The sequence below is a fragment of the Schistocerca cancellata genome, chromosome 6, assembly GCF_023864275.1.
Source record: "Schistocerca cancellata isolate TAMUIC-IGC-003103 chromosome 6, iqSchCanc2.1, whole genome shotgun sequence".
NCBI classification, from domain to species: Eukaryota; Metazoa; Arthropoda; class Insecta; order Orthoptera; family Acrididae; genus Schistocerca; species Schistocerca cancellata.
Window position 1 is genome coordinate 219,274,883 of NC_064631.1, and position 72,089 is coordinate 219,346,971.

Genomic DNA, 72,089 nt, shown 5'->3' on the forward strand with positions numbered 1-72,089 from the left:
AACATCTGTGTTCATCAGCCCCTAGAACTTAGAACTACTTAAACCTAACTAACCTAAGGACGACACACTCACATCCATGCCCGAGGGAGGATTCGAACCTGCGACCGTAGCGGTCACGCGGTTCCAGACTGAAGCGCCTAGAACCGCACGTCCACATCAGCCGGCTACATTTTGTAGGTGATGCAGCCATAGAATTTCGAATTCCCACGTGATAATCACATGTTTTGTTTACCATTGGATACGAACGCAAATTGTCCTTTCACCCGCGAGTCCTGCTATGCGGTGCTCGTAGCAAGGTTCAAACTGGTGTGGAACACCTTCACAAACAGTACAGACGGCGATTTTTCGGTCGCTTATCGTTCGAAGTAACTGATTTGTTATTTCCGTTCTCACCACAGTCACCAATTACAGTACAGCCTCAAATGGTTCAAATGGCTCTGAGCACTATGGGACTTAACATCTGAGGTTATCAGTCCTCTAGACTTAGAACTACTTAAACCTAACTAACCTAAGGACATCACACACGTCCATGCCCGAGGCAGGATTCGAACCTGCGACCGCAGCGGTCGCGCTGTTCCAGACTGAAGCGCTTAGAACCGCTCGGCCACACCGGCCGGCAGTACAGCCTGAAATAGTGCTTCTTGATTCTCTTGTTTTGTTACTGGTACAGTGTTCAAGCGTTCCTGATACATTTTGTAGTATTTGTAATTTCTGATTTCCAAAATTGTTTGCCGTGGTTTGCTAAATGACATTTGCAATTCTATTACAGTACTAGTTTCAAAACGCTGTATAGAACCACTGTTCAGAAAATAATGTCAAATTTGAAATTTTGAACAGCTCATTATTGACACCGGAAGGAACGTCATGATTAAAAAAAACGCTAATTTGGCCAATATATGACGCTTTAAGAGTCACAATATGCACCCCAACACGACTGTTCTGCCTCTCAGTTTGCGTCCGAGACGTCCAACATGACTGTCTTTTACAGAAATTGTCTCTCTGCGCCAGTTGCCGAGCAGAAATTCCGACGCCTGCTAAGGCCCTGGAGAAAATGGTTACAAAATTCCAAGAAACAGTTTCTTCGAAGTGCGAGTCGGCAGACTAAGGAAAGCAGTTGATCCGACATCTGTAGAAGATGTGGCCACAGCGCTGCAAGGGGGGTCGAGCTGTGGTGTGCAAACGTCCAGTGCACGGGGAATTGCCCGAATGTTGGACATACCTTCGAGGACGGTCACAAAATCTTACGAAACGTTCAGCATTGCTATCTATACAAAATCACCCACGTTAAGGCTTTGCTTCCTGTAGACCTGCCAGCAAGACGAACGTTCGCTCTGGAGTTACTTGCTCGTATGTAAGTGGACAATGAATGATCATGTATGCAGAGGAAGACCATTTCCATCTCCAACGACATGTCAATACGTAGAATTGCAGAATATGGGCAACAGAAAATCGACGAGCACAGCAACCGGTACCACTGCATTCTGCAAAGGTGAGTATGTTGTGCGGGTTGACCGCATCTTTTATCGCAAAGGCGTATTTTTTCGAGCAGGTGAGTCCAGCTGGTCCTGTTACCTATACCGCCACTGGTAACGGTGCTGCGCACCAACCTCAGTCCAACCCTTCAACAGCGTGGATATATGGGTACCATCATTTTTATGCAAGATGGAGCCTTTCCGCACATTGTGCAGCCAGTGAAGCAGCTGCTACACAGGAATTTCGGAAATGCTAGAATTATTAGACTTCATTTTCCTAGAGACAGGTCGTCCAGGTCATCTGATCTGCGTGACTTCTGGTTGTGGTGTTATCTGAAAGACGTGTTCAGTGCTGCAATTACGACCGTAACTTCACAACGTATTCTGATCGTGACCCCTTAGAGACTCCAATCTTTTGTGAAACATGCTGTTTCTCGACTTCAACTTCTAGCAGAGAGCAGTGGACAGCATATTGTACGCGTCTTCCACCAATACCACGACTGTTAGAAACCAAGGTCCTTTTGCTTTTATGAGGTTCTTGACCCACAACAGTTAAAAAAACGATGTAATTTTGCTTCTTATGTGGTTTTTGGCCCCAGACCAATTAAAAATTGGATGTCATTTTGCTTTTTATGGGGTTCCTATCTGATGCGGTGTGACCTTGTTGCGGTGGATGGTATTACCTAACTAACTTTTGGCTACCAAGCTTGTGCAGTCATGCACTTTGAACAGTACAGGTGTTGTAATGTGCAACACAAACCATAGTCATACTATTGCGATTCGTCTGCCATTTGTATCCGACACCAGCAGGGTAACAACTTGCGTTCTGGTGCACACTGCATTATTGACAAATATATCCAAGATGGCGGCCACCCCCACCCTATTGGATGGTAGATGTGGCAACGTCACAGTCAAATTTATATGTAAGTTAATGAAATTGATATGGAAATCAATTAAATTAATATGAGCTTAATTAAATTCAAAACTGGTGAGATATTCAAAACGTGGTAGGAATTTGAAAGAAAATGGTAGGAAATTAAAAAAAAATTGGTGGGAATTTCAGATTAGAGTCGTAGTTCAGAATATCATCTACTAGAGGTTACTGTTGGACTCCACCCCGTCTCCAACCCCCTCTCCCACGTATCCTGCCTCGTCCCCCAATTGGGTACTGTGAGGAAAAAGTTGCTGGAGCGGAAGGTACCGTCTTTATTTATTTTGAGGATAATGTTCAGCTGTTGGTGTGGGAGGTACATGTACTGGCAACTAAATATCCTAATTACATGTCATTATATGATTTAAAACGATCAGTGATTGATATTTATAAGAAACAGCAAAGATCACCTAACATGCTAGCTGTATTGAATTGGCTGAGAGGCCCTACTGTTACACCAACAGGGGGTGCTTTGTAGGCTAACGAAACACCTTGCTTTTTTTCTTCTTTCTTTCTTTCCTGGGGCATTTTACCGGCTCCAATGGCCGTGTTACTATTGATTTGGCAGTGTTAGCTGCAGAGGGTGGCTGGATGCCCTTCCTGCCACCACCCCAAACCCCCCAGGACGGATTTAGTGTACCCCCACTGCCTGCATCAAGTGTAAGCCATGGAAGAGTGCGAATGTTTTCAAATGTCTGTGAGTCGTGTAACTGAGGCGGAATGTGGGCACCAGCCCAGGATTCACCTAGTGGGATGTGGAAAACCACGTAAAAACCACATCCTGGCTGGCCAGCATACTGGCCCATGTCATTAATCTGCCAGGTGGATTCGATCTGGGGCCAGCGTGCATACCCAAGTCCAGGAAGCAGCGCATTAGCACTACCCTGTCAGGTAATGAGGCAGTTTGCTTTGATGGATCTACAATACCGAAAAGTTAAATGTTCTAAGCAAATAACGGAACCACTCCTCTCTCAAAGGAAGCTGGCTTCAAAGCGCCCCCTAGAAAGACTGGCAAACACAGACAAAGAATGCTAACCACCGGAACTGTCTCATCATTCAGCGGCTGATCATAGCCATCCTTGCAGCTGGATTGAATTGTAGGAGGATGTAAGTAGGAATCACCTCACCCTACAGTGGCGGTCTCAAAGGTCTTCCCAGAAAAACAATAGTGAACGTCTGATCTCACTGACAAAGAACAGTGCTTCCACAAACAAATTGTTCCGTTCTTCAAAGATGCCCATGGATCTGAGGAAACATTCATCACTTGGAATTGTACCTCCTGGTGTTTACCGTATTTGCAGTTAAAATTGAAGGATGCTTAATTCGTGAGATATTTGGCCCAGTCACTATCAATAGATCACCCTGAATAGTTTGAAAATAAGATAATCATCTGTTCAATCTTTGCAGCACAATGGATAGCACCATCTGTAGACTGAACTAGTTTGTAACAGGGCAGTGCATTTATTACATGGACTGACCACCTGATATTACCATGAGTGCAGTGCTATCATATAGTGGTATTATAGGTAACATGAGGCCTGCAAAGGAAATGTCTGGGGAGAATGGAATGGATTGTACTCTGTGGTCAATGTTATTTGCTATAGAGTTCTGCATAACACATTTCACTCCTTTCAACTCCATAACTCGCACTTTAACACTTCTCAGTGCATGCATATTCGATCTCATGACATGCCACTCACTGTCCACTGATGCTTCTATACTGATAATTAAACATTTTACCACTAGCTGTTAAATTATATCTAGAATTGAATACTGTTATAACGTTGGTAAGACTCAGCCATCTTCTTGTCCACCACATGCACGCCCTCTCCTTGCAGTAAGATGGTGCGTATGTCAGATACCAGAACTGACTTGTTCCATCTGGTGTTTGATCGCCAAAGGACTTCTTTAGAGATTCTGGGACAGGGTGGGTGTCTAAATTGGTGAGTGGAATGGATAACAGCAACTCATTAACTCTGCTCTGACATGCTGGCCAAGTGCACTACCGAATCTCACGTAGCTGCTGATACTGACAGCTTCGAGGTCGCTGCTGGGCTGGCAGTGCAGGAGCCCACTGAACAAAAAATAAGAAGAAACAACATGCACAGACAAAAACGTCGAGTTGAACAAAGAAATGGAACTTGACAAAGAATCGCTACATGTACTAATAGTAGTAAACCACTTCTACCTATTCGTCTGCTGGGAGGCGCTGGACGATCTCATCTGCTTCTGCTGCTGCTGCTGCTTCTGCTGCTGGCACTTCATGACTAGTACTTAACTAAATGAGACAGTTGGATTACTATGTTCGTCTTATGTCGCCCATGCCATCATGATCACATGACCGATTATAGCGTTGCTGCATCTCTATTGGTCCCAGCCAATTTTCAGGTGGGACAGGGGGAAAGGCTACGTCCCCATTGCTTCCTCTGTTGCAGTTTTGTGAACTTACTCAGTCTCTCGAGAATCGTTGGTGTAGAACACACATTCATCTCTTAAACCTATTAACAAGGCATTTTAAAAAAGGTACACTGTTCCAGCACAGGCAGCCATCTACATGAATTGTGAAATGCATCTTCAACCCATCACAATGCATTGCCACTATTTGCAGAAAAGTATTCGTCTTACCCTCGTCGATTAAATTAGCTTTACAATCCGCATGTATCGAGCTGTGGATGCAGTCATCAGCTGCAAGCTTACATGCAGCACACTTATTAAAATATTTCCTGTTTAGCACCAGTATCTCTTCAATTGAACACATTCTGAACAAGATGTCTACACCGGAGGAGTTGAGCGTCTTTGGAAGACTGGACTTTTCATGAGAGATCTTTGGTTCCAGTATAAGCAGCTATTAGCATGAGTTGCGAAGTGTAATTTCAATCTATCCCGCTGCATCATCATTATTTGATGAAACGTATTCTTCTTCTTACACTTATCCAGTATCTGCTGTTTCGAGTCATTATGCTTGCAGCTGTGGACGCAGTCCTCAGCCGCATGATTAGCGCTAATATAGCTGCTAAACTCGTCTTTCTCTGGCACAACTTCTCGTCCATCCAACACATTGCACATACAGTAATGTAAAGACTTACATCTGTCCTCTCTGGCAACTCAGCACAGACTGAGTCTTTTTTTCCTGTCAGTTCAAAGCTGGGGAGGGGGAGTGGGGGAGAGGAAGTGGAGGGGCGAGAGGGAAAGTGAGAGCGAAGTGAGTCTGACAGTGCCCTCTGGTATTGTGAATTAGGGGTACAAAATTTTAAATTCCTACAATTTTGGAATCTCCCACCATTTACTGAAATTCCCACCAGTTTATGAATTTCTATCAATTTTTATTTTAATTAAGTTGTATAATTAATTTAATTAATTTGCATACCAATTTAATTAATCTGTTTATAAATTTAATTATCACATTGCCTCATCTACTCATCACTGGGAGGGTTTAGCCTCCAACCTGGATAAATTTGGCAACTATTCAGAGAGCATCAGGATGCGTAAGAGAGTGTATTAAAGGCAAACTTTTTTTGCATCCTTATGGTGGCGGTACTAGCGCCATTCTTATGCGACGGACGTGAAATTTGAATAGATATCATCTTTAGATGCTGAAACTCGCCTACTAACTTTCGCTTATGTCGCACAAATCCTTCTTGATGTTTCGACTTCTTTCCCGTCTGTGTATCTAATAGAATAATAAATGAATTCGGACAGAGGTCTCACATATAATACACCCATCTCATTTCAACGTTCTATCAAGAAAGAGTTAAATGAAAGCGCTGTACCCTCTTCTGAAAGAGAAGCAGTAGATTTTGGTGACAAATATAACAGAAATATCACTACAGTACAACTAGTTAACGAAATAGCTACTTCCAAATCCCAGTAGAAAGAGCTGATGAAGGACAATGACACACACTCATTTCGTGATTTTGAATTTGTTTCCCTAGAAATGTGGTTTACGAGACACTTATCCAAACATCGAAATAGCTGTGAGGATATTTATGATAATTTCAACACAATTTCAGCAAATTACAGATGATAAGAAAATAATTAAATCTGAGTACAGATGAGGTAAACCGTCAGATTCAAGTTATCTTGTCGATATAATATCACAAAGATGTTAAACTTGGCTTCAGTGATACTATCAATGAGTTTGCTGCACATAATGCAAGGAAAAGGAAAGTAAAATTATAATATGAACACACTTCTTGGAAACGAAAGTGTTCTCAACACTTATAGTCCTTTTTCTTTTATTTCCTACGAATGATAGTGTGCGTTCACAACTAGTAATTTAATAGGAGGAAATACAACCTGTTCTTTATTACATACCTCATGAAAAAATCAATGTACACTATCTGCTACAAACAATAAGACAAAGATTTAGTTTTGATTTCAGTTATTTTAGAAAGTTTTTTTGGATGGTAATTCACTTTGTACAATGATAGATTTAATTTGTTATGTGCAATATTTTTCGTGAATACAATTCATTTAAGTAATGTCTTTTAATAACACCTAATTGTTATTAAACCTACCTGACAAATTAAAAAAATGCCTATATTTGTGCAGAAAAAACTGCAGGAAGTTTTCTGGGAGGGGCAGGAGCAGAACGGCGCTTTGGCAGATCTGCCAGGGGTGCAGCATCACCATGGTACTGTTCTGGCCGCCAGTAACATGAGCCCTAATCCACATGTAGAACTGACAAACCATGACAAGTTGAGTAATAGAAAACAGAATAGGAAAAGTTCTCCAGTAAATGAGTAGTTGCCACATGTTGTTGACATGCGTTTTCCGTAGTAGTGCTTAGGGAAATACTGATAATGATGAGTGAACACTTCGACTTTGCATAGTGTAAATTGTGGCGTTGTCTATGTTAGGAGAGTTTATTGCTATAATAGGCCTTAAATTAACTATACAGTGCATTATATCCATTATATACTGCAGACTGTACAGTCATAAGATATTTAGCATTGTAACTCACCTTTAGCACTCCTGCTACCAAACATATGCATGTATTATTGGGGATCATAAGACACACAGCACTAAATAAAAAAAGAAAGAGCATTGCAACTCACTTTTAGTACTTCTACTACCAAAGAAATGCGTGGATTATTGAGCATCATGAGATACACAGAACTAAATAAAAAAGAAAGAAAGAAGAAGAAAAGATACACTTTCACTTATATGTCGTACCACAAATTTGCAAAGACAAATTCAGAAGCTTCCTGCTGACAATATTTGAAACTATGAGTACTACTTACGTATACATACGTTTGTGGATGGCGTCCACCTTTAGCAAAACACAATTTTGTTTTTTATCCCATACATGTTTCGCTGCAGTTTCAGCATCCTCAGTGGGCTTTTATTTTATGGCTGTTAAACATAAATAATGTTCGTCAATGTTTGTATACATGTAAATATTAGTTTTTAAATCGTAATTACAGATTTTCAAATAAACACACAAAATTATGAATTCATACCTTTTTACCATATGGTGTGGTTATCCTGATGTGTTATGTTTCTACAGTGACTGATTTCTTTTCCAGTTTGTCATCTGCAACCATATACAACTTAATGTAAACAAAATCATTTAAGCAAAAATTGCGATTTGGAAATGTAGAAGGTAGTGTGTGTGTGTGTGTGTGTGTGTGTGTGTGTGTGTGTGTGTTTATGAAATTTCTTTCAACTTAACAGACCAATTACACGGCCGGATACGGTCTCTCGCATTCAAATTGATGTCTGTACTTTAACTGTCATGCACACGTGTATTGCCATCATTTCACATACATGAAACAAAATTATAGAATACAGTCTTTCACACCATTTGCTCACATTTCGAAAAAAAACACTATCATTTTATGTTCAGCAGCAACAAGCTGTAGTTCAAGAAAACATCACTGTTTTGTACACAACGGCAAGTATCGTTTTACCAATGCGTTACTATATCATACTGGCGTTTACAAAATAAATCATGAGAGCCTGTCTTGTAACAGATCCTTCTATAACATTTTACCTCATCGCTCTCTTTCGATTTATCGGAAAACTAGTAATGTGGACAGTGGTTGAAGTCGCTTGCACAGACCTGCATTAAGTTTTGTCAACCGTACTGGAGGAACACCACACCCAACAGACTATCAGACGCAAGGGGGTTCCTGTAGTGTACCTTCAAAACCGGTTTAATACATTGTTTTTCTGGCTGTATCACATCTAAGCATGTATGACCACACATTTGTACACCGCCATATACTTTGTTTTTCTACCATCATTTTGAGGTCTGTGTCTGGTGCTAAACTGACATTAACACTTTTTCATCCATTGGCTCTCACAGAAAGCTGACCATCGTATGGTATCAACCATGCAGCTCCCACAACACACAAGCTGGTAGAAGTAATAGAGGCGATGTTTCCCATTGACAAATATGTGGAAGACATCACAACATATGAAAACTGGAAGAGTTTGCGGCATTTTAGAGCGTTTCCAACAGCTATCTGGAGGTGATGATCTCTACATTTAATTCTATGGTCTACGCTGACAAATAGTAGATATCCAGTCTTCCACCAATTCTCTTCAACTCAGCCAACTGCCCTCAGTCAGTCATTATGTGCTAATCAACTGCATACCAATGGATTGATGGGAAAGGAAAGACACCGTTGATATTGGATGATGTACTGTAATACGCAATATGGTTGATATCACGATCAATTTCAGCGATATTACCAGTTATTCCGTAATTTCAACGCCAGCCAATGACACATTGCTAAATCACTCCTTCACTACTTTGCAAGAAACATAGACTAGATTCCGAATGCAGCTAGATGGCTATGCAGCACGTCCATTCAGGCGTGTACACCAAAGTATACCAGGTGTTATGTAATTTCAATGCCAGCCAATGACTCAGCAGAACGCTTTCCAGTTTCTTTATCGTCACTAAATCATGCCTTCGTTATGCAAGTAGCAAGTACGAGATTTTGAATGCATATAGATGACTGTACATTATGTCCATTTGGTCATAAATTATATAACTATAAATTTAATAAGTCACGATTGCAGCAGTCAGGGCGAACAGGCTTAGATGGTGGGGTCATGTTACACGCATAGGAGAAGCAAGGTTACCCAAGAGACTCATGGATTCAGCAGTAGAGGGTAGGAGTAGTCGGGGCAGACCGAGGAGAAGGTACCTGGATTCGGTTAAGAATGATTTTGAAGTAATAGGTTTAAATCAGAAGAGGCACTAATGTTAGCACTGAATAGGGGATCATGGAGGAACTGTATAAGGGGGGCTATGCTCCAGACTGAACGCTGAAAGGCATAATCAGTCTTAAATGATGATGATGATGATGATGATGACGATTGCAAATTACTAACACAAATCCTTTACAGAAGAATGGAAACCAGGCAGCGTCCCATACCGATATAAACAGGTTTCCAGCATATCTATCATAGTGCAGAATTTACAGTTACGACTGGCAATCTTTCCCTGTGTGGATGGGGGCCACAGAATTTTCTCATATTCGTAGGATAAAATCGCATGATACATCTCTCCAACAACGTCTTTGACCAATCCTCCCTGCTACACGGTAGCAAATTTAATCTTCACCTGACCAGGAGTATGAAGGTCCTACACCCACTACATTCCACATCTCATGAAGGAACAGGGCGAGCTGTGTCCATTATAGCTGTGTAGCGAAGACTGTTCCACACTAACCTTACCCATAGCATCCATCCAAATGCATTAAATATCTCCAGCTTCTCGCATGTCGAGAAGGGTAGCAGTGTATAGTAGACAGAGTGTTGCAGTGATCGAACAGTTAAGCAGGAATGGCTAGAGAAGAAATTTCGGGTAGTAGATGCATATATCACACCAGGTGGGATAGATGGAGTGCACTGGAACATTAAAGAGATCTTTGGAGTAAAGAGAAGCAGCTGCATGAATATCAAGAGCTCTGATGGAAAATCAGTTCTAAGCAAAGAAGGTAAAGCAGAAAGGTAGAAGAAGCATGTATAGGGTACATACAAGGGAGATATAACTGAGGGAAATATTATGGAAATGGTAGAAGAGATACATAAAGAGGAAATTGGAGATATGATACTGCAAGAAGAATCTGACAGAGTACTGAAACAAGGCCTCTGGGTAGACGACATTCCGTCAGAACTGCTGACAGCCTTGGGAGAGCCAGCTATGACAAGACTGCTCCATCTGGTTCACAATATGTAGGTCTGTGAGACAGGCAAAACACCCTCAAACTTCGAGAAGAATATAATTGCAACGGCGACCGGAACGGTCGCGGGGTAGTAGTGACGGAACCGCGGCGGGACCCGCGGAGCGGCCCGCGAACAACACAACAGGAGAGGACGGACACGACCAACGGAAGATGTTATGGCACAACAAGAACAGACAGCAGAGTAACGAACCAAACAAAACAACCATGTCCACTGGAATAGAAACACGAAAGTCAATACGCAGTCTGAGGTGATATATCCTGAGACGCACGCGATGTTAGACTGCTGGCTGAGCTTTTTTTTCCCCCTTTTATTGAATTTCAATTCCCCCCGAAGGGGGCGGGCTGGCAGCAGCTTAGTATGCCGCTCTTCAGCCTACAGATTTTGCGAGAAAGTTCAAGAGAATAAATAATGAAAAACAGGCGATAAAATCGGTGACTTAAGGAGTAACATGGCGAAAAGAAATCGTGGAATTAAAAACAAACAACAGAGGGATGATGATGCTAATAAAATACATATGAATCAGACAGGGAAAACAATAGACAGACAATTAAAAAACACGGCGACAGTCTGGATTCTGTTCGCAAAAGACATAAAATTCACACCTAGCGACAGCATGGTTTCTGTTCACAACACGAGAAAGACAAACAACACTGAATAGTCACTGGAACACTGCACTAAAAATCTGGCAAATGTAACATACCACAGTCGAGAGCAGGTGGGGGGAAACTGGACAGAAGATGGGAAAACAAAAAAGGGGGGCAAAGGAGAGTAAAAGCGAAGGGGGAAACCGGGAAAGGAGCTAATGGAGGATGAGGACCCATAAGAGGGGTGGGGGGCAGACACGACAGGGAGTGGGGAGTGGGGTAGGCAGAGGAGGGGAATACAAAAGGACTCGGGGGGGGGGGAGAAGGGAGGTAGGGAGAGGTTTAGTGGGGAGAAAACAGGACGGAATGGGGGGAAGAGGGAGCCCAGGGAAAGGACAGAGGAAAGGAGGGGGAGTGAGGATCAGAGTTGATAGGAAAGATAAATGGAGGGAGAGAGGGCATCGGCCGGGAGGGGGAGTTGACGGAAGCCACCTTGGGAAAGGAGATGGAGGGTGTAGAGATGGAGGGTAGGGGGGACACAACGGTGAAGACGTGGTAGGGGGCGGGGATGGGAGAGGAGAGGAGCAACCAGGGGGTGAGGCGGTTCAAGACGGCGGGAGGTGTAGAGGATGCGGATATGTTCGAGGAATAGGAGCAGATGGGGGAAAGGAATGAGATCATAGAGGATCCGCGTGGGGGACGGGAGGCGGATACGGAAGGTGAGGCAGAGTGCATGACGCTCAAGGATCTGGAGGGACTTATAGAATTTGGGGGGGGGGGCAGATATCCAGGCAGGACTGGCATAACAGAGGATGGGACGGATTAAGGATTTGTAGGTGTGGAGGATGGTAGAGGGGTGCAACCCCCACGTCCAGCTAGAGAGGAGTTTGAGGAGTCGGAGGTGGTTGTGGGCTTTGGATTGGATGGAGTGGAGATGAGGGATCCAGGTGAGGTGACGGTCAATGGTGAGGCCAAGGTAGGTGAGGGTGGGGGTGAGGCGGACAGGACGTGCGCAGACAGTAAGGGACAAATCCAGGAGCCGGAAGGAGCGAGTGGTATGACCTACGATGATTGCCTGGGTCTTGGAAGGATTGAGTTTCAGGAGCCACTGGTTACACCATGCAGCAAAAAGGTCAAGGTGATTCTGGAGAAGGCGTTGGGACCGTTGGAGAGTAGGAGCGAGGGCGAGGAATGCGGTGTCATCATCATATTGCAAGAGGTGTACTGGAGGGGGGGGGGGGGTTGGGGCATATCCGCCGTGTACAGGAGGTAGAGGAGAGGGGAGAGGACAGAGCCCTGGGGCACACCGGCAGAGGGGTACTGGCTGAGCGCGAGGCAGACGCTTAAGTATGCTATCGGGGGCGCCGCTATTGGCCGCTGGGACCACGTGTTCCACTGTGGCGCCCTCACACTAAAACCGGGCCAGGGGGCGCGCGCCGCCACTGCTTACGGCGCGATGGTGCAGAGATCCCTATGGGTCTTCGACGTCCATGAAGTCTGGCGCGGAATCAAATTCCGAGCGTGCAGTACCAGAATAATTCTGATTATAAAGAAAGACAGTTGTGAAAATTATATAACTATCAATTTAATAAGTCACGATTGCAAAATACTAACACAAATCCTTTACAGAAGAATGGAAAAACTGGTAGAAGCTGACCTCGGGGAAGATTAGTTTGAATTCTGGAGAAATGTAGGAACACATGAGGCAATATTGACCATACAACATCTCATATAATATAAATGAAGGAGAGTCAAAAGTACATTTATAGCATTTTTAGACTCAGAGAAATCTTTTTATAATGTTGACTGGATTACACTAATTCAGATTCTGAAGGTGGCAGAGGTAAAATACATGAATAGAGGAAGCGAAAAGCTATTTACAATTTACAAAGAAACCACATGGTAGTTATGTGAATCGAGATGTATGAAAGGGAAGCAGTAGTTGAGAAGGGAATGAGACAGGGTTGTAGCCTGTCTCTGACTTTATTCAACCTGTATATTGAGCAAGCAGTAGAGGAAACAAAAGAAAAATTTGGAGTAGCAATTAAAGTCCAGGAAGAAGAAATAAAAGTCCGCAGCTCGTGGTCGTGCGGTAGCGTTCTCGCTTCCCACGCCCGGGTTCCCGGGTTCGATTCCCGGCGGGGTCAGGGATTTTCTCTGCCTCGCGATGACTGGGTGTTGTGTGACGTCCTTATGTTAGTTAGGTTTAAGTAGTTCTAAGTTCTAGGGGACTGATGACCATAGATGTTACGTCCCATAGTGCTCAGAGCCATTTGAACCATTTGAAGAAATAAAAACCTTGAGATTTGCCGATGACAAAAGACTTGGAAGAGCAGTTGAACGGAATGGACATTGTCTTGGAAGGAGGATATAAGATGAACATCAACAAAAACAAACGAGGATACTGGATGTAGTCGAATTAAGTCATTTGATGTTGAGGGAATTAGTTCAGGAAATGGGACACTTAAAGTAGCAGATAATTTTTTTTTATTTGGAAACCAAAATAACTGATGTTGGTCGAAGTAGGCAGGATATAAAATGTAGACTGCTGCGACAGCAAGAAAAACCTTTTCGAAGAAGGGAAATTTGTTAACATCGAGTATAGATTTAAATGTAAGGAAGTCCATTCTGCAAGTATTTGTCTGGAATGGTGTCGTGTTTGTAAGTGAAACATGCACGATAAACAGTTTAGACTGGAAGAGACTAGAAGCTTTTGAAATGTGGTGCTACAGAAGAATGCTGAAGATTAGACGGGTATATCATATAACTAGTGAGCAGATTCTCAATAGAACTGGAGAGAAGATGAATTTGTGGTACAATGTGACTAGAAGATGGGATCGGTTGGTGGCAAACATTCTGAGGCATCAAGGAAGAGCAATTTAGTACTGGATGGAAGTGTGGGGGTAAAAATCGTAGCAGGAGACCAATAGATGAATACAGTGAGCAGATTCAGAAGGATATAGGTTGCAGTAGTTACTGGGAGACGAAGAGGCTTACACAGGATAAAGTAGCATGGAGTGCTGCATCGAACCAGTCTTTGGTCTGAAGACCACAACAAGTAGAAATAATGTATAGTTTGTGCATATAGAGCTCCAGACAGATGGCGTTTGTAACATTTCACTTAAATCAACTGTGCTAGAGTTCTGAAGTATCATTCCACTGTCTGGAGTCAGTACCAGGAAAGTACCGGCATGAGAGAAGTACTCGTAGAGCATAAACACACACTCCCATGGTTACACGGTCCTGGACCTAAAAATGCTATATTGTTAAAGCCATGTGGTTTCCGAAGTACAAGTCATGCGGAATGCAACGCTGTTAATACTCTAATGTAGGATATATTTCTCCAACATCAGACCTACAGCCATCCTGCAAGTTTCCTACCCCATCACTACGGTGACAAACTTTAAAATGATAAAACTACCTCCTTTTACATTATCCTGGTGTCCTAGGAAAGCATCGATAGTGTGTATACACCGCTCGAGCCGCTTATAACCAACTAGAACGAAGTCTGGAGACTGCAGTTCTGTCTTTTAGGAAATTAATGTATTTAAACGTCTTTTTAAGTCGGAAATGTATGTACCCACAATCACACTTCTCGAATCAGTCGTGCTTATTATTAAGAGTAGTTTCGGTTTTGTCGGATGCGGATATGTCTGCCTAGGAAATAGAGTGAGGAGAAAAAAAAACATAAATATTTTCGGTATCTGATACGCTGAGGTACCACACACGCTCTGTTTCACGGAAGTACATACGAAGAAGCAGCAACTTCTTACGAGGGAGTAAGGACCACAATCTGTAGCCAAAAGAGATGTAACAGTCTTATTGTTGTTTACAGTAGCATCGCCACGGCTCTGCTAGCATTCCACTTGCACAAAGATGTCCTGGTCTGATGTTAAGTATTTTTGCTCATTAGTAGGACAATATAGCAACTTCGTCCTAACACCACGTCTCTCGAGTACAACCCCTCACCCCCCCACCTCCTACTATCAAAAGGATATATGTGGCATCGGTCCACTTTCCTACAGAACATTCTATGGGGTGGCTTAAGTCTGATAAATGCATTGATTCTCCTCTGTAATATTAAATGAATGACATTGCTTGTGAGAACCAACCGTAATTCGGTAATATCTATCGTTGCATGTGTGGTAACATAGGGATTAGAATGCATATGTCTCGCCTGCTTTAATGTAGCGCCTCTTGTAATACTTATATCACCTCTGTTGAAGTATGTGTTACGAAACCCCATTATTTTACAGGGGCACGGGGGAGGGGGGGGGGGGTTAAAACTGAATGCAGTCAGAGCATAATTTTGAAGCTTTTCTTAGCCTTGAGTGTCCGCTTACCCCAACCCACCTAAGTTATCCGCATGGCATGGTACTTTTTTCTAATTTTACGCAATTTTTAAAAGTTATTTCCTTCAATTTTACTTATTTCCCATCAATCTGTCGTAACTGTATCAGGTGTTCCTCCATTTGTACGAATTTTACGTCATTTTTTCGTATTTTTTGATAGTTTTTCGATTGTATTTCGTCAAATTGACGGCATATTCATGTGTTGTTTGATTTTATACGTGGATATCTATGTGTCCTACACACCAGCCTACTAAAAAACCCCAAGAGTTCTACTCATTTTGCATGGAAAGGTCATAAAAAGTATAGTAACACTCGCCTCGTACCTTGATGAGTCCCAACGAGCGGTGCAGTTTGAAAACTCGTAGTCTGGAAACAAATCCGTGTACTGCTACGACAGATCAGAGAGCTTGTCTGCAGCCACGTGTAGCGATGCACTTTATGGAAAGTCAAAGTCTGACACAGTTCTACACGTTCATCTTACTTCCATCCCACCATGTGGGATCCGGAACATGGAGTTGACATGTGTACAGAGATGATTTCCGCTGGTACTCTGATACTTTTTCCGCATGAGTATATGCTCTTACCAGATGAGCTTCGCTACCTTTTCTACATCTTCCAACTCTGATGCATGCCCACATCAGGACATCTACAAACTGCAGATTTCGATGGATATACACTGACAATGGCTTCCTAGGACACCAGAAAAGTGTAGAAGGAAGTATTTTTATCATTTTAAACTTTGTTACCGTAGTGATGGGGGGTAGGAAACCTGCAGGGTAGTTGTACGTTTGATGTTGGACAGATATATCCTGCATTAGAGTATTAAGAGCATTGCATTCCACTAATATTTCAGAAGCCATATGGCTCAACAATATAGCATTTTTAGGTGCAGAACCGTGTAGCAACTGGAGTGTGTATTTATGCTCTACCAGCATTTCTCTCATTCTGTTACCTTCCTGGTACTGATTCAGTGGAATAATACTTCAGAATTGATAAAACAGTTGATTTACATGAAATGTTTCAGGTATAAACCATACGTTCCTTCTTAACCGCCTGTTGTATCACCGCTACTATACGCCGATAAGAGTTACTCCCCCCCCTCCCCCCACTGACATGCACGCATTTGGTTAGATCTTGTGCATTTGGATAATTGCCACCGTGGGTAAGAGTGGTGCAGAACAGTCTTCACTAAACAACAATAATGAACACAGCTCGCCCTGTTCCTTCATGAGACGTGGAATGTAGGGGATGGAGGACCGAACCATCACACTTTAGGACAGTTGCAGATTAAGTTGGCGACCGTGTCGCAGAGAGGACTGGTCAAGGGGTCAATGTGGGAGGGATCTTTCAGTCTCCGATTTTATCCTAAGAATGCAAGAATACTCTGTGACGCCCATCCACAAAGGGAAAGACAGCCAGTCGTAATCGTAAATTCTGCACTATGATCGATGTGCAGAATATATTTATATAACCTAATGCCCCCCCATCCCCCCTCATGAACCTTGCCATTGGCATGGAGGTTCGCTTGCCTCAGTGACACAGATAGCCGTACCGTAGGTGCAACCGCAATGGAGGGGTATCTGTTGAGAGGCCAGACAAACGTGTGTTGTTCCTAAAGAAGGGCAGCAGCATTTTCAGTAGTTGCATGGGCAACAGGCTGGATGATTGACTGACCTGGCCTTATAACACTAACCAAAACGGCCTTGCTGTGCTGGTACTGCGAACGGCTGAAAGCAAGAGGAAACTACAGCCGTAATTTTTCCCAATGAGATGCAGCTTTACTGTGTGGTTAAATGATGATGGCGTCCTCTTGGGTAAAATATTCCTGAGGTAAAATAGTCCCCCATTCCGATCTTCGGGCGGGGACTACTCAGGAGGACGTTGTTATCAGGAGAAAGAAAACTGGCGTTCTACGGATCGGAGCGTGGAATGTCAGATCCCTTAATTGGGCAGGTAGGTTAGAAAATTCAAAAAAGGAAATGGATAGATTTAAGTTATATTTAGTGGGAATTAGTGAAGTTCGGTGGCAGGAGGAACAATACTTCTGGTCAAGTGAATACAGGGTATACGAGTAAATACAAAATTAGATAGGGGTAATGCAGGAGTAGGTTGAAATGAAATGATCGTATGGCATTGTTGGTCGGGAGGCCCCATGCTGGGAAGTACGGCCGCCGTATTGCAAGTCCTCTTTAGTTGATGCCACTTCGGCAACTTGCGAGTCAATGATGATGAAATTATGATGAAAGACACTCAACACCCAGTCACCACGAGGCAGGGGAAATCCCTGACCCCGCCCGGAATCGAACCCGGGACCCCGCGCGCGGGAAGCGAGAACGCTACCGCAAGACCACGAGCTGCGGACGGGAGTAGGTTTAATAATGAATAGGAAAATAGAAATGCGGATAAGCTACTACAAACAGCAGAGTGAACCCATTATTGTGGCCAAGATAGATACGAACCCCACGCCTACCGCAGTAGTACAGGTTTACATACCAACTAGCTCCGTAGATGAAGAAGAGATTGATGAAATGTAAGATGAGATAAAAGAAACTATTCAGATAGCGAAGGGAGACGAAAATTTAATAGTCATGGGTGACTGGATTTCGATAGTAGGAAAAGGAAGAGAAGGATACGTAGTAGGTGAATATGGATTGGGGAGAAGGAATGAAAGAGGAAGCCACCTGGTAGAATTTTGCACAGAGCATAACTTAATCATAGCTAATACTTGGTTCAAGAATCATGAAAGAAGGTTGTATACATGGGAGAAGCCTGGAGATACTAGAAGGTATCGGATAGATTATATAATGGTAATACAGAGATTCAGGAACCAGGTTTTAAATTGTTATACATTTCCAGGGGCAGATGTGGACTCTGACCACAATCTATTGGTTATCAACTGTAGATTAAAACTGAAAAAGGTGGGAATATGAGGAGATGGGACCTAGATAAACTGAAAGAACCATAGGTTGTAGAGAGCTTCAGGGACGGCATTAGGGAACGATTGACAAGAATGGGGGAAAGAAATGCAGTAGAAGAAGAATGGGTAGCTTTGAGAGATGAAATAGTGAAGGTGGCAGAGTATCAAGTAGGTAAAAAGACGAGGGCTAATACAAATTCTTGGGTAACAGAAGAGATATTGAATTTAGTTGATGAAATGAGAAAATACAAAACTAAAGTAAATGAAGCAGGCAAAAGTGAGATCGACAGAAAGTGCAAAATTGCTAAGCAGGGATGCCTAGAGGACAACTCTAAGGATGTAGAGGCGCATGTCACTAGTGGTAAGATAGATACTGCCAACAGGAAAATTAAAGGGACCTTTGGAGAAAAGAGAACCACTTGCATGAATATCAAGAGCTCAGATGGAAACCCAGTTCTAAGCAAAGAAGGGAAAGCAGAATGGTGGAAAGAGTACATAGAGGGTCTGTACAAGTGTGATGTTCTTGAGGACAATATTATAGAAATGGAAGAGAATGAAGATGAAGATGAATAGGAGATATGATACTGTGTGATGAGTTTGACAGGGCACTGAAAGACTTAAGTCGAAACAAAGCCCCGGGAGCAGACAACATTCCATTAGAACTACTGACAGCCTTGGGAGAGCCAGACCTAACAAAACTCTACCATCTAGTGAGAAAGATGTATGAGACAGGCGAAATACCCTCAGACTTCAAGAATTCCAATCCCAAAGAAAGCAAGTTTTGATTGATGTGAAAATTACCGAACTATCAATTTAATAAGCCACGGCTGCAAAATACTAACACGAATTATTTACAGGCGAATGAAAAAACTGGTAGAAGGCGACGGGGAAGATCAGTTTGGATTCCGCAGAAATGTTGGAACACGTTAGGCAATACTGACTCTACGACTTATCTTAGAAAATAGATTAAGGAAAGGCAAACCTACGTTTCTAGCATTTGTAGACTTAGAGAAAGCTATTGACATTGTTGACTGGAATACTCTCTTTCAAATTCTAAAGGTAGTAGGGGTAAAATACAGGGAGCGAAAGGCTATTTACAATTTGTACAGAAACCAGATCGCAGTTATAAGAGTCGAGGGACATGAAAGGGAAGCAGTGTTGGGAAGGGACTGAGACAGGGTTGTAGCCTATCCCCGATGTTATTCAATATGTATAATGAGCAAGCAGTAAAGGAAACAAAAGAAAAATTCGGAGTAGGAATTAGAATCCATGGAGAAGAAATACAAACTTTGAGGTTTGCCGATGACATTGTAATTCTGTCAGAGACAGAAAAGGACGTGGAAGAGCAGCTGAACGGAATGGACAGTGTCTTGATAGGAGGATATGAGATGACCATCAACAAAAGCAAAACGAGGATAATGGAATGTTGTCGAATTAAATCGGATGATGCTTCGGGAATTAGGTTAGGAAATGAGTTAAAGTAGTAAATGAGTTTCGCTATTTGGGGGGCAAAATTACTGATGATGGTCGAAGTAGAGAGGATATAAAATGTAGACTGGCAATGGCAAGGACAGTGTTTCAGAAGAAGAAAAATTTGTTAACATCGAGCATAGATTTAAGTGTCAGGAAGTCGTTTCTGAAAGTATTTGTATGGAGTGTAGAAGTTAAACGTTGACGATAAATAGTTTAGAGAAAAAAGAATAGAAGCTTTCGAAATGTGATACTACAGAAGGATGCTGAAGATTAGTTAGGTAGATCACATAATTAATGAGGAGGTATTGAATAGAATTGGAGGGAAGAGAAATTTGTGGCACAACTTGACTAGAAGAAGGGATCGGTTGGTAGGCCATATTCTGAGGCATCAAGGGATCACCAATTTAGTCTTGGAGGGCAGCGTGGAGTGTAAAAATCGTAGAGGGAGACCAAGAGATGAATACACTAAACAGATTCAGAAGGATGTAGGTTGAGGTAGGTATTGGGAGGTGAAGAGGCTTCCCCAGGATAGAGTAGCATGGAGAGCTGCATCAAACCAGTCTCTGGACTCAAGATCACAACAACAACAACGTAACTGCTCGGTTTAGGACGCTGTCTGGTGTTCTTTGTGTATGTGAGTGAACGGACATGCTGCACAGTCAACTGTATGCATTCGGAGTATAGTACATGTTACTTGCAAAGTAGTGATGCGGTGATACAGCTATGATATCGAAAAGGGGAAACACTCTGCTGTGCCGTTTTCTGGTGTTGAAATAACAGATAACTGGTAAAACTGCTAAAATTGAACTCGCTATCAACTACGGTACATATTACCGTATATCGTCTCATATCAACGGTGTCTTTCCCATCCCATCTCTCCACTGGTAAACTCTTGATGACAGACACTACTTGGTTGAGATGGGGAGAGCCTTTGCGGAACACTGAATATCTACTACTTGTTACTGTGGAACATAGTATGAAACGTAGCCGGCCGTTGTGGCCGATCGGTTCTAAGCGCTACAGTCTGGAACCGCGTGACCGCTACGGTCGCAGGTTCGAATCCTGCCTCGGGCATGGATGTGTTTGATGTTCTTAGGTTTAAGTACTTCTAAGTTCTAGGGGACTGAGCCATTTTTTTTTTAAATGAAGTGTAGAGACCATCTCCTTCAGATAGTTGTTTGTAAGCGGTCCTCAGTGCTGCAGACTCGTCCTATTTCCATACGCTGCGATGCTCTCCTCATGTTTCTTTGTTTCTTTTTTCTTCAGTATAGTAGTAGTACCACGTTTTGTTTGTACTACCTGGTGCGTGTTGTGAACAGAACTTTCTGGTGATTGTCAGCGCCGGAAAAGTAATCACGTTCTTGAAAGTAAAATGAGGAAACAATGCTCTTTTAAACAGAGTGCCAAGACATCTCCTACCCTGCCACTGTGGAAGATGGGGTAACTGTTGTCTGTAGAAGACGAGACTAACTTTATAGGATATGACCACCGGATGGCTGTTGGAAATGCCCTACAATGCCACAGAGTCTTCCAGTTTCTTTATATTGCGATGTCTTCCACGTTTCTGGCAATGAGAAACATCGCCTCTGTGTTTTATTTCTACCAACCCGTGTGTTGTTGGAACTGCACAGTTTCACACATGTTCAGTCTTCTATGAGAGGCAATGAAATGAAATGTGTTATTGTCAGTTTAGCACCGTACACAGGCCTTGAAGTCATGGTAGAAAAACTAAGTGTATGGCGGTATACTGTAATCGTACACTGCTTAATGTTACAGCCGAAAAAATAATCTATGACACTACTTATGAAGGATCAATACAGGAAATCTCTCTTGTGATTGATAGTTTCTTGGGTATGGTCTTCCTCCAGTACAGTCGACAAAACTTGACGCAGGTCTGTGCAAGCGACTTCGATTACTAACCTCCCGCGTGTATATGTAAAATGTTTGATGTCAACAGGCAGACGATATTTGTCTTTTGATATAGGAGGTTCTATTACAAGTAGTGGTGTAGTTGGTTACAGTTTGGTTGCGTATAGCTCTCTCAAAACTTCACCGATTTTGCCCATAAATCTAATAGATATCGGCAATATATATCCTCGTGGAATCATGAATGTTTTTATTATTATCATCACGATTGCATGTTTAAAAATAGGTGTTACCGTAAGTTCTATGTTATGTCATATTTCATAACAACTAATTATAAAGTGAAATAGACTGTGATGTTCAAATTTCTTACAAAACTAGAACGCAAGAATCTGCTGCTGTAGCGAATGATTGTCTGATGGAGACAAAAACTTTACAGGCTGGTCAGGAGAGGGGAATTATGGAGCAAAAATATCAAAAATGTCAAATGTAAGCACGCAGGCGATATTTAGTTTTGATGTAACAGAAAAGAGAGAGGTGGAGTAAAATCTTATAGATAGTTTCACTACAAGACAGGCTATCACGATTTGTTTCGTAAACACCGTGTGACACAACATCACATTGGTAAAAAGGGCCCTGCCATAGTGTATGAAACAGAATGTCTTCCTGAATTATAGACTGTTGTTGTCGAACGTAAATGATAGTGTTTCTTTCGGACATGTGAGCAAACGGTGTGAAACATTGTATTCTATAATATTTGTTTGTAATATATATGTGCATGACAGTTTATTTATAGACACTGATTTGAATAAGAGAGACGCTATCAGGTGATGTAATTTATCCATCAAGCCGAAAGAAATTGCTTAACATAGATGGTTTTTTATTTGGAGTTTAAATTCTCTCTTTTTCTTTACTCCGATGACTTTTAGAAATAATGAGGATATTCTGCAGAGATCGGTAGTTTTTGCAGCAAAATAGTGGGAGTTTTTACCCCAATTTTATATATGGTGGACATGTATAGGAGATGTGCGATAAGTTAATACATCTATACAGGTGTATAGCAACGACCTCTGCAGTCTGGCCATCTGTAATCGGTGAAATTGCTGTAGTTTTCTTTTTTTTTAACTTCGTTGTATGACGCAGAATGATGAGATGCAAATTGTATCCTGCAGTCTAACGTAAAAACTATACCGATTTTGTTAATATAGCTAAGGACTGCGCCTATTTTCGTGGAGAGACATCGTTTATTACCATCACAATTGTGTTTTTCTTTGTAACAGATGCTCAGTTATGATAAATATGTTGACATTAAATAAAAGTGTTCTCCATTGCAGAATGGCTGGCACTGAGGATGGGCCTTCTGTGTGTGAGGTCGCTGATGTAGTTGTACACTGATCAGGGGGTGTTGTGTGTGGTGGTATGGGGGAGCCATTGTGGTGACACTACATTTTAGACCAACAAACGAGGTGCACTTGGGGAGGCCCTCATTTGTCTCGTATTGTTTAGTTAGCTTCACATCCTGCGAAGGGTGTCTGCATGGATCGTTGCCCCAAGGTGGGTCGGGCGCCACTCATCTGCCAGCGGAAGAGCTGTATATCGCAGAGAAACTGCGAGGCGCAGCTAACCATTCGAAAAAATCCCTACCCCACCATAGATGGAGGGAGGGAGAGAGGGAAGTGGAGGGATGAGGGGAGGTAGGTGTGCCTATAATTTCGCTAGTTTCCGGCTCTACATAGAGGAGAACACACATTCAGCTGCCTTCCCTCTGCAGTCTTATGGGACGACGATTTTCCCAGTACATGTTCTGCATTATCATTTGTTGGCTATGAGTGCCAGTCTATTTTCATGACAATCCCGACTTGTAATTAGAACAGTAAGGCATTTTCCATTGGTTGTGGTAGCATGTATTGACATCGATTACCTTGGATGCAGGGTGATTGTCAAGCAATGCATTAGGAGGCGACTGTAACGAACTCTGTCGTCAAACAGCGGTAGTTACACTCCTCAGCTTTATGATCACAGGTAATACAGGTAATATAATTTACTACTCTCTGCCCAACAGCAGCATCTCGTCATTTGAACACAATTACCACAAAAAAATGATAGTAGCTTCGTTTTTCCCTCCAGCTTGTAGGTAAGGGGTAGAGTTTGAGTATGTGTGCCACCAGTTTCGAGTGGTGTTGTGAATTTTTTCCCAGCAAGATAACACCAGCGCTATTACATCGTCAAATTTGTAGCTGTATTGCGCCTTTTGGCACTCCTTGTGTAGCGCTATGCATATAGTTATGAAATCAGGACCGACCCTAATGATTAATTACCTAATTAGAACCGATCTCTACTTCAGGTCCCAACAAAAATCAATAAAGTAGATTAACCTAACCTTCCTCTCCTGCATCTGGTCAATTTCCATGTGTTGGTTGGTGCACTTGGGCTCTTCATGCAGAAGGACTTGCATTTGAGTCCAAGAAAGAGCACTGCCATTATTAATTTCCAGCCAATTCCGGGGTGGAGTGTAGGGTGAAATGTCAGCATAACCCTCAGACAAATAAATTCCCAGAAAAATTCGAAATCCCCACCAAAATTTGAAATTCCCATCAATAACATAGATGGGGAGGATGATGGGGCTGGCAAGCCACGCGGATGATGTCATCCAGAGGTAGGGCATGTACAGCGCTTGTTACCCACGCTGGTGCGGATATTAGACCGCTTTTCATAATACGTTGTCTCGCAGTACAAGCTCAGCCACTACCGGCCGCGCCTTGTAGCAGCGTGGTCAGGGGGGGGGGGGGGGGCTTGCCACGGTTCGCGCGTCTCCCCCTCCCCCTGTCGGAGGTTCAAGCCCTCCCTCGGGCATTTATGTGTGTGTGTTTTCCTTAGTGTAAGTTAGTTTAAGTTAGATTATGTAGTGTGTAAGCCTAGAGGCCGATGACCTCAGCAGTTTGGTCTCATAGGAACTTGCCACAAAATACCACAAATCAGCCACTATTCCACCATAGAGCGGGCCTGATGATCCCATACTGGAATGCAGAAAGAGACTGCCTCTGGTATACATCTGAGATGAAAATACAGCTGTTGGTTTATTTACTGCTGCTTATAATGCTGTCTAAGGTTGGCGTAGGAAATTAAACTCCTCAATACCTCAAAAAGATCCGAGCAAATATTTTCGTAAATTTTCTGATATATAAGCTGAAGGAGGAAGAAGTAAACGCTATATTTGACATTAAAAATGATTCCACAGGCCTGCCTCTTCACAAAGGAATAAAACATACATAGATCTTCACAAAAGCTTAAGAGACATAAGAAAATATAACGACTCGGAGGGGGCGGGGGTTACAAAGACGCATCTCCGGCATTGATACAAAACATTGAGTGAGATAAGTCCTAAAATAAGACTAGAAGTTTAATCATTTGCTGCAGTACTGATATAGAAAGAAGAAGAGGCAAAAATAAAAAGGCAAAATAGAAAAGACAAAAATAAAAAAAACTATTTACACGTTACTTGAGGAAAGGTGAACTTCTTCTCCAACATCGATTGCAGTCAACCTTCATTGTCGATTAACGGTTTCGGTAAGCATGATTACTAAGTTCAGATCTCGATTTATTAGGTGTGTGCTATACCAACTCTACAAATACTCTTTCTAAGACATTGTCAGGTATCTGAGGGACGAGATGAAGGATACAGCGCAAGTCGAGGTTAAAGTCCCGATACAAAAGCAATTCTCCAAATGCTCGTGTCCCATTTTACACACTACTGTATCTTCATTGCAGCGAGGACAATGCTTGATTCAAGACGTGTTCTGGTTGCAATGAAGTGCGGTATGGGACACGAGCATTTGGCGAATTGCTCTGCATATTGGGACTTTAACTCTGACTTGCCGCTGTATCGTTCATCTCGTCCCTCACATACTTGACAATGTTTCAGAAACAGTATTTGTACAGCTGGTGTAGGAGACACGTAATAACCTTCCAAGGAGTAGGTGTTGCAATCAACTGTTCTGGTCCCTGTCACCCGTCCATCCATGTCTTACGAGTTCTACTCAATTATCTCTTTCCAGGGGCCCGATGTTTTCTACAAAACGTTTTCTGAAAACGCTAACCATGCTTACCAAAATCGGTAATGGACAATAAAGGTTGTTTAGAAGCGATATTGACTAAGAAGATCGCATTCTCTCAAGTGATTACTTCAGATCGCCCCTTACCACTCAAGATGAGTAAACTTACGACCATTTAAACATGTCTATGTGCTACGTCCATGGCCAGTCCTAAGTCTGGATGAAATGTGAATAGATGCTCTTATCACAAAACAGTCGACTGCCCGCCCCCCCCCCCCCCCCCCTAGCATTATTGCGACTTCCTCTGACGATGGGAAATCCCACTACACCGTAACCACGTATGCCAATTCCTCCCCCCCTCCCCCCCCCCCCAAATCACACCGTCTTCATCCCTCTCGTCGGGCCTATATCAGCTAATGTTGGCTACAAGAGGTGTCAGAGTGCCCAGCGCTACGACCATGGTGGGGCCGCGTGGGAGGCGGGGGAGGCACAGCGGTGGCACGTGGAGTGGAGTAGCGGCGGCTACCTCTGGCCTGCCGCGCCCTTCTGGGAAGCCGCTCCGGCGTTAAGCCCTGTGGCGGGGACACAGGAAGGGCAGCCGGCGGGCGGCGAGTCGAGCACGGTGCGGGCCCGGTCTGGCGGCTGGCGGGGACCCATCCGTCTGGTGACTGGCGGCTGGCGGCTGCTCTTCCGCCCCCCACCACTCAGCTGCTCGCCTGACGGACCGCACCGTCTCTCACTCACTGACCCTTACTGCATGAGCCTGCAGCTCTTACCTCTTGTTCTACTATTATTGCACTCCATCTAGTCCTACACTTGACCAAAGAGAATTCTTCTACTCGCACAAATGCAGCTGTTTCCTGGAAAGCTATAAATATCATAGCTAAGAAAATATCCTATAGGAAATTTCTTTATTTTGGATTATGGTTTCTTATTCTGGTAGACTGTCAATTTCCATACTTTAATTTCTGAGTCCATTTATTTACTCACGTTTTTGAGGCCTAACACAAGACAGAGGGAAGGCAGGGGGTTACTGGTTACTCTGAAATTTCTGTGCCGTTAGGAGCAAATGCAGAAAGCCAAACTTCCGGTTATGGAGGTCGATTTCTCGCTGTATCGCGAAGCACTGTTGCAGGCCACCTACGAGAGGTCCCGATTTTGAGACTCGTTAGCACGTTCACAGTAAGCACCTCAAGGATATTCAGGCGTCTTATAGACACTGGCTATCAACAATCTAACTACTACACTGCACACTAATTCTAAACAAGCAATGGAGGCAATTGGTCGCACACTAAAAGCGAGTGTTAAAATCCGTGGGCTTACAAAAGTAGCGAAGACTAGCTGTATTTTAAGTAGAAACTTTCAGAGTAGCGCCCCAATTGAGAAGAAAAGTCTTACTGAGGCTGGCACAGAGTGGCACTGAGTTGGTGAACCAGTGGCCTACCTGGAACTCGGAATACAAAAACATGAGTTGTTAAAGTTGTGTTGGAGACGCACTGTCTCTCCCTTTCAATAGTCGGCCAACCAACCCACCTGCACTTCGCAGGCGTCAGCCAATCTGACGAATCGCTCTGCACCTCCAGAGTGCCTCTGATCAACCACATTCAGATTCCTCTCCTCCTTCTACTCAGTAGGATATTTCTGAACTTCGCATTAACAAATTCCAAGTTCGGTACCAACAGCATTCTGCTGAAACCTAAAAATAACTGCCCTTCTTTCTATGGCAACCGCATTTTACGTCACTTGGCCCCGACCAGAGACTTTTCATGAATGGAGATCGCTGTTGTAGCACTATAGCTTGTGTAAACCCACTGATGATGCTGTTCTCAGGGCAAGTATCAGACTTGTGGTGTCTGCTGAGGCAAGCATTTCTGTGACTATCTTCTACTGCGACACCTTACACAGGCAGTGAATGGAGTTACCAGTTCATTCTCTGAAGTGTAACTTCTCCCCTGGGACAGCTGAACAGGGCGTCTAAAATTCACAGGGTTCTAGCACTACTGTTGACCTCGCGTATTCTAAACGGTACCAGTTTTGCCTGCTCTCTGCTCTGGTCTCTGATTTCCTAACCTGGAGTGCCATTGCTGGCTTCCCACAGCCTTAAACTCAACAATGTACAACAGCGTCAGAAGAATAAATACAGCACTTTATAAATTTACAACTTCACGTAAGGAAATAGGTTGAATTTATACAAATACAGGTAAACAAAACTGAAATCAATCAGTGTTTGCCGAGAAATATGTTACTGCTACAGCGTTTTCTAGTGCCTTAAAGAGCTCCTCCTCGTTGCCAGAATCACTATACCACAAACTCCGACATACACTGTCCAGTCAAATTAATGAGACCACCTTTCAAAGGCTTGAAAAAACACCTTTTTCAGTGCGGACCGCTGTAAGGTGTGAAGCAAGACAGTTAATGAGGTTCTGGAAGGTACCAACATGGATGTGAAACCGTGCTGATTCCATTGTCGTGGCCAGCTGCATTAGGTCTCTCGGTTGAGGACCCATGGCACGAAGAGCCCGAGCGAGGTGGTCACACAGATTATCGAATGGATTTAAGTCTGGGAATTTTGGTGGCTATGGGTGTATGAACACTCATTGCGGTTCTCTCCAAGTCATACAAATACACAGCGAGCTGTGTGAGCTGTTGCATTGTCCTGCTGCTAGATATAGTGTCGAGGGAAAACAGATTGCATGTAGGGATGGACATGGTTCCCAAGGGTAGATTCACTATTGTGTTGACTTATCGTGCCTTCTAGAATGACGATACCAGGATGCCACGAACACCTTCCCCAGACCAAAACGCTCCTTCCTCCTCCTTGGACCATTTGCCTTTAGATGCTTCAGTCTCTACACGCCAACTGCCATTTGTCCAATGGAGCATAAAAAGTGACTTATCTGAAAACGCCACTTATCACCATTCAGTGGACATCCAGCTGTGGTATACGCGTGCAAATTCCAGCCTTCGTCGTGAACGAACAACAGTCATCATGGGCGCATGAACCAGGCACTTCCTGCGGAGGCCCATGCAGAGTAACATACGCTGCACAGTCGTTGAAAGACACTTTTGATAGCCCTTTGGTTCATCTGGCCAGTCAGTTGCTCAGCAGTTGCAAGTGTGTTCACCTGTACACATCACCGCAGTCGTCGTTCACCACTGTAACCTATGGCCCGAGGTGCACCGCAGTGTGTCGGTTTTGGATAGCACTGTCTTGCCATGCACAGAATACTTCAGGTATAGCGGCGTACAGACAGCTTACAAACTTAACCACTTCAAAAATGCTTCCACCATTGGAAGATTCTTAGTTCCGTTTCAACATTACGACAAAGAGTTCACAGTTTCCTGCATAACCTGTTCAGTGATCTCCATGGTCCAGTGTAAGTTCTGTCTGGGTTGTAAGATTTCTGCTTCGTGATAACTTATTTTGGCTGCACATAGTTTTCCTTTGGTTTCCCTGGCTAACGTATTTAGTGCATATATTGACTGTAAAAAGTTCTTGCTAGACTTCAGACTAGGTCTTCGTGGAGTTTGTCCACACAATTGGTTCTAATTCTTTTTTTTCCTCGACCTTATTCCTTTCGACATTTGTAGCTACTGCCCGGCGTGTGACAGGAGGAACAATGCCTGCCATGCTGTACAATTTATCAACAACAGTCTGTTTCAGGTATCCAGTCCTTGCATTTTCATTGAGGTGTACTTTTACATCTTTATTACATACTGGATTATACCACACTTGGCGGTTATGTTCACTAGTCGAGAAAGAGAGTGCCATACCAGAACTACAGACTACTGAGGTTTGGCACCTCATTTACTACCAACAATTTTCCGTGTGATTTTGTTTCGGACAGACACCTTCAGTCTGGTATTAGGACAGAGCCACTGATAAGTCAGTGATCTGTTTACGGTAACTATGACTTCATACGAGATTATGAACCCAGTTTTCAATGCTCTGAATCATTTCTCTTTATTTACAGTCTTACCCATGACTCAACGACCGTACACTGACTAACTTTCAGATTTCGTAGTGACAAGTAACTTTCTCATAGCGTAACGAAATAATAAAAAGGGGTGGGGGAGGGTTTTAACATAAGTTACATCAAGAAAAAACTGAAACCGTACTCCTTACAACAGATCTCGCGTGACTACTCGCTATATATGTCTAGGAATTACATCTTCAAGGTGTAATTCGTGCAAAGCAAATGTGCATACACTCTGTTTTGTATAGCGTCCAATAATCTGAAAAGATTTGATCCAGTGTGATAGCAAAATATCGAAGTCTCTGTCGATACAGCCAGGTATCTTAAAGTTCCACTGTAACGTGAACTTACCTGGCTAGCTGACAATCTCATTCAAAAACCTCTTCACCTTCACTGGGAAGGCAATATATTCTCTCTCCACTAGAAATATAGTAAAAGCGAAACGTAGTCCGTTCGAAAACTTAGCTTTTAAGTGGACACAATAAAGATTTGAATAATAATCAGAGATGAAAAAAAAAGTCCTTCAGAACCTCATATGATAAGAAAATGAATAGAAAATCTTATACTTCGTATTTAAGTGCCCTTAAATGGAATAAGCGTCTTTACACTACCATACATCTACGAAAGACGAGAAAATCGTCCTGCATTCATATTAATGCCTGTTATGTTGTTTAATGAGTGTAAAAGCAATAAGATAATCAACTGATGAGGGCGAACGACTGAAAAGAAATTGGGTATTAATGAAACTGTGAACTCATGCACTAAAACTGCCAGCATTGAAAACAAGTCCCAAGCGTCTCACTCAAATAAATCTTATATTTCTTAATATATTTACAAAAAAGCTACACAAGCAATCTATTATCTTATCACAGTCTAGGACGAGGTAGCTTCCATACGCTTATTTCTTTATCACAAAACAAAGCCTCTGTAGCAAACAGACCTGGTCAAATCTCACAGCACCAAGCGGAAGGCAAAGCATGTCGCTTTGTCCGCTAAAGACAAGCGGCTCTCGCTAAGCGATTCAGCCCGCCAGGCTTCCCTGTTGGCTCATTTCAAAGTTCGGGCATCTTGCTAAAACAAACTCATAGTTCTCACCCGAAGATGAGGTTCACTAACAGACGGCTGGCTAGTTGACTACTGATTCTCTCAGAAACACAGGTGCCTGCCGATGCGCACGTGAACACACATCATAAAATGTGATTTCAGTCGAATTTCGATTGGAGTAGATGTGTCTGTAGGTATATTCAGCTGGTACTCTAAAAGTCGTGTGCACATTATCCTGTGTGCCATACGACTAATCGCCTGGCAATCCACATGAAACATGGTAATACGAGTTCTACCAAGTCCCACAGAAGCATGAGGCTTCGTGTAAACGACTGAAATTGTCAGCAGGCACGGTGTGTGCTGTGACCTGAGTTTCGCCGAAACCGGCACGGATCCAGTGTGTAACAGAGTTTATGTTCAAATTAATTTTATATTTGCAGTATAATTATAGAACTTATCTTTTCTCCTATTCATTAGACCCTTTTCTTTTTTCCTATTATTATTATCATTATTATTATTATTAATTCTGTTATCATGCGAAGCTGAAAAGTGATAAATCTATGAACATAATAACATATCTACTTAAGTAATACCGTTATAATAAGCGTTTGCTAGGACTGTTGCAGGCAACCAGTGAACAGGTTATGTACATTTGTAGTCTCAGTAAATGAAATGCATAGTGCTTAGTTCTGATGAGCTGTCCTCTAAAGCGGCCCTACATGCTTTATATTACTGTGCAGTAATAATGTGCAGCATTATTTTCGCAAGACTGTTCCATTATAAAGTACTATAATATTGATCAATGCTTATTCCGGCTCGAAATGTCGGCAATTCGTCTGCTTTATACAAACCACAAGCGAAAAACAAGGTGTATGAAAAATTGCTTTAATGAGAGTCCAATATTCACTCACGAAAACCTGTTGAACGAGGTAAATGCTTATCTGACCATTTTACGCGTTCATGGTCCAGCATTTGATAATTTCCTGTCTGCCCCTTAAGCAAAAATCAAAAATTAAAAAAAGTCGTGCTGACCGGGCTGGTCACACCGAGGCTCCCAGAACACTCACCTTCTTGAAATACCACTGTTGGTTCCTCCATTTCGTCATTGCCTATGTATTCTTCTCTGAGCCTCTTATTTGATTAACGTTCTTCATGCGGAGTTATTTAGGAAAGATCTTCCCTCGTAGTTGTCTGTGTTTAGAGTGTAACAGCGCATAACAATAATTCTTAATTTTCCGGTTTCTGTAATTATCTGCTATCACATCCGTCAATGACGGCAATGATTTGTACATTTCAATTCAGGCTAATATTAATGCTATTTCTTTTTATTTTGAAGTCTTTTGTTAGATCCGAAGGACGGGACGGATTGGCAATAATACTGTCAATATTACCCATAGATGGCACAATATTTGTTAGTTAGCATATTAATTTTGAATGTTTTTGATTTACTCGGTCCCACTACACAATGTCCCAACTAAACCAACACACGTTCAGTATCATTGCACATCCAGAAACGCTGAGCAATAATATCGATCATCTGGCGGCCTCATTACCAGGACACACTCATCGTACCGCTATGGGCGGATTTTTTTTTTTTTTTTTTTTTTTTTTTGCCGAGCCTCAGTCCGTTACATTCCAGTTCCTAGACACACTTATACTGCTGCTGATGACTGCATAAAATGTGATTCTCTGATAATTATACTGTACTGATTTCAGTAGTGAATGTCAGTGTTCTCTATTGCTAGTTGCTCAGGTCTATCCTAACTAGTGTTGTCTACATAGCGAAAGTCGCTTCCCGTCTGCAGAGAGCGCTGAAGATCATACAAAAAAATGGCTCTGAGCACTATGGGACTCAACTGCTGTGGTCATAAGTCCCCTAGAACTTAGAACTACTTAAACCTAACTAACCTAAGGACAGCACACAACACCCAGCCATCACGAGGCAGAGAAAATCCCTGACCCAGCCGGGAATCGAACCCGGGAACCCGGGCGTGGGAAGCGAGAACGCTACCGCACGACCACGAGATGCGGGCGAAGATCATACACCTGAGTCTCCAGTTTTCCATCCTGACTACTTGACCATGGACGCTCTGACGTGGAAACCACAAAACTAAATGCATACTCCACTTCTCCAACACACACATGCACACACTCACACATAATTACCAAGGCCGTAACGAGCAATATTTTTTCAATACCAACAAACAGATACATTCTCGAACTGTATTTCAGTAGTCTAGGAAATCAAACAATGGAAAATCCAGGATGGAATGTAACAATAATATGTAAAGGAAAATAACTACTCACCACATAGTGGAGATGCAGAGTCGCAGATAGGCACAACTAAAAGACTCTCACAACTAAAGCTTTCGGCCATTAAGGCCTTCGTCAACAATAGAGATGCACACACACACACACACACACACGACTGCAGTCTCAGGCAACTGAAACCACACTGCGAGCTGCAGCACCAGTGCATCATGAGAGAGGTGCCCGCGTGGGGGTAATGAGGAGGCTGGAGTGGGGATCCATTCTGGATTTTCCGTTGTTTGATTTCGCAGTGTTTCCATATTTTTATCCATCCCCTGTATGAAGCTAACCACAACAAAGTTATAGGAGGAGTGAATTAGTATAATTCATATGAAACGGAACTAAATCGACAGATGGGTAAAGGTAATATCCGGAGTAACACAGGAAAGTGTGATAGGACCGTTGCTGTTTACAATATATATAAATGATCTAGCAGAAAGCGTCGGATGCTCTTTAAGGCTACTCGCAGATGATACAGTTGTCTGTACCAAAGTAGCAACGCCAGAAGATAGTAAGAATTTGCAGAATGACCTGCAGAGTATTGATGAATGGTGCAGGCTCTGGCAGTTGACTCTGAACGTAAATAAACGTAACATATTTCGCATACATAGAAAAGAAATCCACTACTGTACAGCTACACTATTGGTGACAAACAGCTGGAGACAGAGTGTGCCGTAAAATATGTAGTCCTAACTAGCCAGAGCGACCTTAAATGGAATGATCCCATAAAACAGATAGTGGGAAAAGCAGACACCAGACTCAGGTTCATCGGAAGACTCTTAAGGAAATGTAAGTCATCTCCGAAAGAAGTGGCTTATAAGGCCCTTGTTCGCCCGATTCTTGAGTATTCTTCATATATCTGGGATCCCTATTAGGTAGGACTAATAGAGGAGAGAGAGAAGATCCAACGAAGAGCGGCGTGTTTCGTCACGGAATCCTTTAGCTGGCGAGAGAGCGTTGTGGAGATACTAAACAAACTCCAGTGGCAGACAAGAGAGGCGTTATGCAATACGCGGAGATTTACTACTGAAATTTCGGGACAGCACTTTTCATGAGGAGTCGGACAACATATTACTCCCCCCCCCCCCCCCCACACCACCATTCATACATCTCACGTATTGACCACGAGGAGAAAATTCCAGAAACTGGAGCCAATACAGAGGCTCAATCATTCTTCCCACGTACTATTCGCGAGTGGAACAGGGTTGGAGGGATCAGATAGTAGTAACGAAAGTACCCTCCGCTACATACCATCAGGTGGCTTGCGGAGTATGATGTAGATTTGGATGAAACAACTCGGCTGAAACAGAGCCTCCTTTATTCAGACATTACATCTTGCAAACAGACGCCAGTGAACAGGTAGATTCCCTCTTCACAGATTCCCGAAAGGCCTCTCATAGTGTGCCATGCTTTCGACTACTAAGCGAGACGTGAAGTTACGCTCTTCACAGCTACTTTGTTAGTTCGAGTAATACTTGACTAGCAAACGCCCAATGGTAGGCTGGAAAGAGGGCTCTGAATGAACTGCAACTTACCTGGCATAAGGATGGCGAGACGTTATGTGACGATCATTGTCAGACTGAAATTCTACAACGGCTGCCACCGACAACACCTTTACATGCTACACCACATATCGTCACCACCCTGCGACTGTGGCGAGCTTCAGGATATTAATCACGTCTCTTTCGCCTGTCCTTGAAACAGAAGGGCCTCCGACTGGGTGATTACGAAGCTGGTCTACGTGCAACGACCACTGCCTTCTCAAGGGTTAATACTCCTATTCGTGAAGAATTTTAATTTTTATAAATTATTAGTGGCATTCGTTTTAAGATTTGGAATTAAACTGTTACTGCTAAGCGTGAGGCGGTGTGTCGTGAGAAGGCGCGCGCACTTGGGTCCGCGTGTGCGTGGCCTTGTGTAAAGCTGCTTCTACACACGGTTTGAAATATGGTCGTCAAGGGGCCGAAGTATTAACTTCAGTGTTATTCAATGAGGTTATACGTTTAGTTTTTTTGTATTATTCACCATGTAAGTAAGTTCTTTTTTGTTGTTGTTGTTTGTTTGAACTGGCTGTATGGGTGAACTGAAGGCCACTACATATAAAAAACCTGAAAGTTCGGGAAAAGAGTAGTGAAATTAGAAATGAGAGTATTTCAGAAAGTAGAGAGGTACAGAGCGAAATGGTATGAATGAATTCAATACAAGTCAGGTAATGAATACCGAAATTAATACGCAGATATACACCTCAAGAGAAAATAAGAGATGGAAATAACAGTTGCAGTCTCTCTGAAAGTGGAACATCCAAAGATGCCTAAGCCAAACTTGGATATGGAGTTGAAGAGAATCCATTACTTTATAGTGAACAGCGAATATTACGCAGAAACGAAAGTAAAGTCGGGAGTGAAACCCAAAGAAGCGTAATAGGATGTTCTAAATATGTATAAACGAGTTAATTATTAATCGTTCAAAGAAGCCGTATGAATTGGTTCGACCACGTAAAATAAGAGTGAAGGCGAGTCGAAAACTTAGATTTGTTGGAAGGATTCTGACGAAAAGCAGTCCAACTGTAAACGAAACCGAGTCCTGAAATAGTCAGGGTAACAGGCATCGAACGAATTCAGAGGTGCACTGTTGGGATCGTAACCAAAAGGATACAACCATAAGAAAATTGGTTAAAAATGCTCGACGAACCTAAAGGTGAATGCTTGGAGGAAAGATAAGTAGTTTTCGAAACACTTTCGTGAAAAATTAGATTAACTGTATGCGAAGGAGACTGTGCGACAATTATGCTGCCGTCAACGTTTATTTCGCGTAGCGATCGGAAGGATATGAGAGATTCTGCCCCGTATAGGGCCATATGGACAGGTATCATGAAAGGAATATAAATGAAAGTCGATAATACTTACACCACACATTGGCTTGCAGAGTACATACAATTGCGTCCAAAATTAAAGCAAGAAACCGCTATGTGACTCTTCAAGCTTTCCCGGCGGATGTGTTGTAAATAGTCTTCACGGGTTTGCCGACGGATTGCGTTGTCCAAATTCCACAATATTTCCTCGGAGCAACTGTCAGACATCTTTAGGTGGTTTAACCTTGCTCGTGACTAGATACGACTAATGGTATCCGCACGCCGACACCCCGTTTTTAGAACACGCGGACAAAGAATGCGCAGCCGCGGAAATCGAGCGTGCGCAATGATTTGCCATATTCAAACTCCCTCTGCCGAAAATCGCAGAGCGGCTCTCCCATGTGTGCGCTGTACGCTGCGTTAGTCAACAGTGTTATGACGAGCCTGCTATCGAAGAATCTTGATTTTCGCGTCGTGATTTAATAGCAGCCAATACAGGGTTCCAGGCTGTGCTCAGTTGAAATCCCGTATCCTTGTTGATTACATTATCGGCTAGTTTTGGATGAATCAATGAATAAGTGCCATTCAGATGAGTCATAATGCATATCAAAGCAATGCATGAGTCCTTCCACATCATTGCCTAAAACTAAATTTCCTTCTTTTGAGAAAAACTTGGTAAATTCATTTTCTCGGTGTCTGTGCCATGAAAATGAGGTGCCAGATGATAAAAGGTTTTTATTTTTTAATATGGAACCTAACAGTTCGGCTGCATCTTTTGAAAGTCCTAAATCTCTTACTAGATCATTGAGCTCACTTTGAGAAAATAGTTGAGGCCTTTCATCCTCGTCAGAAGAAAAATCTGAGCTTGATTCACCCTGAGGAGGTAATGTAAATTCGTCCTCCAACTCACTCGGTATTCATCCAAACTGGAAGGTGGCTGTGGGATAGGTATTTCAGAGCTATGGGGCACTGGACGTATAGCTGAGTCAGGGTTAGCTTCGTTCGTTTTTTTAATTGAATCCCTTTACGTCAACTGAACAGAATTAGCAATCAGTGGTATGGTTTTTCTGCTCACGCCATATCATAGGAATTCCCACTAGAAATGCGTTTTTCTTAACCTTAAACCACAAACGAAGATCTTCTTCACATCTTCTACACACCTTATGCGGGGCCCTTGGTTTATCACCAAGTTTTAATTTAAAGTAAGCACAATAAACTTTCCACAAAAAATCACTTATGTTTCTCTGTTGACTTTTAATAGTGTATTCACCACAGATATAACAAAAACTGTTTGGAGAAATAACACAATCTCTTGTAGCCATGACTAGACAGAAATAACAGCACTGTTCACTTGAATAGCAATATGTCTACTGACAGTTTCTCTTCATGTCATGCGAGATACAAATCGTCATTTGACTTGTCACAACAAGATAAAACTGAACAATAAGATTGGTTGCATTTGCTTCTGGCGCCCAGGAGTTCATGGTAAAATCTGCAAGTGGTAACAAAGAATAGTTAACATTGTAATTTTTTTTTAAATTAAGTTTATTTTATGAATTATAATTGATATAATTTTTAATAATTATTAAATTAAAAAAACATATAGGTTTATTACTAATTAACATAAAAACCTATGTGACAGAATTTTTTGAATATTTTTCCTGCTTTTGGGAGGTCAAAATCTATAAGAAAATGTTAAAAAATCCAATGCAGTTTTTTAGTTGCACACCTGTGTTTTCTGTGAGGTAAGTGACTTATGAAGTGCATTGTTAGGATTTCTTCCCATTCAGGGCCATTCTTTTGGGCTAATTAATAGTCAGATTGCTTTGCGTTTGTATATCGTGGGTCATAAATGAATAGAATAAGTTTGAGCTGTATTTGTCAGGGTAAATTCCGTAGGTCAGTGTTAAAATGATAAATACAAGCGAAGTGACAGTACGTCAGTTTCACTCATCAGTTTCAGAATTAAATTAAAAAGTTTTACCTTCCTAGTTATTTCAGTCCAAGTAAAAATATAATAAAGAAGTTTCACATGTCGACACTTAGCCGATGATACCTCACTGGAATCTTCTCATTTTCTGGTAGTTTTAATAACTAGTGCGTGATTAGATATTAGTTATTGTTTACTGCTAGCGCTTAATTCTATATAGAGAATTTCCTTTGTAGTTGTAGTTTCTTATTGTGGTACCATATCATAACAAGCAAAGCAGTTGTGGCATGGATGTGATTATTTTCAGTGCTATTTTAGTGTGTCTTCTTCTTTTTCTAATTGTGTTTTTTCTGTGTTATCGTGTGAAATACTGTGGTAATAATGTTGTGTGACAAGCGTAAAACTAGGCAGAACGTAAATTGAAAAATGACAGTGACGACGAACGTAGCTTGTTAGTATCACCTTGTAACGAACTGACAAATATTCAAGACAGTAATTTGATAACTGTGTATAGGGACGTGGATCAGGCAGTAAATGACGGTTGGAAACAATCAGTGAACAGGGAACTATTGTCGATCGATCGGTTGGTAACAGTTCACCTTAGGAATGCGAAATAACGGAACAAAATATTGCAAATACCGTGATTTCAGGTTTTGCGTATCAGCCTTTTCTCAATTAAGTCAAAACACAACCTCTACTTTTCAACATATGAATGTTGCTGGTGCAAACGCACTGACGAAAGACATAATGGAACATGTTTCACTCACTCATGCATTGTTATTGCAATTAATTAAAAAATTTGATCAAATAAACCAAAAGTTAGATACAATGGTACAAAATTAGAAACGAACTGCAACGACTCCAAAAATTTAACAAAATTGAACAACCACTTGAACGAACACGTGCAGACTTAACTGCTGAGGCACCAGAAATCTAATCGAAATATCAAAAAGTTTATGAGGATGTAAAAACACAAATTTGTGAACATTTTCAGCCCATTTTTTCGTGACATGAAGACACATTACAGAATCATGAAGTTGACATAAAAGAACTGCAGATCGTTGTTTACAAAAATAACGACACCTTGCAGGCTAAAACTGACTCAGTTGCATCTTCCGATACTGTCACGCAACATTTGAAAAATCGGAAATACCTTAAGGAAACACTAGAAACGATTACGAACCAAAGTCACATAGCAATAATATATGGTATTTCCGAGATCTTGAAAGGAGTTGGCAAGGAGCAGCGAGCGTTGAGAAGGAACTGCCCACACGACATGAGAATGACAGATTTGTGAGTCGGCGTCACTATGACTTTGACTATAAGCTCTTCATAACAACGTACAAATTCAGAACATTCAAGAATTCTAGTAATGATACACATCCAAAGGGTTGGCTTTATCAATTTTCTTAGTGTTTTCTTCCCAATTGGCCATCAGAGAAAAAAATTAAAAAAAGATTATACCACATTTCTCCTGTAAAACCATTCTCTGAGAAATAGTTTGCTTTCTGACTTAGTCATTGCCATAAATTTTCACTTCACGTTACTATTACGCTTTGTCACACATAGAAACTGTTAACATGCAGCGATGTTTTGAAGTTGACTATCTAATCAAGAACCTATGGAACATATTAAGAAAATGACTTTAAGCATTCAGTTTTATAGAGAACAGAAGACACACTCTCTTTGGGTATACTTTTTGTTTGCTAGTTGCACGATTACGTCACGATTGTTAAGTCCACATTCTTGGAACATATTCTGATAATAAGGTTTCACTGTAACATTTTGGTTTACTTTAAAAGAAACATTTTCTTTCTATTTAAAATACTTTCTGAGTGGTCGCAGATAACACAGTATTTGGTTTGTTTAACAGCTGCACGATTGTAATGCGACTGTACTAACGAGTGACACAATTTCCATTATTGATTTTACGCTGGATCTGAAGTCTGCACTGTTTTTCTGCGTTCTTTTGGAAAGTAAAACATGTTTTGGTAATTACTTTTGTGGCATGGCTACAATGAAACATTTATTGTCGTAATACAACAAATTACAGTGTGGTACTTTCAAAGTCATGGCAATGAACGTAATAACTACGACATTTATACGCAAAGCACTTCACTATTGTATATGACAAGGTAAGTACATCGATTCTTAGGAGAACTTGGCTTATGGACGATGATAACTACGAAACTTGGTAAATTTTTACCGCTAAGCAATGACAGTAATTATCTTACAGCAAGAAGCATAGTTTAGCGCTACATGACACACATTTGAGTTATTACCTTTTGTACTTGGAACATTTTAAGAAATATTTTGGAACTACTATGATACACAGAAGGTTTTCGGCGATACATTCCATTCTGCAGTTTTAATCTGTAATATCTGAGTGTATAATTACACTATCCCTCACGGGGGTACGCCTACTTTGTGTACCATGTGTGTGTGGCAAGCGCAAGGAGCCATAGCTAATATATTTGCTTATTCAATTTGATACATCAGTACCATATTTCTCTAACACAGAATTACACAGCTGTCTGGTCATTTAGCAGAGAGAAATGGATATTTTTTTACTATATCTCTGAAACATATCTATTTAATTATACAGTTACATTACTTCACACTTATGAAATTGTACTTTGTCCGCATTTTGGTAACTGTTCATATATTTTCAGGACCATTGTGACACTGTGAGAGCTTTGAGAGATGTATTTTGTATGGAAGCATGATTTTTGAAGTACGTTTGAGGTAGATGACACAACTGAAACGAGCAGAGTACTTTTTTGAGAGGTTTTGAGATTATTGAAGGAAGCTATGACGATTTTGAGATTTGATTAATCTCTTATGAGATATTATTATGATGACGATGTGTATTATGATGATGAGATATGTTTATGATCAATAAGGTGATGCTATATGAGGAATGTGATTATGCTATGTGTTTATATGTATATGAGTAATGAGTAGTGGCTAGGGACTCTGGTTTGTGAAAATGAATGTTGGAAACCAAGAACTGTACTTTAAGAGTTATGAGATGTGAGTATATATGTGAATGAGAGTACCACAATGTCGAAGGAAATTTTTGGACACTGTTATTGATGAGATTTCCTTTCTAAAAACTTCTCTTGCAAATTTTCAACCTGTGAAATATTTTTATTGGTATGAAGCTGTTCTTGTAGCTCAAACTGCTGTCGTAAATATTTCGGTAAACTGTGTATGTGACCCTGACGTAATACGCTGCTGCGCCCAGCTGCGCGCTATCCGTCTTTATACCCATTGTTGTGTGGACTTTCAACTTTACTTGTGTCACTCTAATGCCCGCCACATTCCCGCGAGCACTCACACGCCTGTAGAAAAGAGAGGCCTTTGACCTCGTTAGGGACATTTCTTTGCAGAATGCACCACAAAAATGACACACAATTACTTGGAAACATATGATTATACTTTGGAGCTTGTACTTTGTGCTAGTTACTGACATGCTTATGAAGTGATGACAAATATTCTTACATCTACACTCCTGATGAGTGAGAGTTGAGAGACCTTTTACTGACTTACGAAATGCCATATGGCTAGTGAATGATGCTTTTGTGCTTTAGTTTACACATATTTGCTTATTTTATTCGATATCTTGTTTCTAGCTGTGCTGCAGTATTGGTTTTATAAAATAAAAATTTTAATACAATATTAATGTATACACTTTCTGTTAACATATCTATTAAATAATAATTCTGTGATCCACATTCTTAAAAAAAGAGTAGAAAAGGAAAGAACAATAAGAAGAAGAAAGGACTAGTAACAGGAACTGCATACATAATTTTATTTTCAAGGACTTGGTAATTTTTTTGGTAGAATAAGTTGATGTGGTGCACCACTTTAGTGATGTGACATAGACATTAAGATGTGAATAGACATTTCCCTTATCTGTACAGCTGTCTTTACTGAAACATTTTTTTCTGCTTGTTCTTTGTCATGTTTAGGTATAAGTTATTGCATTTGCTGCTGCTATTTTTCAGGCATTGTCCTACTGAATTTTACTTTGTATTACTCAGATAAGCCAGATTTATCACTGATTTTCCTTTCTTGTTTGGTGCATATTGCCTTATATTAGTTGTGATGTTGCATTGGCTTTGCTAATTTAGATATGCTACAGCTTGCTTTGCAAGGTTGCATTTTTTGTCATTGTGGTTTGTGTTAATTGTTTTGTGCTGCTGCATTGCCTCGTTCTCTAGTTTTTATATCTGAGCCCAGTAAATTTAAGTTAGATTAAGAGAGGGGATGCTTTATAAGAAAATGAGTTGTGATGAACTGGAAAGAAATGCATTGGGAAGCTTTAAGAAAAAGTTTTGGCCAAAGAGTATTACATAATTACCAATTATTTGTTAGGTAGGATTTTCTTGGAAACAAATGATGAGGTAAGAAAAATATGAAAGTATAAATACAGACAGATTGGACTTTTTTGGGAAAAATGTTGAACTAAGGGAGATCTCTAAGAATAAAATGAAGTTTTGGTTGGAAATGAAGTACCACAAGTACAGCAGTACCAAATGTCACACTGGAAACAGACCCTGTCCTTTCCTTTTGTGTTATTCCCCTATGTGTTTATGTGTACCCTTGTGTGTTTCTGTTCTTCTTGACTCTGTGTGTTTACCTGACAAGATAAATTTTGTAGAATTTTTTTCATTCTAATATTAAGCTGCATTCACTATGAAGAGGCATAGTGTTATCTTCGAATCTAACCTGTTTTATACTTTGGAAACATCTTTAGACATTATTTATTCTGTTCTATTTTCTTTTAATGCTCATGTGTCAAGTTAATTTTTCTGTGAATAATCTCATTTCTGATTTATTTACTTATGTCATAATTCCTGTAATTCTCACGTATATGTTTATCTCTATTCTTTTTGTAAGGCCTGTATTACTACAAATGTTATCTGTATTAACATGTTCTTTACTGTAATGATGTTTTCTTTACATTTGTGATTGAATTTGTATGCTGTAAAATTGAAATTGTGTAGATACTAGTTCTCCAAAAATAGCAGGGATTCTTTTTACTCCACACATTTGTCTGTTGGTCATACTATATGTATAAAATGTCAGAGATTAAATCACTGTGTTAGTGCTTGCATGTGTATTGATAATTCAGCAAGGGACTGGTTAACAGCCTTGCTGGTTCTAAAGATATTGCAAGAAAGATTTAGTGAGTGCTCAAGTGGTGGTTCATGAACTTGCTACATTGCCATCAAGACTCTTCAACTGTGATTGTGCACCTACACAGTCGCAACGAATGACTGTTGGACATCTCTACAAGGACTACAGTGGGTCTGCACCTTTGGTGGCGCACTATTACCATAATTTCTACAAGGACTACAGTGGGTATGCACCTTGGTGGCCCAATACTACCATAAACAAGATATACTGTGAGTCTGCTCTCTGGTGACTCACCAATTCTACAATTATTCTTCAAGATGTAGACTGACCCTGCTGTAGGTGTGCTGTGTTGTGGCCCATTACCAATCTTCATGACTTCATGTCAAGAGTCAGCACTGTGTTTCCGTTGGGAGGACCACACTACTTCTTCAAGACTGCATGGAGGTCCACTACTTATGTGTGCATTTTCTTTTACTGCTCAGGCTGTGCGCATAAAACTGTCATAGAATACTCATCTGATGAATAAGACTGTCTTTAGGGACTGTGAGGACAATTTTTGCTTTATTGACCAACTGTAAATTACTGATTGTGTGCATCTGATCTATTTGATATTGTTAATACAATTTTTTTAACAAAGACTCTTTGTAATATTTTTTGAGAGGAGCAGGGGGCTATGTAAGTAGCCTGTCTATGTGTTTATATGTTGGCAGCGCTATGCAGTGTTCTGCATTAATATCACTGACAGTTCTGTGCGCCGTCTGTAAGAGACTCTGTAGCTGGTGAGACTCGCAGCTGGAAGTGAATAGCCAGCAGTGATGGCAGTTTGAAGTGAATAGTCAGCAGTGAGGGAGGTTAGAGATCAATAATTAGCAGTGTTGCAGGTTTGCAGTACTAGCGCGAGCGGGCGGTCTGGACGTGTGTGTCATAGAGATTTAATGTAAAATAATAATCTAATCCTGACGATTATATAATTTTTCGAACTGGTTGTCACATGATTAAGGTAAAATCTGCTAAATACAGTGTTTGCTCCGCAACAAAATCTTTCCTTTGCTAACCACATGCCTATTAGTAATTCGAGCCTAAAAGTAATTAGAATCTTTTTATTTAGCTGGCTGTATACTTGCTGTATTGCTGTAGTTTGTGTAATGAAGATTTTCTGAGAGGTAAGTGACTTATGAAATGTATGGGCTATTGTTAGGATTTCTTCCAATTTAGGGCCATTCTTTTGTGTTAATTAACTGTCAGATTGCATGGCATTGGTGTATTGTGGGTCATAAATGAAATGAATAAGTTTGAGCTGTATTCGTCAGGGCCAATTCTGTAGATCAGTGTTGAAACGATTAAGAGAAGCAAAGTGACAATACACCAATATAACTCAGCAGTTTAAGTAAAAATTATATTAAACAAAGAAGTTTCAACAAAAACCTTTGCTCTCGATAACCGGTTTCGTTAATCAAAGCTACCGCATTCAGATCTCAACAGGTAGATTAATGCATTTGTCTTAAATTGGCAATAAATTTACTGTTTTTCATGAGCTGCCAAGCACACTTTAAATTAGCAGTGAAAGTACTTTTCGTCATGAATTTAAAATTACATAGCAGACTAGAAGGCTGATGCATTGGCATGTCAAAATTAAAACATCTATAAACACATTTATGCATCATATGCATCTGCCTTACGTCACTCCCAATAGAGTGAGTGATATAAGACAGATGTATATGATATGCATCAATATTCTAGTCTGCTATGCACCCGCCAGTTCATGAGAAAGTGTACTTCTACTGCTGTTTTAAGGCATAAGCAATAACCTGTCTGTCAAGATCTGCAGATAGTAACTTAGATTACTGAAACCAGTTCTTGACAATAAAGGTTATTATTAGCGCGCTTGGAAGCGAAGTTATGTTCACTAATGTATTGTCACAGATGGCCCTGAGTTTCTCAAAATGAGTAAACTTAATGGTAACTGTATCGTAGTCTTTGAATACCTCCTATTAATAACGGAGATTCACAATTCAATGGTCGTATGCACATGGTGACATGAATCAACGAAACAAATATTTATTATGCCAAATAAATATGCACTTCATGAAAAAGAAATTATTACTGGTAAATATAATAGTGTAAGAAGTATTAAAATTTCTGTTTGAGAGCGGTAATAGCTGAGACGGTATACGATCACTTTTCTTACAACAATAGTTCGAACTTACAACTTACCTATCTATTTCAAGGATTAGTTTCCATAAACCTCACAATAAAATTATTTTTCTTTTTGCTATCAGTCACCAGATAGAACAAGCAGACATAATATAATTTATTTTTGCTTGCAAATACACTACACATTACACTGAGGTGCCAAACTTCATGGGATACGTCCTAACATCGTGTCGGATCTCCTTTTGCCGTGTATAGTACAGAAATTCCATGTGGCATGACCGAGCGAGGTGGTGCAGTGGCCAGAACACTGGGTTAGCATTCGGGAGGACGACGGTTCAATCCCGCGTCGGGCCATCCTGATTTAGGTTTTCTGTGATTTCCCTAAATCGCTTCAGGCAAATGCCGGGATGGCTTCTTTGTAAGGGTACGGCCGACTTCTTTCCCCATCCATCCCTAATCCGATGAGACGAATGACCTTGCTGACTGGTCTCCTCCCTCCTTGCGGAGGTCGCAAGTGCCTTGTTCGTAACTTGGATCCATGGCTTGATGGAGTCTGCGCCACACTCAAACCCCACCATCATGTTCCGGGCTCAATTGAGCAGGCCACGGTTTTCCAGTCGTCAAGGTCCCATCAATATGTTTAAGAACCCAGGACAGACACTGCAGGCAATGTAGGGCTGTTAGCAAGGGCATTCAAGTAGGTCGTCTGCTGCCATAGCCCATTAACGCAAAATTTTGCCACACTGCTAACGGATACGTTCGCTGTGCGTCCCATACTGATTTCTGTGGTCATTTTACGCAATGTTGCTCGTCTGTTAGTACTGACCACTCAATAAACGCCACAACTCTCGGTCGTTAAGTGAAGGCCGTCTGTCACTGCATTGCCCATGGTGAGAAGTAATGCCTGAAATTTGTTATTTTCTGCATACTGCTGACAATGTCGATCTAGTAATAAACACTCATGCTCATAAATTAAGGATAATTGCAGAATGTGGTGCGACATAACGTGACACTACACAAAACTGGCGCTAATAGCATGGGCACCTAGGGAACACACACGACACAGATCTCTAAGTCCGTGGTATCGGTGATAAGTTGAGAAAACCGTCCTAAAACACATGTGCTACAAATTGCCACTGTTTCCCGAGCATGTAGCCTGACATCAATATGGGATATGATCACCATGGCCAGCAGAGTTGGCCGAGCGGTTCTAGGCGCTACAGTCTGGAACCGCGCGACCGTTACAGTCGCAGGTTCGAATCCTGCCTCGGGCATGGATGTGTGTGATGTCCTTAGGTTAGTTAGGTTTAAGTAGTTCTAAGTTCTAGGGGACTGATGACCTCAGAAGTTAAGTCCGATAGTGCTCAGAGCCATTTGAACCATTTTTTGATCACCATGCACTTGTATACAGGCCGGACAACGGGTTGGCATACTCTGGATCATGTGGTCGAGTAGCTGCTGGGGTATAGCCTCCCATTCTTTCTCCAGTGCCTGTCGGAGCTCCTGAAGTGTCGTAGGGCTTTGAAGACGTGCAGCGATACGTCGACTGAGAGCATCCCAGACATGCTCGATGGGGTTTAGGTCTGGAGAACAAACAGGTCACCACATTCGCCTGATATCTTCTGTTTCAAGATATTCCTTCACAATGACAGCTTGGTGGGCCCGTGTGTTATCATCCATCAGGAGGAAGATGGGACGCACTGCACCCCTGAAAAGGCAGACATACTGGTCCAAAATGACATCCCGATACATCTGACCAATCACAATCCCACCACACACCATCAAACCACGACCTCCATACAGGTCCCTTTCAAGACATTAAGGGTTTGGTATCTGGTTCCTGGTTCACACTAGATGAAACCCCATCGAGAATCACTATTCAGACTATACCTTGACTCGTCTGTGAACATAACCTGTCACCACTTTTCCAATGACCATCTACTGTGTTCTTGACACCAGGCTTTACGGGCTCTCCTGTGACCAGGGGTCAGTGGAATGCACCTTGCAGGTCTTCAGGCGAATAAACCATGTCTGTTCAGTCGTCTGTAGACTGTATGTCTGGAGACAATTGTTCCAGTGGCTGCAGTAAGGTCCCGAGCAAGGGAACCTGCAGTGCTGCGTGGTCGTCTGCGGGCACTTATGTTGAGATATTGGTCTTCTTGTGGTGTTGTACGCTGTGGACGTCCCGTACTGTTGCACCTGGACACATTTTCTGTTTTCTGGAATAGTTGCCGTAATAGTGATATCACACTTTGTGGCACACGGAGGGCCCGTGCTACAACCTGCTGTGTTTGACCAGCCTCCAGTCGCCCTAATTTTCTACCCCTCATAACGTCATCAATATGTATTCTTTGATCCATTTTTAAAACACAGTCACCATTAGCACGTCTGAAAACGTCTGCACACATACTCTCTGTACCGTACTCTGATATGCACCAACACACCTTTGCATATGTGAACTGCTGCCAGCGCCACCGTGCAACGACCGCAGGTCAAATGCACCGCATGGTCATACCCCGAGATGATTTAAACCTGAAAACCGCCCACCAGAGCGATGTTTCACCATGTATCAGCATTATCCTTAATTTTTGGGCATGAGTGTAGAATTGCCTAACGATTTCCGAAATGGAATGTCCCATACATGTGGCTCTGACTACCATCCGGCATTCAAATCTTAATTCCCATTGGGCGCTCATAATCAAGTACGAAGCCTGAGTACAAAATTAATGACAGCTCCACCAGTGCCCTGCCTTTTATAACATGTGTACGCAATACTACCACTATCTGTACATGTGTATATCAGTAACCTGTAACTTTTTGTCAATGTATAAAATGTCGTTTTATGAATTGCATGACAGTCTTAGTATCGAGTGGAGAAACTCTGAGTGTCACACCAAGAGAAAATTAAATTTCGTAGATGGAGCACAAACCCAAGTTTAAAATTTACGCATTGTCATACTAGCTCCCTTGCTGCCCAGCGCTTCTTGAAACAGCTCAATGATTAACCTGATTGTTATACTGTAAGTTTATAACTAATTGTCAGTTGTACATAGTTTGATAGTAAAGTCTGTGGGCTGAGGCAACACTCGAGTTATGAACTAGTAGTGCATCACACTAAATCGAATAACAAATACTGCTATTAGTAATTTTAACACTGAAGAAGGTAACCAGGTCAGTAATTTTGATTAATGCCTAATACTAAAACGTTTATATGCTATATTCTAAAGCGTGTGTGCGCTAACACCACCAAACGGCCACAGTTCGTTTTACTTAAGGCAACGTAAACAATAGCAGAAATTCATGATATTCTTGTACACTTGCCCTCTCAGTATGGTATGTCTTGCTTATATACAGATGATACAAACTGTCACGAACGATGGAGAAGGGTAACTGTGTCACTTAGATGTTAGGGTCTCTCATCTGGAAACGAGCAAGTGGAAAGTTAGAAGCAAAAATCGTTCTGCTACCTCTCCATCCTGACGACATCGTCCACACCTCGTCCTTCCTTCAGCAGGCTATTACTGACCCTGTGGAAGCCCATGTCCTCACCTGTCCTCCTCCTCCGTGAATCCCGCCGCCTCTATCGCCCCTTCCTGCGCATTAGTGACAGGGAAACACTCCAATACCAAGTGCGAATACATCGACATGTATGGACCCGCATTACAGTCAAGAAAACCAGGGACTGGCGCCAGATCTGTACATGACTGAACGCCACCCTCCCTATCAGCTCCTCCAGATACTGGTCAGCCTTGCATTGCCTTACTGGTTCCCATTTCGCACCCCATACCCCCCTTCTCTATAACGATCGCCCCCTTCCTGGCAAACTCAGTAAGGCTAACCACTTTGCTTTCCACCTTTCCGAGGTCTTCTCCATCCCTGATGATCCACACTTTGATTATTCCCTTTTCCCCTCTGTCATGGAACGCGCTGATACCTTGGTCACTCCACTTGCTCCCACTCTCCAGTACTTGGGGCAGTTGCCCACTCTGACAACAACACTCCAGTCACAGCACAAGACATTAAACTTATCCTCTGGTCAAAATGCAACACGGCCGCTGGTCACAACTGTGTCACCTACCATCACCTCAGAGAATGCCTCTTCTCCTTCCTGACTGCCCTTGCTAATTTACACATCACCTTGTCTACTGGCTTCTGTCCCAACCTGTGGAAGACTTCCTGCATCCTCTTATTCCTCAAACCCAACAAACCCCCTTCCGCTGCCTCTTCCTATCATCCTGTCTGCCTCACCTCCATCTTCAGTAAGGTCTTCGAATCCATCCTGTCGCATCGTATCCATCACCACCTCCATCAGCGCCACCTCCTCCCCCTTACCCAGTATGGCTTCCGACCCTCCTTCTCCGCCAAAGAACAACTCCTTAACCTCGTCCACCTTCTATCCCTCCAGCTTAACTGCCGTCACTCTGCCATTTTTGTTTCCCCTTGATCACTAAAATGCCTACGAACGTGTATGGCATTCCAGAATCCTCTATGAACTCCAGACCTATGCCCTTCTTATCAGTTTTGTCTATCTGGTAGCTTCCTTCCTCTCATTCTATCCATCCTATGTCACCCTCCACGACACCAACTCCTTTATCTTTTTCCTACTGCTGGCGTCCGCCAGGGCACCGTCATCTCCCCTCTCCTCTATGTCCTGTACACTGCTGATATGCCCAAGACATCCCCACGTGGTGAAGGGAGACGAAAATTTAAGTCATGGGTGACTGGAATTCGACAGTAGGAAAAGGAAGAGAAGGAAACATAGTAGGTGAATGTGGATTGGGGCTAAGAAATGAAAGAGGAAGCCGCCTGGTAGAATTTTGCACAGAGCAAAACTTAACCATAGCTAACACTCGGTTCAAGAATCATGAAAGAAGGTTATATACATGGAGAACCCTGGAGATACTAAAAGGTTTCAGACAGATTATATAATGGTAAGACAGAGATTTAGGAACCAGATTTTAAATTGTAAGACATTTCCAGGGGCAGATGTGGACTCTGACCACAATCTGTTGGTTATGAACTGTAGATTAAAACTGAAGAAACTGCAAAAAGGTGGGAATTTAAGGAGATGGGACCTGGATAAACTGAAAGAACCAGAGGTTGTACAGAGTTTCAGGGAGAGCATAAGGGAACAAGTGTCAGGAATGGGGGAAGGAAATACAGTAGAAGAAGAATGGGTAGCTTTGAGGAATGAAATAGTGAAGGCAGCAAAAGATCAAGAAGGAAAAAGATGAGGGCTAGTAGAAATCCTCGGGTAACAGAAGAGATACTGAATTTAATTGATGAAAGGAGAAAATACAAAAATGCAGTAAGTGAAGCAGGCAAAAAGGAATACAAACGTCTCAAAAATGAGATCGACACAGCGTTCACCTGACCTAAATCTCCTGGATTTCTTCCTGTGGGAACACCTGAAGAGGCACGTGTACTCTACTCCGCCAACGAATGTGGAAGAATTGGTTGCGCGTGTTCATGCTGCTCCTGTTACTGTGGACACAGCTCTGCTGCAAAGGAACCAGAGCTGTATGATCCGGTGGGTTGCGAAATGTTTGGAAATGCAAGGAGGTCGCTTTGAACATTTCTTGTTCTGAGGAAAATGTATACTGTTGTGAAGGTCATGCAGTCATTGATGTGGACATTATTATTGTCACTGGTTGCTGATGTGCGACTCTCAGCGCTCATATTACATGTAGTATAAATGATAAGTATTGCATTGTGCTATCATCTTTAGAATCTTGAAACTGATATTGCTTTTGTAGTTATTCTGTCCTATGACAGGTCATTTGTTTCAACCATCTATTTTTTATTTGTCTAACCACGGATATGCTATGTTCAGCGTTACAAAAAGTTGTAAATGAAGGATACATATGACCTAAGAAACGGTGTACATTGCGGGATGAAATGCCAGAATGAAATAGCAAATAAAAAATAAGCGCCCCAACCCAGGATCGAACCATCGGCCTATTGCACGTTAACCCAAAACTCTAGCCACTGAACCAAATGTACAGCGCTGCTAACAAACCTAACGCTGATAGCTAACATACATTTGGTTACAGTGTTGCCTGATTGCCACTCTTAAACGACCTTCTTCAGCTGGATGTACACGCCGGACGAAATTTTGTGACATACATTTTTTTATCGCTGGCATGTGAGGAGTCGCGCTGCGAGGCCGGAATGCTCGAATTTCGCTTCACCCTGCATAATGCTGAGATGAAGTGAGACATCGCACATAAACATTCTACAAAATGTAACAGCTAGATAGACAAGTCAATTCTTAATACATGACGGCATTTATGCTTGCCAGTAGTCAAATGTAACTGCAAAGAAATATATGTTTGTTAACAAACGTCTCAAAAATGAGATCGACAGGAAGTGCAAAATGGCTAAGCAGGGATGGCAACAGGACAAATCTAAGGATGTAGAGGCTTATCTCACAAGGGGTAAGATAGATACTGCCTATAGGAAACATAAAGAAACCTTTGGAGAAAAGAGAACCACTTGTATGAATATCAAGAGCTCTGATGGAAACCCAGTTCTAAGCAAAGAAGGGAAAGCAGAAAGGTGGAATGAGTATATAGAAGGTCTATACAGGGGCGATGTTCTTGAGGACAATATTATGGATATGGAAAAGGAGGTAAATGAAGATGAAATGGGAGATATGATACTGCGTGAAGAGTTTGACAGAGCACTGAAAGACCTGAGTCGAAACAAGGCTCAGGGAGTAGACATCATTCCATTAGAACTACTGACAGCCTTGCGAGAGCCAGTCCCGACAAAACTCTACCATCTGGTGAGCAAGATGTATGAGACAGGCGAAATTCCCTCAGAGTTCAAGAAGAATATAATAATTCCAATCCCAAGGAAAGCAGGTGTTGACAGATGTGAAAATTGCCGAACTATCAGTTTAATAAGTCACAGCTGCAAAGTACTAACGCGAATTCTTTACAGACGAATGGAAAAAGTGGTAGAAGCCGACCTCGGGGTAGATCAGTTTGGATTTCGTAGAAATGTTGGAACACGTGAGGCAATACTGACATTACGAGTTATCTTAGAAGAAAGAATAAGGAAAGGCAAACCTACGTTTCTAGCATTTGTAGACTTAGAGAAAGCTTTTGACAGTGTTGACTGGAATACTCTCTTTCAAATTCTGAAGGTGGCAGGAGTAAAATACAGGGAGCGAAAGGCTATTTACAATTTGTACAGAAATCAGATGGCAGTTATAAGAGTCGCGGGACATGAAACGGAAGCAGTGGTTGGGAAGGGAGTGAGACAGGGTTGTAGCCTCTCCCCGATCTATTCAATCTGTATATTGAGCAAGCAGTAAAGGAAACTAAAGAAAAGTTCGGACTAGGTATTAAAATCCATGGAGAAGAAATAAAAACTTTGAGGTTCGCCGATGACATTGTAATTCTATCAGAGACAAATGGTTCAAATGGCTCTGAGCACTATGGGACTCAACATCTTAGGTCATAAGTCCCCTAGAACTTAGAACTACTTAAACCTAACTAACCTAAGGACATCACACACACCCATGCCCGAGGCAGGATTCGAACCTGCGACCGTAGCAGTCCCGCGGTTCCGGACTGCAGCGCCAGAACCGCTAGACCACCGCGGCCGGCCTATCAGAGACAGCAAAGGACTTGGAAGAGCAGTTGAACGAAATGGACAGTGTCTTGAAAGGAGGGTATAAGATGAACATCAACAAAAGCAAAACGAGGATATTGGAAAGTAGTCGAATTAAGTCGGATGATTCTGAGGGAATTAGATTAGGAAATGAGACACTTACAGTAGTAAATGATTTTTGCTATTTGGGGAGCAAAATAACTGATGATGGTCGAAGTAGAGAGGATATAAAATGTAGACAGGCAATGCCAAGGACATCGTTTCTGAAGAAGAGAAATTTGTTGACATCGAGTATTGATTTAAGCGTCAGGAAGTCGTTTCTGAAAGTATTTGTAAGGAGTGTAGCCATGTATGGAAGTGAAACATGGACGATAAATAGTTTAGACAAGAAGAGAATGTCCGCAGCTCGTGGTCGTGCGGTAGCGTTCTCGCTTCCCACGCCCGGGTTCCCGGGTTCGATTCCCGGCGGGGTCAGGGATTTTCTCTGCCTCGTGATGACTGGGTGTTGTGTGATGTCCTTAGGTTAGTTAGGTTTAAGTAGTTCTAAGTTCTAGGGGACTGATGACCATAGATGTTAAGTCCCATAGTGCTCAGAGCCAACCAAGAAGAGAATAGAAGCTTTCGAAATGTGGTGCTACAGAAGAATGCTGAAGATTAGATGGGTAGATCACATAACTAATGAGGAAGTATTGAATAGAATTGGTGAGAAGAGGAGTTTGTGGCACAACTTGACTATAAGAAGGTATCGGTTGGTAGGACATGTTCTGAGGCATCAAGGAATCACCAATTTAGTACTGGAGGGCAGCGTGGAGGGTAAAAATCGTAGAGGGAGACCAAGAGATGAATACACTAAGCAGGTTCAGAAGGATGTAGGCTGCAGTAGGTTCTGGGAGATGAAGAAGCTTGCACAGGATAGAGCAGAATGGAGAGCCGCATCAAACCAGTCTCAGCACTGAAGACTACAACAACAACAACCCCCAGCGGTCCACCTCCTCCAGTATGCTGATGACACCACCTTCCTGGCTCTCTATCCTATACTTCAACAGTCCCAACACACCCTCCAAACCCACCTTGACCAGTTAACCACTTGGTGTAACCAGCGGTCACTTTGTATGAACCCCTTCAAAACCCAGGCCTTCATCATAGGCCACACCACCCACTCTTTCCATCTCCATGATTTCTACATAACCATTTACGGTCATCCCATCCAGCTCACCTTCACCCTGAGATACTTTGGCCTCTCCCTCGACCGTCACCTCACCTGGACTTCTCATCTCTTGACCATCCAGCAGAAAGCCCATTCCTGCCTCCTCCTCCCGAAACTCCTGTCTGGCTGGACATGAGGATTGCAGCCTTCTACCATCCTCCACACCTACAAATCCCTCATCTGTCCTGTCCTCTGTTATTCCAGTGTTGCCTGGATCTCTGCCTCCCCCCTCCCCTGACTTTTTTAGGGCCCTCCAAATCTTAGAACGCCTTCCATATCCGCCACACAACTCCTTCCCCCACCTCCTCCTTTTCCTCCAACATCTCCGCATCCTTTACGATGTATGCATGCTTGATCCCAAACCCCCTGGTTTTCTCCTTCCTCTCCACCCTGTGCCTGCTGGCTAGCCTCTATCAATGTATCCCTCCCTCTCTCTACCTCTACACCCTCCATCTCCTTCATCAGGTCAATTTCCAGCACCTCCCCCTCTCAGATGTCGAACTTCGCCATGACTTCTACCCTTCTACCAACTGTAGCTTGGCCTTGTTACCCCCTCCCCAGGGCCCTCCTTTTACTCTCACCTTCTCCCAGAGCGGTTTTCCCTCCTCCACCCCCCCAAGTCTCTGCACTCCCCATTGGCTGTTTTCTTTCCTGTCCCTTCGCTTCCTGGCCCCCCTTTGGAGCGCCCCCGAATTCCTCCCCCTTTCTCTCCCCTCCTTCTCGCCTCATTTTCCCTACTCCCTCGTTCCCCACTCCTGGCGGATCCTCCCAGGTTTTTCTTCATCATCACATGTACTGCATTAGTGTTGTGTCTGGTGCTTTTCTACAGTGTGATCAGTGATGAGGTTTTAATTGTGTGCTCGACCTGTATGATAGTTGTGTGCTACGCCGTTTGTCACGTGGCTGTTTTAACCTTTCTGCGACTTTTTATAATCCAGCAGTACTTTGCCTGGAGCCTTTTAATCCTTACAGTGTGTAATTTTTTGTATGTACAATAATTTTTTGGATTTTTTCCTCCGTTTTAAAGTCGCCACTTTTTGTATTCTTTCTTCTCTTATGCTCCGCCTTTTTTGCTTGTATGTTCCGCCATGTTTCTTCTGTATATTGTTTTAAATGTCTTCCTGTCTACTTGTCTTTTGGCTGAAGAGCAGCGCCTGCGCTACTGACAGCCCGCCCCAGATGGGGATTTGGAAATACAATAAAGAAAATAGTGATACCTCTGATATTGGAACTCTTCTGCTGTAAGCTTTTTTCTATCCACATCTTGGGAAAATGTAGTTATTTTGAGAAAGTTCATGAGAGTGTCTTAGCGTATTGCTTTACCCATCCCACACTGGCACAAGAAGAAAGCTAGTTTCTTGTTTTGACGCATAGTAACTCTTCCCAAAATATGGAAAACAAAGAGCTTACAGTAGAGGAGATCCGCAGCCAGAAATATCAGAACGATTCTCGCTTATAAGTCTCGGCTCAGTGGTTTCCGGACCAGAATACTTTACCTCAAATTGATACATTTACCCTTCTCCATTATCCCAGACGGAGATCGGAAGGCATAATGAGCTGTCGAGCTGCGCAGCAAACGGATTTCTGCGGACACTTTGTGAAATTATGGGGGATGCGTTCGACGTCTGTGTCAGACAATCGGTAACGATCCAGCGATTTACCTTTACACAAACAACCCGTTTGTCGAAATTATTCATGCTATCGTCTAATGCTCTTTGCTGTAGGAGGATCCACACCACACCTAGTACGAAAATCACGCTGAACAGTTATTACTGACCCGCACTGCGCAAAACGTATAACACAGAACGCTTTCTAGTGTCCGGACACCGTTTTTCTAGAACTGAAATGGGCGTTCGCTGCTGGTAGTTAGCGGGAACCATGTAAAACTCGAGAGTTTGCTCTTTCCAAAAGTACGCTGTTCACGCACATATCTCAAATAACATTACAGTTATGATTTTTTTTTAAATCAGATGATTCGTTTTGATACACCCTGTATATCCACAATGCCTTAATATTATCGAGGTGTGGCTTTTAAAGGGCGTCGCAGAGAATATGCTAAATTTTATAACGCTGGAAACTAGTTGTTAAGGCTTATAGCTGCCCAGTTATGACTCCCGCTTTCATTATTTATAATAGAATGATGTACTTACGTCTGTAGCATTTGGAAAAAACTCTGAAGAGACTCCGAAGTAAATTTGAACGACATAATACGTCCGTGACTAGATCGAAGAGTGACATGGTGAGAGTGTCGCTAACCATTGTTCTGCATCCAGGAGAAGAACGCCCACAAACGACTGCTTACTGTGCCGAATGTAAGCAAACACGTAGCGCAGGTAAGGATCCTGTTTTCATTATTGCGACTGTCACCTTAAGTGCTCAAAATATTTAGGCTGGTCACTGACGCATAAAGCGATCTGGACAGACAATAGTGCACGTTGTACTATTCTCAGAACAGGCCGCGTTATATGGTATTTCATGTGCTCAGGGGTTATCGGTCTCAGTGTTTTCTTCTATACATCTAGTTTTAATTTTTTCCAGAGGTTCTGTGCGCTATATCTGATTGGGTAACCGCATCGGGAACTGTGGGGCGGTTTGTCGTTATTTTCTGTACTTTTCTTTGTGCGTCATTGATCTTTCACATACGCTGGAGCAGTATTTCCAAGAGGCTGGAAATATAGCTCGTTACACTTATGCGACGAATTTCAAGAAATGTTCAAACTAATTGTTGCGCTTTAAGCTAAATCTTCACCAGCGATGACTATCTCATACAAGGGCTATTTGGAAAGTAAAATCAGATCGATCACGAAATGGAAACCACTGAGAAAACCAACAAAACTTTGCACATACAAGTTGCACAGTGTCTCTAGTATGCCCGTCGATCGCATCACGTCCCTCGTTTGAGTTCTGAGCGAACGGTAAGCACCTGTAGATGCCGCCAAGTATAAGGGGATGGTGAGAGATTTCGTGACAATTTTTGGCCGCACCTTCAGAGGCGATGAAGTTACTCCTGTAGCGTTTTCGATGGGTTCAAATGGTTCACATGGCCCTGAGCACTATGGGACTAATCATCTGAGGTCATCAGTCCCCTAGAACTAAGAACTACTTGAACCTAACCAACCTATGGACACCACACGCATCCATGCCCGAGGCAGGATTTGAACCTGCGACGGTAGCGGTCGCGCGGCTCCAGACTGTTGCGCCTAGAACCGCTCAGCCACTCCGGCCGGCGTTTTCGATGGGAAGTGTTCGATCACCCACAATACAGCTCGTAACTGACTCCTGGTGAGTTTCAACGGCGGAAAGCACAGGAGGCTGCCTTCTATGACGAGACCATTAGAAAGTTGGTACAACGCTATGACAAATGTTCAAATGGCTCTAAGCACTATGGGACTAAACATCTGAGGTCATCAGTCCCCAAGATTTAGAACTACTTAAACCTAACTAACCTAAGGACATCACACACGTCCATGCCCGAGGCAGGATTCGAACCTGCGACCGTAACAGCCGCGCAGTTCCCGACTGAAGCGCCTAGAACCGCTCGGCCACAGTGGTCGGCTATACAAATGTCCAAGTCGGAGCGGCGACTATATAGAGAAGTGGCTGGAAGGTGTAGCTAACCGTTACAAATAAAACATTTTTTTTGTTTTCACAGTGGATTCCATTTCTTGACCGATCGGAACTTACTTTCCGAATAGCTCTCGTATACATCTATACTTGAGTTCACTTTCTCTGAAAATAGTAACAGAAAGTTATAACAGTTGACATGTTAAACCAGCAGTCCTCTCATAAAACTATATTTTCGGAAAACTATTTACAGTATCGTTTACACAGAACGCAACGACAATTAACATTTATATGTCAAAATATCTTGTACCGCATTCGTTTTGAAGGAGAGTGGAATTAATCCAGTTTACCATTTTCTGAAATATTGCAATGGCAATAGTATTTCCCAATATATTGAAAAGAAAGTAAAGCATACGGACTGCAGAAGAAAAAAAAAGGCCGCATAACACGCGGTATGCAATGCAGACGAGAAACGAGCTGGAATATCGTAGATACGTTCCACCTCCCTTTGTGCTCTGCATTTCGTGTCAAAATATTGGCAGAAGGAACGATATAAGACCGTTAAGCTTATTTCCTCGCTTTCACAAGAATGATTAATGTATGACGTGGAGAAAGAAAACATACTTACTGAACGCTGCCCGGCTCATTACTGCAGCAACATAAAGCTGCCAGAAATCTGATTTGTTACGTTGGACGAGTCTATATAAATCAGCCTTTGTGTTAAAACCTGTTGCCGTCGTTCGGACTTTGGTAATTTAGAGCCTGGGAAACTGGTCTCGATTTCAGGTCTACATGTATTTCTGCACGATTATCAAACTATGTTGGAAGGTGAACTACGATCTTCCACACCAAAACAAGCCTTACCTCGTACTTTTTTCTTTCATGTAAGAGATTGGTTTGCTCTCGTTAATCTGAGGCATAACTTTATTTCTGCTTCCGTTCATATCTTACTCTTTTTTCTCACGAGGACAGCTGGTATCAACGTACATTTTCGCTTTTACATCAATTATATATCTTCTGACAATTGATATGACAGGAATAAATATTCTTTTGTACAATGAAGGATGGTAATGGCTCATTCGGCCATGTTATTCAAGCGACATTCGCTTTATTACGATCATTTAACAGTGAAGTAACCGTAACAAATCTCTTATTTAAATTTAGCAGTCTATTTAGATATCTGTGTCAGATTTCGGATTCTCCTTAGCCCGATTTTATGTTGTCTATTTACTGCGTCACTGTTGGCTAAGTAGTGACTACTAACCCTTGGACAGTTGCATAAGGCTTCCTTATTAATTAAACTTAACACACATGGGTGACATTATCACAGTCTTAGTAGTGGATGTCTGAAGCTTTTACGTGAAATTACGTGCATTCCAAGAGAATGATAGACATTAAGGCAGTAGTTCATTATCGCCAAGATCTCTCATCCAACTGAAGTCTCGTGCTCTCAGTGATTGTGCTAATGGACATACTCAATAGCGATTGGGTATGAAGGGTTAGCTTGGTGCCCTTCGGGCGGCCAGTACAACGTGAAGCTATTCTGTTGTGTTGGGCGTATTTTGTCAGACGGGGCGTGGGACGCCAGCAGAGCGTCGAAAGCGAAATTTTATGGTCTGAACACAGGGCGGACATTCCTGAAGTGAAACGGTGACTACACGTCCCGGCCCCTCAGTTCACGAGAAAAAACTGTGTTGAAAGAGAAATGAATGCAGATTACAGTGGTGTTGGACCTCTGCGGCGTAAGCCAAGGGAACGGTCGGATCGAAGAGATTTCTAGGACAGCGTCGGCTCTCGCCAGCGTCCCTTTGAAAAAATCAGACGGGAAGGCCTGCGATTGGGTACGCGCTGTGCCATGCTAGAGGCGATGCTTCAGAACTGTATGGAGGGGGATCTTCTGATGCTAGAACGCACATTGGCACATTGGGGCGGAGGTACAGAACAACGCTCGCATTGGTGTTCTGTGAGGCGCTGCAATCCCCATGTACACATTTGCCTGGCAGATGTGCTGTTACAGAGTTAGTGACGGAATCACTTGTAATTTTCACATGTCGGACGCTGCTGCTATGCGTTTATCTGTTGCCTTGTAGGAGGTCCCCGCTACTAACGATCATTTTATATAGGTCTGATGCAGGCATCATATAATTTCTGAACCGTGGTCGGATGTGAACATTGGACACTATACGTCTCCGGAAAGCTATATTGTGCTCCTATCACACAGAGCAAATGTTTTACGTAAGTAGTTTTTTCGTTTAACAGTTCGATGACATAGTTTATCATAGAGAAACCAGGAAGAAGGATGTATGTCATGCGCTTGAAATATATTTCTTACATTGGAATATTAACAGCGCTACATTCCATGCGACTGATAGGTTGGAGACGCAGGCGAACTAACATTATAGCCCTTTTAAGTGCAGAACGTTGTAGCCTTAGGAGTGCTTGTGTTTATGTTCTCTCTTACCGATACCTTCCAGGTATCGATCCTAGACTCTAGAACAATACTTTAGAGTTGATAGCTTGCTTGATTTACGTAAAAATGCGTCGAACTCCAGCCGTCTGGATCTCCATCACGCATAAAAATCAGTCGTTTATTGTTCTTCTTAACCGTCTGCTATTACATCGCGACACTTTGAAATCTGTTACTATACATCGATAAGGAGTGCTAAGCTCCTCGACATGGGCGCATCTTGAGAAATCTCATGCAGTTGGATGGGTGAGGACTCGGGTAGCTCAATTCATTCAAGAGACGTTAAGTGTAGCGGTCTTCTTTTGGACGGTTGCAGATTAATTGGGTAACGGTGCTTCATGGGGGGTTGGTCAATGACAGCGCGAGGACGGTCTTTCACTCTCTAATTTTACCGTAAGACAGCGCGAATGCTCTGTGACTCCCATAGGCATAGAGATAGATCGTAAATTAATCACTATGCTCGAGGTGTTAGAAATATGTGGAGCGCTGTCTGGTATAATTTGATGATTTATGAGTTCGAGAATTAACACAGAATGGATGTACTGCACAGTCATCTATCCACGTTCGCAATGATACTCGCAAAGTGGAGAAGGGCTGGTTGAGCTATGATACTGAAATTGGGGAGACATGCTGTCACATCATAGCCCGGTGTTGAAGTTACTGTAAAATTGCTAGAATGGTTTGCACTATCAACTGTGATGCTTATTATTACAGTACATCAGCAGTGTCTTTCCCATCTTATCTCTGCATTGGTGAGCTGTTGGTTACCACGTAATGATTGACTGACAGCGCTTGTCTGAGTTGGGGAATGAGTTTTGTGGATGGATGACACCTTCTGAGGCTGCTACCAGCGAAACAGTGCTCGCGTACATGCCTGCAATATGAGGAATCAGTCGAAACGGAACGTAGAGTTATCAGCTGTTCCGTCAGAGTGTGAGATGAGTCTAAATGTAGAGCTCGTAAATGACCTTCGGACTGTAGTTTGGGGACTCTGCACAAACTGAGCAAACTCTTTCGGTTTCCTTATGTTGCATGTGTCTTCTATTTAAAATCAGCCGATGTGGGGCATGTTATGGTATCCGCCGTAAGAGCATGATTTAGATCATCCAAAGTCTAGATTCCTGCAAAAGGCCGTGGATCAGAACTTCTTAATGTCAGTTTAGAACTTGGCACAGGACTCAAGAGACGTGGCAGAAAAACAAAATGTTTGGTCTTGTACAAAAGGGTGATAGAAAACAGTGTTTCAAACAACTAAACAGAAAGAGAGGGATCGTCTTTTGCGACTTAGTATAGTCTGTAGGATAGGATCATTCGCCTAGCGTATAGGTGATCAAAATTTAAAATGGCCTCTGCAGTGCCTGTATATTTAATATATTTAATATGATCGTGTCGTACTGGCAGCAGTAACAGAGGCAGTTTGAGGTGTAAATTCGGTGAGCGACGGGGTATACCGTTAGGAATGCTTGGAGGGCTGCACGCTGCGCTATTCTGGGGAAGCATTGCGAAATCTCCCTCTCCGCACTGGAGCTGCACCTCAGCTTTGCGCCATCGCGCAAGCAGTGGTGCCTGTGTGAGTTCTATATCGGACGAAGTTAGTGGAACTTCTATAGTTCTTAATTTTTCTCTGTTTGTGGGTAGAGAATAACGATGATAGCATGTTGGGGTGATAGATTTGAATGGACGCGGATCTGTAGTACTTTTATGTAGTTTTGGGATGCACCACAATGCGGGCATTTCCGTCGAATGGTCGAAACATGCTCCTGTCGCACTAACTCAGGTCACTCTGTTTCTACACGGGTTGCAGAAGGTTGTGCATATGGTTTTCTCAGACTTCTGTTCAGTTCCAACTTAAAATGGAACGATCTTATGCGCGAAGCGGTAGAAATGGGCGCAGCTGCAGGATTCGTAGGGAATGGCTAAAACCAGTTTGTAATTTTACTGTAGCAGACAGGTTCGAGGAAGGTGACTCGTTGCGAGATATGAGAGTGCCAGAAATATAATTCACTTGTGGGTGTGATCCGATGCAGGTGTGTGCATGAATGGAAAGAACTGTTTCTAAATCCTAGACATAATTTGTAGCGGACAGCATAACACTAGAGATCTGAGAAGCTAGTGTACATCTTCTTACGACCTCAATCGACACATCATCTACTACTACTGTTTGTGTTCCTTCTCAGTCATTGCCTATAACTCAGTGGATATATTGCAGAACCTCTGATATGGTATCGAAACAGAATGCGCTACAAAAACTATAGAATTATCTAGCTGGGGCGTTGTGAGAGAGTCGCAAATATCGTTTACATACCACGTTCCTTAGCCCAATCCCTTTCAAAATGTGGTAACTGTATCACGAGGTTGCATGGTAGGCAATGTGGAGGTCTGATAATACACATTCCTACGATCACCGTCACGGTATTTGTCTGGAAAAAACCACCTCATTCAGAGGTAATATCGTACCTTGATTCGTAAAGTGGGTATAGCTTTTAACATGGATACTTGTGTGCACCTGTACAACCAAGATAGCTTGTGACAGTAACATGTAGTAATTGTAATGATCGGGTTTTTTGTAACATCTGGCCGATTACGTCTCTTTTTCTAAGGCACAACGGTAGCACTCGCAAAAAAAACCTAAGAGACATGCCCACCCATTGTTGATTTTCGGTCAGTATTATTTTGCATGGTGTGGAATCATTTATTGGTCAAGTATTATACTACACAATAGTGGGGGGGGGGGTGATATGTTCGCATTTGAGCATTAGGCTTATAATGTATGTGATTGTGTTGCGTGATGTGTAAAGGGAATGACTAAACACATTCGTAAGGAAGGTACAGGTATTTCCATTTCCAGAGCCACAGCCTTCCGCAGGGTGTATTTCCGATACTTCGCTCATTGTCGAATGCCATTCAATTGAGACCATGATCGTAACAGCCTTCAGCAGGGTGTATTTCCGATATTTCGCTCACTGTCGAATGCCAGACCACGATCGTAACATTTAATTGTAAGTATAATGATAAAACATATTTGTGACTGGTTTTCTAGAATGATTCCATGTATGCATGGCCTGTGGTGGTAATGATTCACGTTTACTGTTAACGGCAGCAGCCGTTCAAATGCAGAGGCCTGTTGAGTGTAGGAATATATCTGAGTTAACTTTGACATCGTCTAGACAACCAAATAGCGAACTAATACTCGTATGTGTCAGGCGGCTTTCGTGATCAAGTGGAAATTTGAGAAGATTGTGTATGGAAGTGCGTGTGCACTGGAGCGTTATTGCCTCCCATGTAAATTGTTCGGTTGACTGCTTCTGCACATTTCGGGCCTTTATTTAGATTAGAGACGATCGATTGTGGTGTGTGCATCTAGCATGTGGAAGTCATATTTGCCTGTTCTCTGGATATGGGAAAGACCTTAGTTGGCTTGTAAATTATAGGAAAGATTTGTAATCTGTTACATCACCGACATCGCTATTCGAGAGTGGAAACATCAGTTTCCTCTATTTGTTTCTAGTTACTCAGTGGTTTACAGCATGCTGCACCTTGCTAAAGTTTGAGGTTTCTAGAGAAATAATTTCCAGTCTACATCTTGGGAATTATGTTGCGCTATCAATCAGTAGGATGCTGCCTAGTGCTTGATATCGAGAAGTACAGCGAAAATGGTATAATATTATAGCGAACCATGTGAAAATACATGTGTTCTTGTAATCCCCAAGTCTGGAGATGAGCATAGAAAAGCGAGCAACCATGGAAGCAGGTTCAGATTAGAAATAGTAAGGCATTTGTGCAGACTGATGACAATCGCGAATTTGTAGAACAGTTCTGAGTGCGACTTTGGTCTGCTGAGGGTGCTCTGGTGTAAAGGGGTGATTTTGTATTGCAGAGGATATGAATTGTATGTTTACTAGATCGACACAGTATGCGGTGATATATTACTGGGATGGAGATCAGTTTCACTCTCCAATATTCTAGCTCCTGTCCTCATTGGGAGAGCAGTGTAATTGAGTAAGAGTCTTTCTGTATTTGACAATATGTATGGCACTTTGCGAGGTTTAGTTGTTGGTGCAATATGGTGATCAGTGTAAAATAGTTTATTGCCACTGAATGTCACGTCTGTAGAAAGAAAGAAAAGGCTAACAGTGCTTCCCTAGGGCTGAGGAGCATCGTGACATATAGACAGTGTGAGTGTAGGCATATCATTCTTTTCTTTGGTGCTGTACAGATTTAAAAGATAACTGCACTTTTAGTGTAAAATGTGTATATATTGTATTGTAAAGTTACTGTGGCTTATCTTGTAGTATGGCTAGAGAAAATGAGTGTGTGTCCTATCTTGAGGGACATATAGATTCAGCACATAGATAGCCGCAGGGGTACGAGTGAGATTTTTACATTGAAAATTATGCGTGTTATAGATATGAATATTCATTCCCGATCAACAACAGTCAAGAGCAAAAATTATGTGTACATCGGTGTCAGACTGTTGTGGCAATCGTAATAACATTTAATTGTAGTTGGACTGGTAAATATGTTCCTGGATTACAATATTCTTATGAGTCTGGTATGATGATCAGTAGACAAATTTTGTGGGTTTAACTGTGAGTTCAATTTAGCGATCTGTGGAAAATAATTTTAGCACTGAAAGTCTCATCACCAATGGTGAATGGTCTCCCACTGGACCTGTACCGCAGCTGTAGTGTGATCGTGCTAGCAACGTTAAAAAACAAATGAGTGGGTGGTCTGGACTCAGCATGAGCGCACTCTCAAAAAATAGGTCTTCACTCTCGTCTGGTCACATCAGCAACTGTACCCAGGTGAACACATATTTTGAGAGGAATTTCTGAGGTATGGAGTATGAATGGGATGTTGCTACCTCATGATTGCGGGTAGGTGAGCGTGACTTGGCAGCTGATGGTCACTTTGCTGGTAGCCTCCAGTGCTGTGCGGTGGACAGGGGGCTGTGGGCGGTGCTTGCACATGTCTGTTGAATTATTTTGAGAGCAGGTCTGTAGGCCATGCTATACATTATCTGGACAGTTCATGAGTTGATTTTGTATCTACACATCAGTGTACTGAATTACTTATGAGCTCTGGAACAGTTTTTGTACAGCACAATCTGTGACGTCCATATGTACGTCACACACACACACACACACACACACACACACACATGTCATGAGCAGTCGAACAGCACTATCTGTAATGTCAGTATGGACATCACACACACCTCACGAGCGGTGGAACAGCATGATCTGTGACATTGGTATCCACACATCAGAAGTCTCCTGTTAGAATGGCATAGAGAGAAAGGGCCGAACAGATGAGATGAATGATAGTGCACTCTGGTGGTGGTGGTGCTGTTCACTAGGTCAGTTGGGCTCTGGACCTTGTGGTGAACACACGGGATGGTGGTAGTGGTTCAAATTGTTTAAATAAAGACTGGTACATGATTTCGACAGTTGACGATTAGCAAGCATGTCAGTATGGACATCACACACACCTCACGAGCGGTGGAACAGCATGATCTGTGACATTGGTATCCACACATCAGAAGTGTCCTGTTAGAATGGCATAGAGAGAAAGGGCCGAACAGATGAGATGAATGATAGTGCACTCTGGTGGTGGTGGTGCTGTTCACTAGGTCAGTTGGGCTCTGGACCTTGTGCCTTTTAGTTGTTCATATGTCTGTAGGCTGTGTGACATCGCCCCATGCATGTCAGAGTGTGTGTTTTGTTTCAGTATAATAAATACACTCCATTGCTTAGTAAATTGTTCCAAAATAAATAAAATACACTCCTTCCTCTCTCCACCAGTACAGTGCATGCTGAGTCCTTCTCCCACTAATCTGTAGGAGGAGCTGGCGGTTGGGTGACTTAGTAGAGGCAGTCCAAGTGTACTTTCTTTCACGCCATTTTCTTAGTGCAGATACACGAATTGACCTTTCTTTACCACCAGAATTCAAATGTGGCGCCTGTTCCTAGGAAGAGGTGGCAATCGGATGACTTAGGTTAGTAGTTGTTAGCAGTAGCCAAGTGACATATTTTCCCACGATTTTCTTGGGTTAGTAGAGATAACTGTGGTGTGATGCATTATCCTGTTGGAATTTGAACCCCCCACCGTTTTTCTGTGGGAGGGGAGGGTAGGGGGTGTGCCACTTCCCACCAGGGGGGTGTGCCACTTGCGTTATCAACTGCCCGCCTCCTTGGATGATGTCATGTGCTGTGTATGTTAGTACATGTTAATGCACGTTAGTAAACGTTAGTACACGTTATTACACGTTACTACACGTTAGTGCACATTAGTACACGTTAGCCTGCCAACATGGGTTGGTAAGGGGACATGGCGGTCGGTTGAGGATCGTGGTGGAGACTTTAACTATTTCATTCTAAGTCCAGGTGGGCATGGCACTCACACAAATCTGACAAAATTTGAATTTTCCTCCTGGGAGGGGGCGGGGCACTTTCTGAGTTTCCCACCACCGCCATCTTGGATTTGTGGTGGGAACCCTTTCAGTGTGTCTGAGACATCACAATCTATCGGTATAACCTGACGTCATGGCCGCCATCTTGGACGACAGCGCCCTCTGCTGGTGGTAGTGTGTACTAAGTCAGTTGAGCTCTGGACCTTGCGGCAAACACACTCACCGGATGGCCGTACTGCGTGAAATTGTTTAAATAAAGACTTATTTCCAAGTCCTTTTCACATGAATGTTTAGGATAAGGTGGCAGTCGAGTGACTAGGGTTAATCCAAATACCCTTTCTTTCGTGCCATTTTCTTACCTTAGTAGAGATACGCCAATTGACCTTCGTTTACAGCCAAAATTCAAACTTGGCGGCAGTTCATAGGAAGAAGTGGCGGTCGGGTGACTTACGTTAGAGTGGATGGCCTAAGTGACTTATATTCCCGCAATTTTTTATAGGTTAGTAGAGATAACTGCAGTGTGATGCATTATCCTGTTGGAATTTGAACTTCCCGCCTTTTTCTGAGAGGAGGGGGGCGTGGCAGTGTCCCGCCAAAGTTCATACTTCCAGCCAAAAGCAGAAATCTTGTATGACGTCACAGTCACCATCTTGGATGACGTCATGCGCTGTTACCAAGTCTACACGCCGCCGTCTTGGATACATCTGGGAACAATGTAAAGTGGGGCAGAATGCAGGTCGTTCCAATACTGACGAAGACGAACACTTTGCAACACAATCTATTGTGCTGGAACGTGAAATGACCACTTCCTGACACCAAACTGTTACAATCCCCTGAGCTGAGGGTTTGAAGTATGTCAGAACGACCGAGAAATATGGTATAAGAGAGAGTGGAGACTCACGCCAAAGTGCGCAGGAAGACACCGGCAAGTGTGTCACTGACTTTATTGCATCGAAGGTAAACCGCGGGTCTTTCGCTGGGGCCGACGATGGCGCTGTGCAGCATGCGTGCGTGGATCAGGGCCAGTGCCAATGCCGAAATCTGCTGCATTGGCGTCCAGTCGCTCAGGCTTGCAGTCTTAGCTCCTTTCACGGCTAAGTGAGCGCCGCATGCGATGGCTGCACTGGCAGCTCGGGACACCGGCTCACTGCTCCCTCAACTGCAACTCGTAGGCCCTATGTAGAGCCCAGAAGGGAAACCGCCCCCCGCCGTCGTTTTAGTGATCCCTTAATAGCTCCGGCTGTCCGCCCAGTGCAGCTCAGTCAGTGACCGCAAGCAGCTCTGCACCAGCGAGGTTGCGAGTTCGCACCCCGGCCCACCCCCTGCGAACTGCAGCGTGCATTCCACCAGATCTGTTACCCGAAGAGCAGAGGCGGTCAGCCCTCTCGCTCCTTGCGCCGGTGCAGCTCCAAGGTGCGGCCCACTCCCTCACAGCTATGACACTTCCGTGCAGCGGATGTTGGTGGCAGTTTCAACAGGCCGGTTGACCGCCGATATCCATCACCAGAGGTCGTCGTGGTTGGCCTGAAACGTAAACGGTCGTCTTTCTCTTCGGTTCTAGACGCTGACAGAATGGCAACGCAGCTGCCTCCAGGCTCATTTATTCCTCTTTTCTCTATTCCTCTGACGCAGTTCCTCTGGAGGGGGCAAGTGGAGTGGTCTTTAATAATTACAAAGTCAGCTTTCCTCAACCCACTTCGGCCTGTACCTACTCGTCACTAGGTGTTGTTGTAACTTCAACGTATGGGCTCTTCACAGCACGTCTGTGCCCTACGCTAAGCCCTGATAACTTCACACTTGTTTACAGTGACGGATGAGGCGTGCCTTCTCACCTGCTAGAAGCGTCGTAAAACATGCCTCGCAGTATCGGTTCCTAAATATCAACTTCGCCTGCGCCCGTCATTCGATGTGACAAACGGTCCCGTAACTACTAATTCCAGCCACAGCTGCGCGAAATTTACAAGAATTCCCCAAATCCACGCCTGTACTTATTTGTAGCATAGCAGTTAGCCTGGTTCATTTCAGTGTCGCAGCGATTCGCCAAACAATTAAACTCATGCATTTATTAGAGAATTTACCCTTTAGCTAAAATCTTCGGAGTTGTTAGGCCGCATCATACTTCCTCAAAACATCGACATTTAGATGCCCCTGCTGTGATCACCTTCAGGATCTTGAGATGTCCACTGCCAGAGACCAGTGTCGCCTCCTCTTATAAATTAGTGTATTCCAGCATTTGTGCTGGAGAAGGTAGATCATTGGGTAAAAATCTTGGGCTGCCTTTTGTAGGCCATCGTCACTGGACAGTAAGAGAAGTTTTCCCGCGCTGATGCCGAAGAAAGAGGTTACTGGCTAAAACTCCTGTAGCTACCATTGATGGAACAACGTCAAGGGTTAGGAAGGGATTTCTTCCACACATTTGCTGGAGAAGAATTACAGGTTAAAATTCCTCTTGGGGTTATCCAAGACGTTATTTTCCGCGGAGGTGGCTTCCAGGGCGTCGCATGCCACGGCCGCGTATTCACTTCCGTGATGACGCGGAGCTACGAGACCGGAAGACTACAGCCGACGTCTCTATTGAAGCTAAATGCTATCTTAGAAATATCAAACGCTTTTCGGACTTTTCTTCTATAGATGTTGTTTTCTTATCCAGTACACGTACGTTGCTGAACTCTAAGTCAAGGCCGTAATTTTCGTGATGTTCCACTACCGCCGTTTCATGCTTCGTTTCAGCTGTGCCGTCATCAAGCATCGACTGTGTGCCGACCAGAGCAGCGCCAGAAACGGAATGAAGAAAGCGCTGACTGTGGTGGCAATCGGAAGAGCAGGCAGCGCCATTCCTCCAAGAAGACAGAGTTCAGCACCAGCTGTCAGCGCGGATTTAACCAGCCACCCATCGCTGGTTGGCTCCAGTTCGGTCGCAGACTTCAAGAGCAGCAGTACTGGGTAATAGGAAAACAATACTTAACCTGCGTGCCGCGATAAGTAATAGTGTATAAAAGTAGGAGGGACAGGAAGCACAGGAATTCACCTCATAGCAAGAAACTAAGTTATGTTTCTTTTCTTTTTCGAAATAAAGTGTCCTATTAGTTAGGAAGTTTAATATACAGGTCATTTTGGATAGCTGCCATCGGCCATTGAAACTTCCTTGTTTGTGTCAGTGCTTACTCCCATAGTAGCTGACACAACGTAAGCCGCGTGTGGCTTTCGTGTTCCTTAATACGTTCATTAACAGTTCTTGCCGTTTCGCCGCAGCCACACATCATTCCATACACGTCCACAGCTGAAACAAAGGTCAGACTGCATCTAATGACCCCACTGTTCCAGAACAAGCACGATAAAACTCACCCTTTATGAGAGAAGGCGACATCGGCTTGACAGTGATTCATCTCGAGTGGACACGACAACATCCTGAAGAAGATTCAGCAGAGCGATTGTCTGAAGAAATATGACGAAGCCCAACAACCTAGAAGATTTCAGTTTCGATGACAACGTCAACGAAAGCCAGCAGATTTACATAATTGACTTTAGGCCATTATAATGCAGTAGGAATGTTAGCAAATCAATTTATAAATAAATTAACTGTAAGAACAAATTCTCTGAGATTAAAATGTTGTTAAAAACGGAAATATTGTTTAAATCAAATACAGTTTTCTTTAAAATTATTATCAGCTCCTCTGGGATTAATAATGTTGTCAAAAAAGGTAATTATCGTTTAAATCAAATAATGTTTTTTTAGAAATGATTATCAAATTCGTAACTGGTAGCTTTGGGCAGCTGTGAATTCTAATGACATCAAAGATAAATAATAATTGATATAGAGGAGAGAGCATTGTAAACAGAATACTTGGATGGAAGTTCCTTTAACGGGATTCTAAAACAAACACTTAGTGCGACAGCGCAAATTCTCACTATCAGTCGCGACATAAAACTAATCTTCAGTGTCCCAAATAACTACTGCGAAAAAAAATCACAAATCTTGTCACATTTGAATCTAGATACTAACTACAAGAAAACAATTATAGTTCTCAGCTGCCTCAGGCCCCATAAGTAAAATCAGTATGGGTGTTCAATGTCAATCATCGAAAACCACAGACATTTTAAGGCCAGTGAAAAGTTACAGTATGAGCCTGTGTTCAATAAATTTATTGTAAATGTGCACCGAACAGAGATACTCTTCAACCAAAGCGGCTGCCTCGCCAGTTCCACAATTTCTACTGCCGCCAAGCACACCCGCTGCTTCAATATCGCTCGTACAAGACGAAAGCTTGCCTGGACGAAGGACTCGAAACCTAAGACCAAAGACTGTGTGCGTATTTTCTGTGACATCGCACACTACTGATTCCAGGTTAAATATTGAAACATTGATCAATATTCAAATCTAATATTGTTGGGACTTATACAAATATTTATTAAAATAAACTTACGATTGTCACAATAATTGTGCGACCTCTAATTACAAAAACCACACAGCATTAGGTGAGTTACTAGCAAAATTTCTAAACATGTTTGCACTTGGCTTCAAAATTACAAATTACAAAGTGTATGTGGTCAGCTTGAAGAAAGTGCTTCTAGATACGCGTTCTTTAAACATTTACGTTGCACCCTTTATTATTCGCACTATTTAAGGCATTCGCGCTTAGTGGTGCGTTTATGCACCATGCACCATTGTTCCTGACGTTTACTCGTCGGAAACGAGTGGTCGTATATATGACTTCCTGCTCTTGTCTCAGTACAGCAAAGATACGGCACTACGGCTCCATCATTGTTGTACTGGTGAATTGCTGTAGTGTGTGATCGTTTTCTGGGATCAAACTGTTAGCTCATTTCAGAGAGCAAAATGGTTGCACACCACAACAACAATAGGTGCGCATACTGCAAAAATCTTAGATATTAATAAAGTATTGTTTGAATTGTCTTTGGTGAACTGTATTCCGTACGTGTGTGAGATGGCATGAAGTTATGCAAAATCGTCGGAGAAGCCTTAGCGTGGAAGTGGTCTTGGGTTTACTAGCGGAGTCTGATATTGAAGATTTCCAAACGGCAAATTCGCTGGATATCTCCTTTACTCCTCCTGGCGTCAAGGACGACACAGAAAAAGACAGTGCAGACGAGGATGTTTGTGGCAACATAAATTATTTGAATTGCCATCAGCTGACACCGGAGTGTAAAGCAGTTGTGAGAAAAGCTAATTAAGGTAAAATAACTGATTTCTGTAATATTAAACCTACAAATCAAGTTATGAATACCCATAAATTGATTGCAGAAGCTGAAGTAACTATGTGAAATACTAATGAGGATAGAATTATTTGTTGCAGCGAAACAGAACAACTTAATCGACAGAACTATCTCATTTAACATAAGCAAAGGTCGAAAACGGTTTGCAGAAGTTGGTTAGCTTTTGAATTGCCTGAAAGGAACTAAATGAAAAAGAAAATGACTGAACTTGGCTGCTGTTTCAGGGAGCTAACCGTGTTCGACGACCCCTAAGTCCACTGTTTCACCATGATATTACCTCGCTAGTATCTGCCGTGTCTCAAGGGTGTCTCCAAATATATCTCC